This window comes from Sceloporus occidentalis, unplaced genomic scaffold (genome assembly GCF_023333645.1).
Source record: "Sceloporus occidentalis isolate IW3139 unplaced genomic scaffold, rSceOcc1.0.p SCAF_16, whole genome shotgun sequence".
In the NCBI taxonomy this organism is placed as follows: domain Eukaryota; kingdom Metazoa; phylum Chordata; class Lepidosauria; order Squamata; family Phrynosomatidae; genus Sceloporus; species Sceloporus occidentalis.
In genome coordinates this window covers 15,713,319-15,785,407 of record NW_028316996.1, presented here as the reverse complement: position 1 = coordinate 15,785,407, position 72,089 = coordinate 15,713,319, and the positions used below count along the sequence as shown (strand labels likewise).

At 41.3% G+C, this 72,089-nt stretch overlaps 3 protein-coding genes across 3 annotated transcripts; 2 read left to right on the top strand and 1 right to left on the bottom strand.

Annotated features, from left to right (window-relative positions):
* Nucleotides 1–25,076: 25,076 nt before the first annotated feature.
* Nucleotides 25,077–28,082, top strand: LOC149303087 (small EDRK-rich factor 1-like). The gene is made up of 3 exons (XM_089481831.1): nucleotides 25,077–25,083; nucleotides 27,796–27,904; nucleotides 28,010–28,082. Exons 1-3 carry the CDS (start codon nucleotides 25,077–25,079, stop codon nucleotides 28,080–28,082), a joined length of 189 nt encoding a protein of 62 aa, XP_089337957.1.
* A 3,987-nt stretch (nucleotides 28,083–32,069) lies between these two features.
* LOC149303086 (survival motor neuron protein 1-like) lies at nucleotides 32,070–47,497 on the top strand. The gene is made up of 8 exons (XM_089481877.1): nucleotides 32,070–32,123; nucleotides 32,567–32,638; nucleotides 36,970–37,095; nucleotides 38,046–38,246; nucleotides 39,003–39,152; nucleotides 40,193–40,264; nucleotides 46,870–46,980; nucleotides 47,441–47,497. The coding sequence occupies exons 1-8, from the start codon at nucleotides 32,070–32,072 to the stop codon at nucleotides 47,495–47,497; spliced, it is 843 nt and encodes a 280-aa protein (XP_089338003.1).
* Nucleotides 47,498–59,747: 12,250 nt separating this feature from the next.
* Nucleotides 59,748–65,252, bottom strand: LOC149303085 (baculoviral IAP repeat-containing protein 1-like). Its single transcript, XM_089481830.1, has 5 exons — nucleotides 64,673–65,252; nucleotides 64,291–64,390; nucleotides 64,012–64,093; nucleotides 62,801–62,843; nucleotides 59,748–61,939 (listed from the first exon to the last, which is right to left on the bottom strand). Exons 1-5 carry the CDS (start codon nucleotides 65,250–65,252, stop codon nucleotides 59,748–59,750), a joined length of 2,997 nt encoding a protein of 998 aa, XP_089337956.1.
* Between the last annotated feature and the right edge of the window lie 6,837 nt (nucleotides 65,253–72,089).

Sequence of the window (72,089 nt, the reverse complement as noted above, 5' to 3'; positions counted from 1 at the left end):
GATTCCTTTAATTAAGGGTTTCCTTCAGCGCATTACTAGAGATATCAAACCATCATCAGTCACACACTAAAGGGTATTTTACACACTGGAACGTTCAGGTTAAGTTCCCAGAAGGGATAATTTAAAAAAGTAAAGTGCCTCTCATAAGTGTACACTGAAGACAGGCAAAGTAAAAATTATCCACATAAGCATCAGAAACCAATCCCACAGCCCATTATCTCTGGAGTCCTTACATGTTGTGATACATCACCGGAACCTGTGCAAGACAAATCCATGGGTTCCTCATCCTCATCTGAGTGAACAGACACATGCTCTGTGATACTCGCCACATCTACAGCATCCAGCGGGATTTCAAGCTGCGTTTGTTATACCAACACAATTAAAATACACTTTATTAACAAAATCAACTACAACTGTCACTTTAAAATAAATCAATCAAAATTAGGCAAAAGCCGCAGCTTCTTCCACCATTAATGACATGCTGAAAGAGTATGAAAACAAGAAAGATTCAATAGCATGGACTCATCATCATACTGGTTACACATTCCAATTACAAGTTCAAATAGCAGGTTTTATCTTTCGTGTGTGGATTGTCATCTAATTTACAAATATTAGCCTTTTTCGAAAGGTCCTGCCGGTAACATTTACAATCGGCAACCAACATCATGTCACTAAGGTGTCCTTCCTTATAACAGTTTGGGGCTGTTTTGCCTTAAATGTATAATAGAATTCAAGAGGTATTCATTCTGCAACAGTTGGCCAAACACACAAATACATAACTAATCCTGGTAAGGTTGTAGATGCAAATACATGGCAGATTAACACCAATTAGTTTTTTCTTTCTTCAAAATACAGTTTATTTACACAAGTTAAACAAAACAGATATATCTCTTAAAATATATACACAAGCTTAGAGACGAAAAAGAGAAGGCGCATTACCTCTTCTACGGTCTCCTCAATCTCAGCTTGGACAGGTTTTGGTGACCTCAAGCTAAAGGGAACAAACACTGGAGCTTGGTTCAGCATATGAGGAGCCAGATCATAATCCTCCTCTTCAAAAACCATATCTGCATCATCTTCTTCATCTTCCTCCTCTTGGGAAGCTCTAAGTTTCACCAACATGGTCTTTCTTTTGTTTGGCTTAAGTGTGGATTTTGGGAGCTTGCTTTTGCTGGGCTTGGCACTACGCGCGTTATTCTCTTTCTCCCGGTTATCAGAAAGTTTTGGTGGAACAGGTATTGATGATGATGGCCTTTTCAACAGCCTATCAGATCTAAAACCATACAAAACAAATAGGATTTTATTTTTGTCTGCTCTAGAATGCCCAACTCTAACACTTTTCTATTTTGGCTGCTTTTAAGGCTACTTTTTTTTAATTTTTTTTTATTATTCTTTATTAAAGTTTTTTCTTTTTTATAACATAAAAACTAAACAAACAGTCATAATTCTTTCTGAAACTTACAAAAGGACATGGAGATATTTGTTCCACAATTTATACAATATCTTCAACCACTAGTTTATCAGGTTCATATCAATTACATTCAACAAATTCTCAAACAAATGCCCTATGTAACGACCCGAGTGAAAATCTTAAAACTGAAGATAGTGTTGTGCGTACGTAGACAGCCTCTGAGATACCCTCATATTTAAAGAAAGAAGAGCTGTTGCTGTGACGGCTTTTAATGCGACTAAATTAAAAACTGCCTACAGCCTGTGCTTTTGTATGTTAGTCAGAGTAAATAAAACTCAGGGGTAACCTCTGGTAGGGCCAGCTTTAGCTAACCAATTTTCAGTCCTGTTTTCACATCTCCTCACCCTTATGATAGGGTTATATTAGAATTCCTTTAGATTTTAAGCTCACAAGCAGGGCTCTCATAAGCCACCATTTTTGCCAGGAACTTATAGAAGAACCACAAGGATGGCAAGCTAACAGACAGGGTTCTTAACGCCTTCATCCATATGCGTAGATGTATAGTTGTATACGTTTTTAACCACGCCATTTAAATTGTACTGCGCTGCAAATTTTTGTGATGCTAAATAAAGGATAAGTATTAATCAGAACAATAGAGAAGGAAGTTAAAATATCGTTCCCATGATATATGCTATGGGTAGGTTTTAATGCACATAATGCTTTTTTTAATCTGTAAGGAGAGTTAACTGCTTTCCTTATTGTACAGAGCTGAAAAAATGTAAAAAATAAAAAAGCGACAGATCCACTAAAAAAACCCATGATTGTATTAGCCTCTATACAGACTTACCTTGTCCGCTGGGGCGTGGTGTTCTGCTCTCTGTCCTCCTCCGTGTCACCCACCTCTGCCTCTGCGCGTTGGCTACTTTCTTGCTCTCCTTTGTCTGAATTACTCTGTTGTCCTATGGCAGTTACACTACTCTCCTGCTCTCCATGGCCCATGGAAACATGTCCTGAACTACACTCTAGTTCCTGTACAAGGTTGCACCGTGGTATTCGTTTAGGAGACACATCCCCGCCACACTCGACAGCTTTCCTTTTACCGACAGGAGGAGACTCTGAACTATTGGACAAAAGTCTTTCATTTTCCTATAGAAATAAAGGAAGGACATATGACCAGTGATTTGAACCCGTTTGTGACCAATGACGTAAAAGGTACATCATAAAAAGATGTTCCTAGAGGATCAATGAAGCACCTAATAAATAATGGGTTCAAAATAAATAAATAAAAAAAATCGCAGGGTCACAGATGTGGCTGACTGCATTCTTGCACATGCATGGATACAGTCAGGTGACAAGAGTAGTGCTTGTGAGCGACTGCCTGTCTCTCTCTCTCTCCTCACTACGAGCAATAATTTGTAATCTGTTTATTTCTAAAAATACAATTGCAAAATAAACATTACTTTAAACATAAAAATTTGGTTTGTAATAATAAAAATTCCACGTATATATGTTTTGAGGATATTTGAACTGCATATGTGTAGCGGTAAAAATGTTCTGCTGTGATGTTATCCTGAACATCTGCATCGCCTGGGATTATTGAGATTTAACAAAAAACAACTCTTATGGGCAAGGAATAATTTCTCAATAAGCATGCATGTAGTGGTTACCCTGTCATGGGGCAATCCAGCACCTTCTTTGTTTAGAATACCAGTTTGTTTTCTTCCAACAGCTGCTGCTAGATTGGGCTTCGGCTTCAGTCTGCCTCTTGCAACTTTTACTGCAGGTTGGGTGCTGGGTCCAGCAACAGAAACAGTTTCTTTACCACTACAAAATAATAAAAATTATAATATATGATACACATACACACAAATAATTTAGACAATTATAAAGAAAACAAAAAAACATAAAAGCTTTTCATAACAGAACTAAGTCTGCCATTCAACCACCTATGTGATATTGAAGCAGTTATTCATGTTGTTACAAGTGATATTTTTTATACACACGGCTATAAATCTAATGCCACTCTACATAAAGCATTAATAATAACACAACCAAAATTGACTTACATCACGGTATCAATAACAGAATCTTCTTTGTGGTCTTTGACAAAGCCAGAGACTTTGGAGCCATTCTCCTGTTGGATCCCTTGGACGTCTTCGGTATGTGACTTATCAACTTCCTGACCCATGGACATGTCTGTATCGTTTGTGGACGCCTCACGCAACATGCTTGTTAACGAACTCTCGGATTTTTCATCCATGGTTGCCTGTGAAGAACAAGAAACAATCTTGTTTTGAGTTACAATACAGTAAATGTAGTCCAAACAGTACTTTGCTATGCAGATGTGTGATATTTTACAATGAGATCAAGTCATGTTGCATCCATTGCAGTTTGATAAAACTAAAGCAGTAGAAGTATTGATAACCTGTCTACTGTGAACACAATCTTCAGATAAAGAATTTGAAACTAAAGGAGTTGATTCCCTAAACTCTTATGACTTTAATAACTATACATTACATGGGGCCAATCTACACGTGTCTGCACTGAGTTGGTTGTCCATATGGCAGTAGAGAGATATAATGTTTCAACCTCATCAAAACTCACTGTTTCGAAAAATAATACACTGACACAGAAATACAAGACAAAGACGGTTACACACACACACCAAGAACCACACGGACTGAATTTATTAACTTGGCATCTTAAACAGCATTTACTTAATTCCCCCAAAATACACAAAATGCATAATTTTAAAGGGACCTACAACATACAAAGTGAAAGGTCTCCAAAAATTCTTCCGTACTACTAAATCACCAATAGTACACTGAAATTGTATTTTGTAAGATGTTTAGAAGTAGCACAACTAAAGTATTTTAGGATGGGAGCAGCTTTACTTGCTTTCATAAGTATTCAGTATTTTGCGGCAATATCAGCAAAGTGTTTCAGGTAGGGATGCTCTAGCTTTTTTGGGGCCTTTTCTTCTTAGCAGATTTGCTCCAGGTAGTTCAGGTTGGGTGCCGCTTGTGGACGGCAGTCATCAAATAGCGTTAATCAATGTTTTAAGTTTCAGTGTTGCAAATAAAATATTTACAGACCAAGCTGTCAATGTACTTTTTGTAAATCAGTATTGAGAGAACTTGTAAGGGGACTGGAATACTTTTGTAATACAACATTTGTTTTGTACATACACATGTACGTTTAATACATACATTTGACATGGACAGTGTGTTTGGGATGCTCTGTTCTGTTTGTCCCGTGTTCTCTTGTACAGCACTCTCTTGCGAAGCACACTTATTTTTTCGTAATGCTGCTCTGCCAAGGTTTGGTTTTGGTCTTTGCAATCTGCCCCTTGGTAACACGGCTGGCTTCGGGACGTCTGGTTGTCTCTCTTCACTGACAGGCCTAAAAATACATAGTGTGTACATGTAATGTAAAAAAGCATACTTCAAAGGTTTTGGCACCTATTACACTAGGGGTGGAGGAAAGAAAATAAATAAAAAATTGAAGAACTCATTTTTTGGGAATACATCAGTGGGATAACTATCCAAATTATTTTTTTACATCTTAATATTACAAGATCTTTATTATCAGCATTAAAATATTGCACTGAACATGAGTGAATAAGTCATAATTTTAAACTAATTAATGCTCTTGATGAAAGACATTTACATCATCCTGAAGCAAAACCACCTGTACAATTAGTGTTCAATATTTTGATTACATGTTTTAGTCGTGTAGACTCCATTAACAGATTACAAGTCCAGGCCACAGACACCCCCAACATCTATTTAAAATCTTACACAGAATCCTTTAAGGCAACATCCGATTCAACGAGGGTTCCAGAGACAGAATCAGCTTCCCGTGCTTGTGATAACGAGGATTCCAATGGCTGTGAAGACTTACACGGGGAACAAACAGAATCAGAATTTTCAGGGGCAGAAATTTCTTTCAACACGGATGTTTTCTTCCCTTGGTCTTCATGCTAATGGGGCACATAATAAAATATTTGACATTTGAAAACAAAAACAAAAAAACTTCAAAGACAAAAAAAATACACTTTTTTTTTATTTTTTTTTTAAACAGATGCCTTACTTTCCCAGAAATTGATGAGTGTTCCTTGGGTCCCGCTGGGATGTTGCTGGGTTCTTTAGTGGCTTCATCCACTCTAAACAAAAGTACATTAATAGGGAACATTAATAATCTGCAGTACACAGATTTTTTTCTTGCCTTTTCAAAGACACAATGGAAAAGAAACAGAAATAAAAGCAGATAAAAATTGTACATTTGAAATATGCAGAAGCATTGATAAGCTTTTATCGAACTTAATTAGGAACTAGCAGAATTAAAAAAAAGTTTGAAGATCTGGCAACGTCAGCTTGCAGCTACAAGATACACAGTAAATTTTATTAGATGAAAACCTTTATACCTGATGATCAGAGGTTACATTTTGAAATATGCCTGGAGTTCTGTTTGAATATTTTTTTTCTTAAACAATTCTAACAAAGCTATTTTAGATGAAATCTCAGTTATTTATCCTTAATTAGGATTCTTGTATTAACATACTTCATTAAATAGCAATATAAAATATGTTAGCACTTACAAAGAATCTGAAGGTTTTTCTTGTTTCACATCTACTTTCGCAGCAGCGGGCTCTCCTGCCAATGCCAGTCCGGACTCCGGGCAGCAAACACTTTGGGATTGCTCATTACCGACCGAAGCAGAGTTCTGCGCATAGCTTTCTTCCGTACAGGAAACGTTGGACGGCTGGTTTCCACTCTTGAAAGAATCACATACCGTTTCCATTAAAATCTTAGAGGCATAATGCAGTCTGTACTGTATGCCACAGAATTCAAACTTATTATATGTCATCTTTTTCACTTTTGCATGCAAATGCAGAGGATTCTTCAAAACAGTCTCCAGATATTTGCTCTCTTTCTCCACCCTGCAGCTATCTGCCGTGCAAGAGAAGGGTTCAATGGAAAGCATCACATGGGACAGCTCCACACCAGGAAAAATTGAGATATTAGTTCAAACCACCGTTCCTTTGATAAGGTTTTTTACACCCTCTCATTTATCAATAAATCAGTCAACTGGTGAATGATAATGCAGACCCTATGAAGAAGTTCTAAGTTGTATGCAATTCTATTCAATGGTTTTCACAACTCGCTATGAAGCTCATTTAGCATTTGTAACACTTACTAAAAAAACTGTGCTTAACACACTGTTACAAGAAAGCAAAAAGCATAAGCCTTTTTTTCAAAACCAGCAATGTCTTTGGGACCCAATGGGACGTTGCTGGCATTTACCCCAGTTTTATTATCACATTCCTCCTTGTTGTCTCGTCTAGCTGTAGTAGACTTCACAATATTAGGTCTTGGTTTTTGAAATCTGCCTCGTGCCAGCACTGCGGGTTTAATAGCGGGTTCCCTGCATGCATCCTTAGGTGTAGGCTTCTCTTCAGCTCTGGAAATGCAAACAGAATGATGTGAGTCTCATAGCTAAATAAGGTGGAAAACATGCTTCAAAAAAAATTATATATATATATATATATATATATATATATATATATATATATATTTATTCTAGCAAAAACTGCACAAAGGGCAAGCCCCACCCAAACACCAAAACAGAACAATATTGTTTTCCAAAAAAAAAATAAAAAAAAAAATATTCTGTAACATTTATATCACAAAATAAAAAGGTGCGGTTGGGTGTACTGTGATGGCATTTTGGACTGTGTGCGAGTTTATGAAAACTTATTTATTTAAGGTCCTAAGACAGGAGCGAAGTAGGAACACTAGATTGATCATCCCTCTGTTATCTTTCATCAACCACCAAGGTTGGTGGCAGAGAACCTAATTAAACTTCAAATTAAACTTCCTTATACTCATGTAAATGAGCTTCAAAGCAATATGGTCACTTTACACTTTTAGAGCATTAGCAGATTGGATTCTACAAAGAAGGGCTTTACTTAATAAAACAGAGCCTGTTCTTTACTGCACAAAGTCTTACTTCGCTTTCTCCTCCTCGTCTTCGCCAAGTTGAGATAATTCCTTGGGTTCACCAGAAGCCTTTAAGACAGATCAGATATGATAAGAAAACATGAGGCCAAACGAAATTGATGTTGGAGTCGGTGTGAAGTTGTTAGATAGTTATTGAAGTTATAAAAAGAAGCACGAAGTGTTGGCAGGACGGATGGTGCAAAATAAATGTATTCTTCAAAGTTTACAGAGCTCCAAAAAAAATGAAGAAAATAAAAAAATACAATCTGAAATGCAGAGCCAGCCCTTACATGGGCCCCAGTTGTTTCTTTCTTTGTGAATCTATCTACCTGGCTGCTTTTGCCGTTTCTGCAATCGGGGGGGGGGGGGGGGCTTAGCGGGGTCGCGTGACCTCAAGTTACATGAGCATGAATGCATGTGTGGGTGTCGCATGTGAACATGAATGAATGTGTGTATGTGCAAGCATGAATGTGTGTTCATGAGAGTGTGCGCGGATGCATCTGTGTAAGTGTGTGTCAGTATGGATTTGTGGAAGAGGGAGTATATGCCATCATAAGCATGTGAAGGGTGTAAGCGAGTATGTCTGTGTGCATGTATGTTTTTGTTGTCTGTACAATCATAATAGAGTGTGTAAAAATGTGTGCCAGTGTGTATGAGTTACTGGGGGGCACAAGAGTGCCAAAATATAGGATCCAGGAGGCCAAGTTCACAAAGAAGACATAGGGAGAAGCTGCCAGAAGAACAAAGGACAAGAGCCCCAAAAACGAAGCTACAGGAAAGGTAACAGGGACACAGAACCAGTCAGCAGAGTAGGTAGGAAGATATTAAGAGCTTGAATAAGTGTGTGTGCGCGCAAGTGAGTGAGTGCAAATGTGTTAATCATGATATAACATAACAGATGTGGGTCTGGTTTTGATGGTTGGGTAGGTAGTATTTCATTCTTGGTCTCAGGCATAACAATGTCTTGGGCCTGCCCTAAATGAGCTGAATAATCATGTGGTCACAGTATTCCAACATACTGGTCTTAACATAATAGAGCCACCATGTATGCTCATGAAAAAAAAAAAGGACCTTTGAAATTCTAAAAGTAGAACAAAAAATCTGATATTTAAGATATTTAAGAGTTGCAGACCATAGATAAATAACAAATAAAGCCCAATAAAACAATACTGCATTAAATATTTTACCAGTATGGTGGAATCGTTTAAAACGATAATACCTTTCCAGAAGCTTCAGTATGTGGCTGATCCAATGGCTTAGTCCTAACCGGTACTTTAGCAATATTTGGTTTGGGCCTCACCAAGCGTCCTCTTACAGTTTTCTCCCTAATGTAAAAACATGTTTGTCTTTTTGTTAACAATGTTATCACATGGGAAACATTTTAATATTTTATGCAGCAACAAGATAGCAGCTCTCCCATCACACCCATAAGTGATAATATAGAAAATGTTAATACAACAAGGGAACTTAATGTGGCATTTTATAAAGATAACTGTACAACTTTAGACACTTACTTAGAAGCCTCCTTCATTGGACAGCCTTCTTGCCCAAAATCAACTCCGGCAGAATTGTGTTCCCCATCGTGTGACTGTCCCACCACAGAGTCGGATTCCTTCTGCGATGGACTAAGAACTGGGACAGAAGCAGAAATGTCTTGGCTCGTGTTTACATCCACTAGTTCATCTTTATTCTGCAAAAAGAAGCATTACATTGAGCACTTGAACAGATACTGTTGATGCTAATTTTATTGTCTTACCCTCATTTTTTAACACTCCAGTAAATCAATACTTTATTCTTTAGATTGAAAGTTTAAACACATAAGAAGTCATGCTTTTAAGAAGTGTTTCCATTTTTATAGCAAAAACCTATAAGTGTGTCTCATGACAAGCAATCCTTGATAAAGTATGAAAAATTAAGATTGATCTCTGATGAAGTTTGGTCATTCAACAGCACTGGGAATGATGTTACTAATTCAGTAATGCTTTAAAGCGTTCAATGCCGTAAACAGTGTTAGCCTTTAACCCCTTCAATCCCAGGGGTTTTTGGTACCTCAAAGCCCAGAGCAACTTTGCCATTTTTGGGGTATGTCGGTTTAGCGATGATTCTCTTTTCCTGTGAATAGTGTACCCATGTAAACTATATATTGTTTTTTCAAGGAGAGATAGAGCTTTCGTTTGATACCATAGTTGGATGATTAGCTGAAAATTTAGAATGAGAAATTTAGTAAAAACTAGCGAAAATTAGAAAAATAAACTAATTTTTTTTTACATTTTCCCTCTGAATCCTCACAAAATTAGGTGATGGAAAATCCCCTCCAAGTTTATCAATTCAGGTGTCCTGATTTCAGAAATACCTAATTTATATAGATTTTCCAGACTTTCCCAGCACCAGGGAGCATACTATTAGGTGTACAATTTTGTATAATTTTTATGCCTATGGCTTAACGGGTTTGGGGGTTGTGAACGGGGCAGGAGGGTTATACTGGCTAGATGTTATGCTAGGGCAATGGGATGTAAGGTTTTTTTAAGAATTTTTTTTATTATCTTTTTTTAAATTTATTTTTTATTTTAATTTTTTTTACATTTTTTACATTTTTTTTTTTTTTTACACAGTAATGGTTAGAGGTCCTCCTAGGGACCTCCTGAACATACCAGTGATGTCACAGTGACATCACAGCTCATATTATAATTTTTTTTAGTATTATTTATATTATTATTTTAATGATTTATTTAATATTATTTTTAAATGACTAACCGTTTTTTTTTTTCCAGCTTTTCTGTTACAGGACGGGAGGGGGAGTGAGAGAGATGGTTTCTCACTCCCCTCCCCGCGATCCCCCTGCACCGATCACACTGTGATCTCAGCGTCTCTGTGCGATAGAGATCGCAGCATCTCTGTGCCTCATCGGAGGGCAGGATATCCCCGCAGGGGATATCCTGTCCTCCGATGACCTTCCGGGTTACGTCAGCAGTGACGTAACCCAGAAGGGAATGCCTGATCGCGCGATCGCAACTGCGCGATCGGGCAGTTTACCGGTAACAGCTTACCGGCTTTCATGCCGGAAGCTGTTACAGGCGATCGGACAGCAGAAAGCCGGCAAAGCCGGCTTCTGCTGTCAGTGGGGAGTCCAGGCTGTCAAACGACAGCCTGGTCTCCCGTGCAGCGGCAGGGATGTGTCCCTGACGCTGCACGAAGGGCTGGACGTACCGGGACGTCCATAGGGGTTTCTTTGTGGGCGTTTTTTGGACGTCCCGGTACGTCTATAGGGGGATTGAAGGGGTTAACTAGCATTTCATATTGCTGGTTAACTCGTCTATCTGCAATCACTCGGTTCTTACCAAAACTGCTGCTTCATATGAGTGTGTGTGAAATTATATAATGTAAATATATACCGTATTGGCTCGGATATAGGCAGCCCCCGTATAGAGGCCGCACCCTAAAAGTTTGGTGCTTTTTTAAAGAAAGATATGCTGCCACTGTCCCCCCCCCCCCGAGATATGCTGCCACTGTCCTCCTCCCCCCTCGAGATAGGTGATGGAAAATCCCCTCCAAGTTTATCAATTCAGGTGTCCTGATTTCAGAAATACCTAATTTATATAGATTTTCCAGACTTTCCCAGCACCAGGGAGCATACTATTAGGTGTACAATTTTGTATAATTTTTATGCCTATGGCTTAACGGGTTTGGGGGTTGTGAACGGGGCAGGAGGGTTATACTGGCTAGATGTTATGCTAGGGCAATGGGATGTAAGGTTTTTTTAAGAATTTTTTTTATTATCTTTTTTTAAATTTATTTTTTATTTTAATTTTTTTTACATTTTTTACATTTTTTTTTTTTTTTACACAGTAATGGTTAGAGGTCCTCCTAGGGACCTCCTGAACATACCAGTGATGTCACAGTGACATCACAGCTCATATTATAATTTTTTTTAGTATTATTTATATTATTATTTTAATGATTTATTTAATATTATTTTTAAATGACTAACCGTTTTTTTTTTTCCAGCTTTTCTGTTACAGGACGGGAGGGGGAGTGAGAGAGATGGTTTCTCACTCCCCTCCCCGCGATCCCCCTGCACCGATCACACTGTGATCTCAGCGTCTCTGTGCGATAGAGATCGCAGCATCTCTGTGCCTCATCGGAGGGCAGGATATCCCCGCAGGGGATATCCTGTCCTCCGATGACCTTCCGGGTTACGTCAGCAGTGACGTAACCCAGAAGGGAATGCCTGATCGCGCGATCGCAACTGCGCGATCGGGCAGTTTACCGGTAACAGCTTACCGGCTTTCATGCCGGAAGCTGTTACAGGCGATCGGACAGCAGAAAGCCGGCAAAGCCGGCTTCTGCTGTCAGTGGGGAGTCCAGGCTGTCAAACGACAGCCTGGTCTCCCGTGCAGCGGCAGGGATGTGTCCCTGACGCTGCACGAAGGGCTGGACGTACCGGGACGTCCATAGGGGTTTCTTTGTGGGCGTTTTTTGGACGTCCCGGTACGTCTATAGGGGGATTGAAGGGGTTAACTAGCATTTCATATTGCTGGTTAACTCGTCTATCTGCAATCACTCGGTTCTTACCAAAACTGCTGCTTCATATGAGTGTGTGTGAAATTATATAATGTAAATATATACCGTATTGGCTCGGATATAGGCAGCCCCCGTATAGAGGCCGCACCCTAAAAGTTTGGTGCTTTTTTAAAGAAAGATATGCTGCCACTGTCCCCCCCCCCCCGAGATATGCTGCCACTGTCCTCCTCCCCCCTCGAGATATGCTGCCACTCTGCTCCCCCCCCCCGACTTACATCAGCTGAGTGCCGCCACCGGAAGTTGTATACGCGTATTGCGTAGATGTCCCCCGCCGGCCCCGCAAGACACCCGGGAGTCTCCTCTGGTAAGTCTTGGGGGCAGAGGTAAAACGCATCGTGCGGACGGTCACCATCCGCACGATGCGCTTAGACAATCTCCCGTGCCGGCACCCCCCCCCCCCCCGGGGAAAGTGCTGGCAGGGGAGGCTGTCTAAGCATATCAGAGAGAGTAGGATGCAGGTCCCCTAAAGACATAAAGTGGGGGGGGGAAGTGCGGCCTATATTCGAGCCAATACGGTATATATATATTCCTCTTCATTTTACCTAGATTATCAAATGCAGTATTTTGGGCAGATAGAAAAGAAACGCTGCTTTTAAGCATTTGTTAAATTATTTTTGGTTTTACATTTGCTAAAGTGCTCACGTTTCCAAGAATGGGTGGGTTTTCTTCAGAATATTGTGAGAAACTGGATGTGTCCATAGTAGCCTCATCATTCCCTTCAACATCCATTTCTTCTTGGCTTTCCTTTTCAGAAGGTGCTTTTCTTAAATGGGGCTTCAGTTTTGCAAATCTTCCCCGTGGCACTGGTGTGGATTTAGTGGGGGGTGTTCTGCATTGAAATTGGGACATTTCAACATGAAACAAACAAAAAGTCAAATTTTCCCAAAACACATCTTTTGGCAGTTTCAAAAGGTAAATGTTTGGCTATTAGCCACACTATGTTAAACGCAGTACTTAATGCTCAGAGAAAACCACAGGCTTATATTTAAAAGAGGCCCTATGTGAAGAGTAGAGCATTTATTCTTCCCACAACCAACTGATTTATTTTTGTAGGGTTGGCGCTTTAAGAAGGTACAAAGATTGGGTGAAAAAACACCCAAGAAGTGGTCGCCCCTTATACACACACAAAATAACAACAGTATATCAAGTTGTCACATGTATTCTACAATACGTGTAAAACCTGACACACTTCACTGTGTTTTTAATCCCAATAAGCAAATAGCGTCTAGACATCGGTGGATTACAGTTTGACACATTAAATCCTTACTTGGGTAATGCCCCTTTTTCTTGGCTTCCAGCACGTTCATCTAGCAACTCACTGGCCGAAATCTGGGAATTACAAATAAAAACCGTTACATAAATAAAAAAATTACATGAAAGAAAGCAAAGTATACTCTTACAGGGCTATGAGAAAACATTTTTATACAGTTAAAGAATTCCAGGCAGACAGTGGTGATTTTTTAAAAAGATTTTGTCCCCAACGTTACATGGGTTAGCTGTACCAAACGCAGCTTTCGAAGTTCATAAAGCGAAAACCTACCGCATGGTCCCCTGTCTCACTAGTAGATTCCCTCTGACTTTGCACCAAAACGGCTTCATCAATGACTGAAACATCTGAAGCCGAAGGCACATCACGGCTTTGGGCGTTTGAGATATCCTTCTGCGTGCTGAAAAATAGTTTTGTTTAAAAAAAAAAATAAAAAAAAAGTTACCATCCAACACAGGACCCATGTGCTAGTTATTATTAGCCGTTTTCCCCCAATATATCCATGCTTCTGTCTAGGGCTGAAACAACGAATCGATAAAATCGATAATAATCGATAACGGAAATCGTTGTCGACGATTTCCATTATCGATTAATCGAGTGATCGATTCGTTGTTGGAGCACTCGGCTCCTTTTACTTACCTCCGCGAGCGTTCCCCGCTTCTGCTACACGCTCTGCAGTGCTGAGTGCTGGGTGCAAAGTGCCAGGGCTGGGGAAAAGTGCTGGGTGCAAAGTGCTGGGTGCAAAGTGCCAGGGCTGGGTGCAAAGTGCTGGGTGCAAAGTGCCAGGGCTGGGGCAAAGTTTCTTGAACAGTAATAGTCCACCTCTTTTCAGAATGTTTGGGGTTATTTTGTTTCATAAATATTGTGTTTGAGTTCTTGTACTTTGAAAATATTGTTTTTTATTACATCATAACAAAATAAGAATGTTAATGTAAATTTTAAGTTGTTTTTTTAACATCCAGTTCATTAAATTTTAAATAAACAAAAAATATGCATATTGTTTTTTTTTTATCCGATTAATCGAAAAAATAATCGGCCAACTAATCGATTATTAAAATAATCGTTAGTTGCAGCCCTACTTCTGTCCCAAGCGCAGAGATCGCACTGGACAGGGACCTGACCGCAATTGGTTTATTTCAAAGAAAGTTTAGTGCAACCACAGTTATTACCTGGATAAAAATTCATTTCCTGACCAATTTCCACCTTCCTCAGGGAAGAGGTCAATGGTTACATCCCCGGTCTTGGCAGTCTCATCCGATGCACCACATACATCAGTATTCTCGTCTGTATTTTGGACAACGCACTCATCCTCCTCTGGTTCCTCGCAAATCACTAAGGGTAAAATGCCAATCCGTGAGAACATGACTTCTCAGTATTTTCCCTCTTCATAGAACATAAATTAGAGAGGCATTCTTAAGCACCATCTTAGGTCTAGAAGCTAACTAACTCTCTTGCTTCCCCACAGACTAAAACTGCTACAATAGAAAACTTGGCATACACATTAACCAGATGAAGGGGTAGAGAATGCATTCAAAAATTTAGTTTCTTTTGTCGTTTTGCTTGCAACTCAGAGTGACAATGTTGATTTTAGTGCGGTCAGACGGATAAATTGTCCATTTTATAATAGTATTTTTCAGTCGTTTAATTAATTACATGTTTATAATGAAAATTACAATGGACATAAAGACACTGGCGCCCTCTAAAGGTCAGTGCTAGTAAATTAGTCAGACTCGAGTCCTATTTTGAGCTTAAGGGTGTGGTATCATGGCTTTGTTGGAAGCTTTACCTTTTTTGCCATTGCGTTTGGCTTTCTTGGTTAACGGTGTTATATCAGATCCAGAATCTGACAGAGGCTCCACTTCCGGCTTCTTGAGCTCGCCTTTCTTTTTTCGTCTTCGCCCCTTTTTCTCTTGACTGCTGTGTGCGTTATGGTTTTCCTCAGTGGCCAAACTATCTTCGTTCTGTGCCCCTTCACCAATTTCCGTGCTTTTCTCTTCCCCCCCTTGGTTGGATTTACCTATGCAAAATTAGAGAACGCGTACAGCGTTGTCCTTTAAGATATTTAAAACTGTGGACTGTAGCAAAGAAATCCAATAACTATTTCCTGTGACAATTGGTTGGTGTGTTTTAGAGACTGGAAAATACACGCAAAATGGGAAAAAGTTGTAGCCATCTCACCCTTTTTTCGGGTTTTTTTAACCTTTTCTTTATTAGAACCCAAAGCTTCGCTGTCCTTTTTTTTTCGCTGTCTTTTTTTAACCGGGGCCGAGTCAGAAGAAACCGACACTTCAGCGACAGTTTGCGACTCTTCGTTCTCCTTCTCGGCTGTTCTGCAATCGGCTCCCTCGCCATCAGATACAGCAGATGTTTCGGCATTGCAGACGTTACTCTGATCGTCAGTCTGTTTCTCTGAGATTAATCGTCAGAAACAAAACCAAAAAATGAAAGCCATAAGCATAGAGTTGCATGTTGACGCTTACAAAGATTTAGGATTTGACAAAAGTGTAAATACTTATTCCAGCTTGGGCACCTCCTTGCATGTGGTTAAAACCACTTGTTATACATATATATATATATATTGTGGTAAAGTGTATGGGAGAGTGGTTGATGGGATATATGTCTCACCTGGTTACCTCAGCCAGGCCTGGTAGCAAACCCAGGTGCTCTCAGGTGAGGCTTCCTAAGCTCGTTACTGGGGAGGAGGCCTTAAAAGAAAGGGCTGTTAGGTTTTCAGAGGGAGGGAGACACTGAATGAAGGAGCAGCTACAGCCAGCGCTGCAGCCCACCAGGTATGAAGCTTTACCCCATACAAAACTGGTTACTTTGCTTTGCGTCAGACCTTAGGCTGCTAGAGAGGTATCCTGCTGTTTAGTTAGAGCCGGACAGGCTTATAGTTTGTTTTGTTTACAAGGTGCTCTGTGATTACAACATCTAAATAAACACGCTTTTACGTTGGAAACCTGTGTGAACCTGTCATTGCCGCCCCATGCGTGAGCTGTCCCCTACAATATATATATATATATATATATATATATATATATATACCGTATTGGCTCGGATATAGGCCGCCCCCGTATATAGGCCGCACCCTAAAAGTTTGGTGCTTTTTTAAAGAAAAAGTTTTTTTCTTTAAAAAAGCACCAAAAAAACATGCTGCCCCCCGAGATATGCTACCACTGTCTTGCCCCCCCCGAGATATGCTGCCACTGTCCTCGCCCCGAGATATGCTGCCACTGTCCTCCCTCCCCGAGATATGCTGCCACTGTCCTCCTCTGCCCCCCGACTTACCGGAGCAGACTCCCGGGTGTCTTGCGAGGCCGGCGGGGGACATCTACGCAATACGCGTATACAACTTCCGGTGCCGTATGTGCCGGCACCGGAAGTTGTATTGCGTAGATGTCCTCCGCCGGCCCCGCAAGACACCCGGGAGTCTGCTCCGGTAAGTCAGGCGGGGGGCCAGAGGTAAAACGCATCGTGCGGTTAGACAACCGCACGATGCGCTTAGACAACCTCCCGTGCCGGCACCCCCCCTGTGGGAAGTGCTGGCAGGGGAGGCTGTCTGAGCGTATCGGGGAGTAGGATGCAGGTCCCCTGCACCGCTGCGGGGGATCTGTATCCTAACCCTGCTGCCTGCCCGGCGCCCGGGACTGCATGTCCCGGGCGTCGGGCGCTAGACCCCGAATATAGGCCTATATCTGAGCCAATACGATATATATATGCTTCTTGGTGTTGGTACATTTCGAGACCACATTATTTTTCGAGATAACATCTACAATAAAACAGGGGAACTCACCAGAAATAGTATTTAATAATGTATTCTTTATTTTTAATAATATAAAATAATAAAAAAAAAAAAACAGGCCATCTTTTACACTTAACACTAAACCAGAAAATGTAGCGTTACCTTTTCTTTTCCGAGGTTTTTTAATCTTTTTTCCAACTTTTGGTGAATTTTTCTTCTCCAAAGCTTTTTGGAGGAGAGTTGCAAAAAATTCAAAGTCAAATGCTTTCTTTTCTCCTGCAAAGCAGAACTCAGTACAGTAAATATGTGTATTACATTTAAACTAACAGACTCTGGAAAAAACACAGAGCCTTATACAAATAACCCAGTTTGTCCATACACTACTGCCCACCAACACGAGCGGAGTTACTTACTAAACGCTTTGTCGATCCGCCATCCATTCGCTCGCTCCTCCCGTTTAAATTTGTTCTGGGGGCACGGGAGACGAGTTGTTAGAGAAAGGTTTCTTTACGCGGCAATGCCCAAGGCATAAATGTACTGCAGTATTTATTATTATTAATAATATCGTGCTAGAAATAAAAGAATAAAATCTGAACCCACAAAAAATGTTGTATAGCTACCATGAAGCTAGGGGGACAAGGAAGTAAAATTACCAGGAGGACTAAGACAGTTTAAGTAAAACATAACAGAGACATAGCTGGGGAGAACAATGGTTTTTGTTTTTTTAATCTTCTGCATAATTAACGTTAAACCTGCTTAAAAAAAAAAAAATCACTATTCTTGCTGTGGCAATCAGTTATTCATATGCGGCATCATGTTATCCTACATACGGATTTTAAAGTAAATGACATTAAAAATAACGCTGCGGTTTGTACCTTGATCTCTAGCCGCTTCCTGTGGGGGAAGAGCTGACCAATCAGAGAAAAGTCTGTTCCAACCATGCTAATGGCAAGATAGAACATTTCTGTTTCTGCAAGTAAAGAAAGTCGCACGTTATGATCCGTAAGAAAACATTACACAATGTATGCAAAAAAAAAATAAAAATAATCACAGCTTCATGTGGAGATTATATATATATTATATACCTTTTTTATACTTTTCTGATATCACATTCTAAATACATCAATATGTAGTTGATCCCCCATCCGATGCTTCGCATTGTACTTGGTGATGTGCTCGGCCACGGAAAACCCATTCCACGAAGCTCCCACCGCACAGTTTTTGTGCTGATATTAATGCCAGCGAAAGTTAGGAACTCAATGACCCCCCCTCTGTGACTTTACGTGGTCTTCTGCTTTCACTTTCCAAGAACACCGCTTACAATTGACCGTGGAGTATCAAGCAGGGATGAAATTTCACAAACCGACGTATTGCAGGGGTGGTATCCTATCACAGCACCTTGCTTGAAATCTCAAACTATACATTAAATGTATGTGCTTTTTCAACAATTCTTTATTGGTTAATTGTGTGTGTGTTTCAGGAACGCCACTGCTGAAGCATTGGAGACACACTTTAAAAAACACACTCTCAATGCTTCAGGATTACCCCATTTGGGCCTTTTGTATGCTTTTCTGCTGAGTAAGCTAATATCTCAGATCACGGGAAGGGCCTAGCAAGGCTTCACATAGAAACACTAAGCACGGCCCAGAGTGACTGCAGGGACATCAATTTTCGGCCACAGGCATAAACGCACCACAAATTTCTGAAATATGTCTTCAAGACATTGATCTATCCAGTGTGAACTGTGTATGGTACTTAACCTTGTCATTTACACTCAATTGCTGGGTTAAAAGCATTATCGTGTAATAGCATCACTAATATTTTATAATCAAAAACACAGAAATATATTACCTGCGTTGGACCACGGCTTAGTGTGGCAGTTCTTTCTAAAACTAGAGTATGTAGTTGTGGAACCTCTCTCAAAAACCGGGTCGTTATCTTCAACGATTGCAGCTTTTGGTCTGATCACTTCCACTGTCAAACTGGAAAATAAGAAATTGTTAAAGGTGGACACATCAAAGACTAGTCTCTGTCTATAGTTCTATAACCAGTACAAAGCCGCCACGCTCGCTGTAAACGAAGCATTATCAGGAAGATGGTACGGAATTACTGAAACATCAAACACTGGCATAATTTATCCATGCAGATGATCAAGGATGAAATACATGCCTCTGGCAACCAAGCCGTTTACATTTTTAGGTTCACTTAACCTTTTTTTTTATTTTTTTTAGCATTTAAACTTTTATTTTATTTATTTTTTGGCATTTATTTACCTTTCCTCATCAAGAATAATAGATCCATCTTCTGCCACTTTTACACGAGGAACTAACCCACTGTCATCCTCGTCTGCATCATCGTCCTCATCACTGGGAACGCTTTTGGTTTCTGGTCTAAAATATTACGCACAAAAAAGGACGTATGATATAAGAGGAACAGAGTAAAAACAATGTGATGTAAGCATAATATATATATATATATATATATATGATATACCTGTAACCTCTCACTAATGCTTAACACCAGGCCACACAAACTACTTAAAGCACAAAATACAGGAACCACAACAACAACAAAAAGACATAACAGATTTACTTATAAATGAAAGGGTTTTTGTCGCAGCTTTTTGGTAAGATAGATTTGCAAACCACTAAAATAAAACTGAAAGAAGCAGCTCTATTTTTCATTATGGAAAACATTGTATTGTCTGGGAGATTCATTATTAATACAAACACCGCTTAAGTTAACAATAAAAAAATACAAGTACGAACACAAGAAATAATTTACCTGGGGAGCTGACTTTCTCCTGTTATTGATTTTTCACTGGTTTTTGTTTCTTCAATAGAAGATCTAAAATAAAATAGTTAACAGTTAATTCTAGCAACAGCTCCACGGCACTAGGGCCTGTCTACACGCAGCTAAATAGAGTATAGCAAACAGGGATAATAAGATGCTTGTTGGTGTATCTCTCACAAAGACAAACAGCTGGACGACAGACAAACAGACCAAATGCATAGAGTGGTTTCTGATCAACCTCTCTATGCTTTTGCATGTAAACAAAATCAACACTTTTACTCACTTCATTGGATTATTTAGTGGAATGAAGTGTACAAAATCTCTCATTGTCATCTTAGAACGTTCCAGCTCTGCATTAGGGTCTGGAATAGGATGTTTTGCTCTCCATGCTCTCTACAAAGCAGAAAAAAAACATTAAACATTTAAAGAATCAGGCTGGGTGAGCAGCAATTGCTTATGAGATGATACTAGGACTGCAACAACTAATCGATAATGAAAATTGTTGTCAACAGATTTTCGCCTTCCACTTCCCCCGGGGCTTCTATGAGGGAGCCCTGGCATGACATGACCTTCCGGTGCTCCACCATAGAAGCCCCGGTGGAAGTACCTGTCTGCGCGCATCGTGCAATATTCACCAGCTGCCAGAGAGGAGGATGCCCCGCAGTGCTGCAGGGGACCTGAATCCTCCTCTCTGGCAGCCGGTAAACGTCTGTGCAATGCGCGCAGACAAACTCCGCTTCTGCTGTTCGTTTTTAACACCCAGTTTGTTCATTAAATTATTTTAAATAAATTAAAAATTTACATTTTTTTTTTTTATCTGATTAATAAATGTTCATAACAGTGAAAAGTTATTATTCTAGATTGTTCTCATTTTAAATCATTTATTATTTTCTATGGTTTTAATTTTACTACGTACAAGTTAGAGTCCCCTTTAAAAGTTAAAAAGAAGGTCTTAGACACAATAGACAGCTGCTTACCCTCTCGCTCCTCAGCTCCTCCCGAAGTAATTCCCTTAGTTTCTGGGCTCTTCTAATTCTTTCTTTCTCCAAATCGCCAAATTTCTTTTTCACAGGAGTGGGCTTTGGTGTATTCAGAGATCCATCCCATTTACTAGACTCCTGTGAGGCTCTCTCTTTAAGGGGACACAACTCTTCTTTGGTTAGCGGCTCAATAATTTTAACAGGTGTTGCCTCCGGCTGCTTAAGGACAGGCTTCTTGTAAGGGGAAAACTGTGGTACCTGAGGTACTGGAGTCCTCTTTTCAGGCAGGGCCTGGTGCTGTCCTCGAGGAGTGGGTGATTTCGGAGGGCTCTGTAATTTGGTTTTTTCACTTGAAGAAACCTCCGTGTTTGGAGCAACAATATTAATAGGCTGAGATGGATGGACATCCACTGGTGAAGCCTTCTGTGATGAAGGGACGGAGGAAGCATTGGAAACCCTTTGTTTTGCCAAGTTGGGCAAAGTAGAGATTCTCTTTCTTCTCTGATATGGCATAACGGTAGTTTTACTCGATGAGGTTTCATTAGTGGAATTGGATATCTCTTTAGCCCTGGTGATCAAGAATAAATGAAAGAAAAAACATAGGAAAATTGTCCAAAAGCACAAATGAATTAATACTTTTCCCATAGAGCTATCATTTCAGAGATGGTTTATGTGACAGCCAGTGGAGTATTCTGGCCTAGGCTGCCTAGGTCTAAAGGGGCAGGTCCGGGGGGGGGGGGCACTATTGGGAGATCAAGACCCCTTGGTCCACTGCTGCTTAATAAGTCAGGTACAAGAGAGATCTCTGATCTCCCCAAGTGGCATTTTTACACAATACGGAGAGGGTGCCGTGCTGGGCAAATACGTCTCTGCCGACATCTCTTATTTTAACACAGATATCACATGTGGGGACTCTTAATGGCCCACTCTGGACCGGGGTCCAGCCTCAGCCTTCACCCATTTGTTGCATTAACGTTTTAAACCGAGACTGTGCTGGGGCTGTGCCGGTTCTTCCTTCTGCTTTTCAGGTTTTAGTTAGATGATCTAATAACTGGTTGTGTTACACAAAAAGAGGTTTCCACCTACTAAAATCCCTTAATCAGCAGGACAACAAGACTTTCAACCTTTGCTGTTTTCATTCAAGAAAACCCATTAGAGTAACATTACTCAAGTCAATACTTATATTGTCTATAAAAATAAGCGGCTCTCTATTCTTGTGATGCTCCAGAGCACTCCACAAGTGAACAAAGAAAGAAGAAACTCCGTTTGCACGGTACCCCTAAGTCAAATGCTCTAATAAAAAAATCAAAATCACTCAACGCAAGGCGTTTTACAACCACTAATATGCAACGCTCAGGAAACCCTTCCACATGTTTTTGGACACTTTCTTATAATAATAATAATAAATAATTTAATAATAATAAAAAATTAAAATCCTCTAATTTAGTAATCACTCAACGCAAGGCGTCTTACAACCACTAATACGCAACGCTCAGGAGACCCCGCCACGTGTTCGCTTCATGGTCTCTGCAATCTGAGCAGCTTCAATGAGTACAAAAAACAAAAACTGTCTGCGCTTCTGTTTTTTTGTATACATTGTACAGCCAACACACTGTATTCGCAGCATGCTCACACTGTTTGGTAGGCCTCGTATTATACATTTGTATTACGGTATTTGAGCCCGAGACTAGCTTAGCGCACCGACATTTTTTCTTTTCCCAGCTTTAATGAGTGCCATCAATTATTCAGCTGCCCACTTGGCCAATTCCGAGAGCGTGCACTAAAAAGCAGTCCCATCGGGAGATTATTATTACTAGTTATCGTTATTATTTATTACCTACATGGCTTGTCTGCCGGGGCCTTGCTCAGGCAATCTAATCTTTTTTTTTATTAACATGCTCTTAAAAAGTTATTTTATTTGGGACACACGTCGATACAGATTCTAATACATTTCGAATACAAATATAACAACTGTCCCAATTACGGTATTTTGTAACTTTTTCAACCTTTTCTGTTATTCAATTTAAAGGGGAACTTCATAGTAATTAAGGAAGAAATGGCAACACAGAGACCAAGGCCAGACTTTTGGCCCTTTTGCCCCAGATGTGTTCTTTCGAAATACGGCCAGCTAGTGCCTTCTTATAGTTTAATGATTGACCGAAACGCGCTTGCTATACAGCTATACATAACCAAAGCAAGCGACAGCTCTATGCCGTCGGCTGAGGATAATGTGCCGAGTCGCCAACAGTATCTCACGTTAATAAATCACTCTAACATTTAAGATGAAATTAGATTTCAATTATTTTATTGGAAACAGTTGCATTTTATTGGTAACTGCCTTTATTCTGTGATCTAGAGATTATTTGGAGAATAAGAAAAAAAAAAAAAATCACTATTAACGCGTGTGGAACAAGTTACACTAAAAGACGATATACGACAGTAAATGACTTCATAACCCGTATTTTTCTGCATTCTCAGAGGATAATAGAAACTGTAGCTAAAGGCAACCCGGTATTTACCGTCACTACAAAGCCGTCACTAATTCCGCCGTACGTAGAAAGATAGAACTTGACAGCGGATAAGAACCATTAGGCCCGCCTGGTCTGGCCCTATTTCCTGATGTAGAGACCTTAATCAGTCATAGGTCTCGTCTTAGATCCAGGATTTATGCCCGTCTCATGCATGTTTCAATTGCCTCAATGTATTACCCTCTACCACTTGTGATGGGAGGCAGTTCCACTCATGGCAAACTGCATGACATTCCTGCCAAATCCATGCATTAGACTGAAACACGCGGGTGTATTGGCCCAGCCCCAGCAGCTGACACTTACGGGTCTTTCTCCTGCGGAGCCTGGGGCTCTCCCCTGTCAGACGCGGCAGCTGCTGTCACCTCCCCGGCTGGGGTGTCCGGAACTGGCAGGCCTCCTGCATTATTATCCTTCCTCGAGTCTGCTGGGTCAGGGAGGGGAGCGGCATCTGCGGGTCCATTGCGTTCCAGTGCCGTTCCTCCTGCAGTACCGGTGGAAGGGCCGGGTGCCCGACCTCCCGGCTTGATGTTCGGCCTGAAGTTGAGCCTCGGTCTGCGGATCATAATGTACGGTGAGATCAGCCGCCTCTCCCGGTCTACATACCGAAAAACGAGCTCTCACTCAGCCCGTGCACAACACGAATTGTGGTTCTATCACATGGGAAACAGAAGCAGCGAGGACGAATGGAATGGATCTCACGATGACATCATCTTCCCGCGACGTCGCAACAGGCGTGTATAAAACAAATTTTAGAGCGACTGAGAAGGGTAGGGGAAGAGAGGATGAAAGGGCTGGTCCGGCGGGGAAAACAATCCTGGTTCCGGGATCGATATACGTATTCCCTATAATGACCCTGCTCTCTTAGATAGTGGCGCTGAGTGCCAGCTGGTGTCAAAGGAATTCACGTTATTGTCATGTTACTTTATTTAGGACCCCGGCAGTTACAGCACACATACCGTGCAGGGGAGACATATAAAACGGGTTAATTTTATAGACCGTAATTATTATGCATACAGCTAAAGCATAAAATACGCGTTCACATGCACTCATGTCAGGGCTCAGATGACCATTGTGTTTCCAGCCGAGGGTCATGGGAGCAGGGAGCTGTGGTTCACATCCACCTATATGCTATTTTATTCCATTAAAAAGGCTCTATAATTGTCTTTTTGTGTGTTATTGTTAGTTATGGGGGAGGGCTTTTTGTGTAAACGGGGATCAGATTATTGTATAGGGTGAATTCCACCAAATGTGGGATATGTGATTTTTTCTTCTAGGCCAGTGGAAGGCTGATACCTTGCAGCCTAGAGGTCAAGTACAGCCCATTGATGGCCCCTGTAACTAATATACACACACACACTAACACACTAAACATGCTCAGTCCATCATATCCTTACCTTACTAACTTCCTAAATTTCTCATTCTAAATGTAATCATCTAACTATGGTATCAAAAGAATACCTCCTTGAAAAAAACTATATATAGTTTACATGGGTAGACTATTCACAGGAAAAGAGAATAATCGCTGAACCGACATAGCGCAAAAATGGCAAAATTGCTCCGGGACTTGAGGTACCAAAACCCCCTGGGATTGAAGGGGTTAACTATGAAGGAGCGGCCGTTGCGAAAACATGCATAAATCCCGCCCAAGAGGCGTGTTCGTGACGTAAATTATATAAATACGCCGCACCCGCACCCTTTTCACTAGAACTTTCTGTCCTTCGGACGGATTGCTGGGGGCTGGTGGTATCTGCTCACTTTGGTTGTTGCCTGGAATGGCTCGTAAGTGTCCGCTGTGCGGGGTTCATAGGCAGGGCTGCGCGCTACTGTTTTAGAGTCCGTATTATCTCCTTGCGTTGCGGGGGTTGGGGTGATATACCGGGGTACTGGCCTGTTACTCTTTTCATGGGTAGGTGGGGTGTTTGGGGGCTCGTATGCTGCCACCTATTGTTACCTGTGTGTAACTGGCGGCATCTTGTCTTTCTATACGTATAGCTAATAAAACTAGCTGAGTGGGTTTGTGGCGTATTTGGTCCCGTATGGGGTGGATATTATACGTGGCTGGGCTTCCGGTATAAGGTCAGCTTTATGGTTTGATCGTTATACTGGCTATAGGCACGGGGTTACCGAGGGGGGGTCGCATTCGGTATATGCTATACAAACGTGCATTACGGAGCTCGCTGCGGTTGTTGGAGATGGTATCTATAGGGCCCGCTAGCGTGTGTATTTTAGCTTATGAGCTATATCCTAATGGGCTCTCTGGTAGGCTGAGGATTATGGGGGTTGCAGTGCATATAACTGGTTGCCGTCTGTCTTGCGCTTGGCGATATAATGTAGTCCGAGGTTTGTAGGCGGACTAGCTCCCCCACTTGCTGCACATGGCTCCGAGTACTTTGGTTTTTGGTGGCCAGCGTATTAAAGGGGCTCTGGTGACCACTTTATGGTATCAATGAAGTAGACGGTGCTTTATTCTAGAATCACTAAAGCCCATGGTGCTTATACACTCCAGTGACCCAGGCAGCCCTCTGGGCAATGACTGCATATATTGTATGCAGTTTACCTAAATGTGTATGACACAAAGGCTGCTGCACAGTACCTCCCCTGTAGTGCTTTGTTTCAAGCAACTTGCTGCTTGGAATCAATAGCCGCTCATTGCATGCAAGAGACTTAAGTGAAATTCTTACAGGGGTGATTCTGCGTTTGTAAGAAGGAGAGAACGAAAAGATATAGAGACTCCTGCCATCGTATGCGTTAAAGTGCAGATGGTGGTTGAAGAGTTCCTTTATCTGCTGAAGGCTGGGATGATACTAAATGTTCACATCAGCATTACAGACTGTTCCTATAAACCAGGGGCGTCCAACCTGCGGCCCTCCAGCTGCTGCAGGACTACATCACCCTTCATGACCAGGGCTACCATGGTTATTTTGTACCTCAAAGACTGTTTTGTACAACTGAAAATCACCCCTTTCTAACTTACTGTAACCACACGGATACATTAAAGGACATTTTTTCTGTGAATACATAACAGCCAACAAAGCTGAATAAAATTGCTTAATAATCATTTACTTGTCCCAGCTTGGAAGTCCTACACAAGGAGACTTAATATCATTTTTACAGTGAAGGCAAATATTACGATCATATCTTTATCCTTCAAAGTTCTCGTGTTTGGGTATACTAGCTTCATAACACTAACAGCCGCGAGACCCTAAACTGCCCTGTCAAAGTTACTTGAAACGTTTGAGGAAAGGTTTGTATTTAGCGGCATCCTGTAGCACAGAAATATCCCTTATAGATAGGTTTCTCCTTGGAAATACACAGGGCCGAGAGTGATATGGCTGCTTTGGGGGACAAAACAGCGTGTGATGTGCAAAGGTTTACAATGTTTCTCCCCACCTAACTCTACCCCATCAGATTCTGCACCCTATGAAATAAAGTGTGCATAAAATAACATACACAAAACCCGCTAAATTCCATAAAAACTATACTATACTAAGCGCCCCAGTACTGATTTCCAAACGCTAACTCTTAGTTAGCACGCCTGTTATTGCTACAAACCATCTACCTGTGAAATGCAACACAAGCTTTAGAAGACAGACACTTTGTTCATGTAAGGGCATGTGTGTGAAGTGACTGGCGATCACATGACTGCCCCCACCAATCAGATTCAGGAGGGCTGCCTCTTAAAGAGGCATGGTACGTATGACTTCTCAATGGTCCTTAAGTGGTTTTTTTTTTTTTACACAGTGGCACGAAATGTTTGGCACAAATAGGTTTTCTTAAACTGCAATTTAATATATCTGGTTCTGTGCCAAAGGTTTTGCTGTCTTAACTTCCTGTTGAGTAGCATTACATCTCCCCTGGTAAGGTGTTTTGTGGCTTAAGGGTAGTGTTTGTAAGGCTAGTGTGAGAATAAATATTAGAACACGTTAGAACATGTTATGCACAGTAATGTAGCTGCTAGAATTGTGCATTTGGCTTTGTGTTGATTTCAATTTTAATGAAGTTTGTCAATTCGTATGAATATCTGAAAAGAGGCGGGAGCCCCAACAAAAGAAATGTAACGAAAGAGCTCTGAATTTTCATTTGTTTCGGGGGGTTTTTCACTCACCCTCATTCACTCTCTCATGCTTACACGCATGCTGTCTCTGAATGTCTCTCTACCTTCTCTGTGGACCGCTTATGCCTCAGGGACAGCTTATTCCTGCCCGTTCCACCCTTTTATCGGAAGGTCTCTGGTAGGCCATGTCCAGTTATCCACAGAGAAGCAGGCAAAGAAATAAGACAGAATAGGTAGATGCAAGGGAAGAAACAGCTGTGCAGCAAAGGACACCAGAACACCAAAGTGGTCAGGGGAGAAGGTAAAGAGACATTCAGAGAAGGTGAATGAGGGTGAGCCACAACGAGTTTTCAATTTACTGCAGATGTGCACATTCGCTTAATTTTTTTTACATTTACAGTACCCCTTACAGGTTTTTTTTTCTTTCCTCTCAACAGGTGGAAACCAACGTGAACTTTCCCGCCAGAAAAACCTCAAGAAAAACCAAGATTCAAATAAAGGGAAGCGAAAAGATGACAACTTAACACCTGCACAAAGAAAACAAAGGTGAGTTGAATAGCTAGATTTTTCTTCCCAGCCCTTCAATATTTGCTAATGGAATGTTTAGAGACCTGTTTCTGAGATGTTAACTTGTAAAATGTTCTTTCGCAGAGACATGGAGATAATGCAGATGAAACAGAGAGCAGCTGACGAAAAGAAATCAATGCAGCAAAGGAGTAGTTGAGATTGTTGCCAGTCTCAAGGTGTATGAGTCTGCATTAGTTCACATCACTATAAGGACTATAGTGTAATCTGTCATTATCTGCTTTTTCATTTTGTGTAATATGTTGGTTGTAAGATAGGCAAAGTGGACCATTCTAGCCAATTTTATAAAAAAATTTGTTTCTAGAGACTGGTGCTCAAACATGCTGTATATATTTACATTTTCAATAAAAAACAAAAATGTGCATTGTGTTTCATTGTGCTTATGATGATACATACAATTTGATTTTGGATACAGTTGCTGGTTTTCTAGTTGGTGCCAGTATGCATATTGTAGCATGTTGGCTGGGTTCTTTTTCCGGGATCTCAGACCAAACATCTTCCTCTCTCCCTGATAAGTAGCCTTCTTAGGCTATCTTTTAAACATTTCAGTACAGGTTCATTACTTTAACCGTGAAAGGGCTGGCTTCCAACTATTAACCCTATCATGCTGGGAGCAAAGCGCCTCCAACTTGCTCCTGACATAGAATGCCTCTCAGTCTGCCACATTTTAAACTACGACTGAACGTGCCTCAGTGGGGGTGGCAGGCGTTAACAGGTTCAATAGAGATCACTCAACGGTTGGAATAATGCATATAATTTATGAGCCAATTCTGAATACATGCATAATAACAGCGATGAAAGCGGAATGAAACATGCTTACATCCCTTCTTGCATTGGAGCTATGAGCTGCTTCACAGTGTGAGAGAGCTGCGGGGCTAAGCGCCAGGCAACATACACTGATCCTTGGCAGCCCCACCGTTCTGGAAGGGCCACTTTTATATGTTTAGTAATACACGAAAGCCTGAGAATGACCAAAGACCCCTCACTATTATCTAAAAAAACAAACCTGTTATGAGTGCTTATTACCGTATTTGCTCAAATAAAAGACAATGTTTTTTCCAGAACAAATGCAATGCAAAAAAAACCCCTCATCTTATATTCAAGGTCGTCTTATAATTAGACCTCAAATAGAGGTCTGGCTATAAGATTAAGATCCAGATCCCCCGTAGCGCTGCAGGGGACCTGGATCCTCCTCTCTGGCAGCCGGTGAACATCTGTGCGATGCGTGTAGACGACCTCTGCTGCTGCCCGGCACTTCCGTCTGGGCTTTTATGACAGCGGGCCAGCGTGGCATGACCTTCCAGTGGTCTGTCATAGAAGTTCTCTATGTGCAGAGGTTGTCTATGTGCATCACGCGTATGGACACCGGGGAGTCTGGGGGGGCAAAGTGGCATATAGGGGGCTATAAGGCATAACTTGGGGCAGGTTAGCAAATAAAAGATAATACAAACAAGAAATGCATTTTTCTCAATCATAGTTTTTATTAAATATGAAAAAATAGCTTACGTGAGTTAATATTTACATACCATGCAGAAGTTTTTAGCCGTTGATACACAGTCGTTAACTGAAACAGAAATTGGGAATAAAACATTGGGCGAGGAACAACTCTTAGGCTGTCCTTTGACAATTGATAGAGATTTGACAGCCTGATCTCCCGCAGGGATTTACCCCTGTCAATGCTTAGTACATCTGAATCAATTTCTTTATTTTGGCCCCAAGTTTATTAATGTCTTTAGAATGCTCTATCACTCTTTGATTTTCCGCATTTATTTAAGGTAGGGGTGCTCGGCAAAGATGCCTCGTATACAAAATTATTTTTAATTCGATATTGAAACTTTAATTAGAGCATTAATCCATCTGCTCACATTTAAAGAAATTCCAGTAGGTGACCTGGACACTAAAGACCCATTGCATCTGTGACAATGTTTTTGCTCTTCTCTAATCTCAAATGGTGATCCCTGATATCCTTAATAAATTGTAATTAATCCAATAGATCCCCGTGTTAGAAGTTAGAAGGGGGAGACACTTTAAAACAGCCTCACTATTCATGACAAAAATGATTTTATACAGCGTTTCAATATGCAGTACAGAGATGCTGCGTATGTAAAGACAAATACGTACGGGCCAGACATTAATGACATAGGACAATATTGGCAAATAATACATTGCTTAATGTGTTGAGATGCTTCTCGGGACCGTTGCACCCGACCAAACAAATCCACACGGGTCTTTTCTGTGGATAGAATACGGTAGTGGCTGCGGCGTGGGACATTTTTGGCTTGCATGATAAGCGCGTACCCCAATATACTATAACTATCCTACTTAATGAACGCCAAAAAACAGATATTTCATTGATAATTAAATTCTGCGCATTCCATAGAAATTATGTTGTGTCTTTCATGGCTCTAGAATCTTGTGAGACACTCTTACGCAGCAAACACTGAGCTCTTATGAGGGACTACAGGGGAGGAAAAAGGGAGAGCTGAATTTGGGAGCCATTCAGGTATACTGTGTGTATATTGCGCTTTACCAATTACTGACAAAATACCAAATTCACTAAGTTTCCTGCCATAATATGTCACTAATTTTTCGGCTCTTTCCATAAAGTATTCTTCTGTTTGTTTGTTGGGTTTTATTAATTGCTCACCCCCCCGACCCGCCCGGCTTATGTTTAAAATGTGACCGAGAGGGGGCGCTGCGATCGCTAGTTCCACCATATAGGGGGCTATAAGGCATAACTTGGGGCAGGTTAGCAAATAAAAGATAATACAAACAAGAAATGCATTTTTCTCAATCATAGTTTTTATTAAATATGAAAAAATAGCTTACGTGAGTTAATATTTACATACCATGCAGAAGTTTTTAGCCGTTGATACACAGTCGTTAACTGAAACAGAAATTGGGAATAAAACATTGGGCGAGGAACAACTCTTAGGCTGTCCTTTGACAATTGATAGAGATTTGACAGCCTGATCTCCCGCAGGGATTTACCCCTGTCAATGCTTAGTACATCTGAATCAATTTCTTTATTTTGGCCCCAAGTTTATTAATGTCTTTAGAATGCTCTATCACTCTTTGATTTTCCGCATTTATTTAAGGTAGGGGTGCTCGGCAAAGATGCCTCGTATACAAAATTATTTTTAATTCGATATTGAAACTTTAATTAGAGCATTAATCCATCTGCTCACATTTAAAGAAATTCCAGTAGGTGACCTGGACACTAAAGACCCATTGCATCTGTGACAATGTTTTTGCTCTTCTCTAATCTCAAATGGTGATCCCTGATATCCTTAATAAATTGTAATTAATCCAATAGATCCCCGTGTTAGAAGTTAGAAGGGGGAGACACTTTAAAACAGCCTCACTATTCATGACAAAAATGATTTTATACAGCGTTTCAATATGCAGTACAGAGATGCTGCGTATGTAAAGACAAATACGTACGGGCCAGACATTAATGACATAGGACAATATTGGCAAATAATACATTGCTTAATGTGTTGAGATGCTTCTCGGGACCGTTGCACCCGACCAAACAAATCCACACGGGTCTTTTCTGTGGATAGAATACGGTAGTGGCTGCGGCGTGGGACATTTTTGGCTTGCATGATAAGCGCGTACCCCAATATACTATAACTATCCTACTTAATGAACGCCAAAAAACAGATATTTCATTGATAATTAAATTCTGCGCATTCCATAGAAATTATGTTGTGTCTTTCATGGCTCTAGAATCTTGTGAGACACTCTTACGCAGCAAACACTGAGCTCTTATGAGGGACTACAGGGGAGGAAAAAGGGAGAGCTGAATTTGGGAGCCATTCAGGTATACTGTGTGTATATTGCGCTTTACCAATTACTGACAAAATACCAAATTCACTAAGTTTCCTGCCATAATATGTCACTAATTTTTCGGCTCTTTCCATAAAGTATTCTTCTGTTTGTTTGTTGGGTTTTATTAATTGCTCACCCCCCCGACCCGCCCGGCTTATGTTTAAAATGTGACCGAGAGGGGGCGCTGCGATCGCTAGTTCCACCATTTCTACGAACTCTATGGTTGTTTACGTGCTACGGAAGCCCCATTCGTTCAATCGGCGTTTACGGTGTGTTCGCTGACAGCGTGCCTATGGCAGGGTTGGAGGATGATGGGGAAACACTGTTCAGGCGAGGGGCCGGTCAGGTATTGTTACCCTTAATACCCTTTTTGAATGTGGATTTGCACCCACAGGGGTTATACTCCGCTTTTCTGCTGTCTTTAAGGCATGAAACCAAAGTAATCTCCTCTTAGCTACTGAATAATTGCGCCATCTTCTTTTTAACCCTATTATTTGCCCCCTGAATGTGCGTTGCTTATCTGTCAGAGATGCTCGCACGTGCCTTAGCTTTCAGGGGGCTAAGCTGTACCTTTTGTCAACGTGAAATCTCTGTATTAATTGTATTGTTGTAATGTTTTAGTTTCCTACTTTCCTGTCATATTATTTCAGCTAAGACAGACTTACAAATACGTGCCCCTTTCTGCAATATACAATTAAATAAAGTTAAGGTTTTCTGTATTTATGATCACGTGCTACGCTTGCACGTGTTGCATATCTGAGACCTGTGACTTCTTTTCCCTTATCACAGAGTGATGACTCTGATATCTGGGATGATACAGCCCTGATCAAAGCTTACGATAAAGCCGTGTCATCGTTTAAGGTATTGGTGCATTTTATTTCTTTAGTAAAAGCTTGAAAATCACAATCCGGATTTTCTTTTTTTAATATGAATGTCAAGCACAAATCCAAATAAGAGTAGTCAGCACAACTATACTGCTAATAAAGTATAGTGTAATCGATGTAGGGCTGCAACTAACGATTATTTTCATAATCGATTAGTTGGCCGATTATTTTTTCGATTAATCGGATAAAAAAATGAATGTAAATTTTTCATTTATTTAAAATAATTTAATAAACAAATTGTTAAATACAAACATCAGAATAAAAAAAAACTTTGATAAAATACATTTCTTGTCTTTATTTCCCAACCAGCCCCCCCCAATTTATGCACGTTTGAGCCCAGGCTTGCCACGCTGCCTCCCACATATGCCACGCCACGCTGCCTCCCACATATGCCACTCCACGCTGCCTCCCACATATTCCACTCCACGCTGCCCCCCACATATACCACTCCACGCTGCCTCCCACATATACCACTCCACGCTGCCTCCCACATATGCCACGCCACGCTGCCTCCCACATATGCCACTCCACGCTGCCTCCCACATATGCCACTCCACGCTGCCTCCCACATATTCCACTCCACGCTGCCCCCCACATATACCACTCCACGCTGCCTCCCACATATACCACTCCACGCTGCCTCCCACATATGCCACTCCACGCTGCCTCCCACATATGCCACTCCACGCTGCATCCCACATATGCCACTCCACGCTGCCTCCCACATATGCCACTCCACGCTGCCTCCCACATATGCCACGCTGCCTCCCACATGTGCCACTCCACGCTGCCTCCCACATATACCACTCCACTCTGCCTCCCACATATGCTACGCTGCCTCCCACATATACCATTCCACGCTGCCTCCCACATATACCATTCCACGCTGCCTCCCACATATGCCACTCCACGCTGCCTCCCACATATGCCACTCCACGCTGCCTCCCACATATGCCACGCTGCCTCCCACATGTGCCACTCCACGCTGCCTCCCACATATACCACTCCACTCTGCCTCCCACATATGCTACGCTGCCTCCCACATATACCATTCCACGCTGCCTCCCACATATACCATTCCACGCTGCCTCCCACATATGCCACTCCACACTGCCTCCCACATATGCCATTCCACGCTGCATCCCACATATGCCACTGCACGCTGCCTCCCACATATGCCACTCCACCCCCACATATGCCACTGTGCCTGATACGCCTTATACCCCCTGATACACCACTCCATCCTCCCCAGACATGCCACACTACCTCCCAGACATGCCACGCTGCCCTCCCCACATATGCCACTCCAGTCTACCCCCAGATATGCCACTGTGGCCCCAGATATGCCTTATACACCCTGATACACCACTCCGTCCTCCCCAGACATGCCACACTGCCCTCCCCACATATGCCTTATATACCGTATATGCCTTATACCCCCGGATATGTCTCTCCGTCCTCCCCTGATATGCCTTATACCCCCCAGATATCTCATGGTGCCCTCATAGAGTCACAGACCCGTTCACATCACACTGACATCATACTTTTTTAAATAAGTACTGGGTTAATCTTCACTGCCCCAGGATTTAGATTCCCCTTAGTTTGGCCCCCCTTTATCTCTAACTGCACCTTAAGTTAACTTTATTAAATTAATCAAATTAACCCTCAGTCCTCATCATTAAATTAACCCTAAACACCCCATTAACCATAACTACCCCTAAATTAACTCTAAATACCCCATCAAAACAACTACCCTAAATTAACCCTAAACACCCCATTAACCATAACTGCCCCTAAATTAACCCTAAACACCCCATTAACCATAACTGCCCCTAAATTAACCCTAAACACCCCATTAACCATAACTGCCCCTAAATTAACCCTAAACACCCCATTAACCACAGCATCCCCTAAATTAACCCTAAAGACCCTGTCAACCACAACAGCCCCTAAATTAACCTTAAACATACCATTAACCACAACTGCCTCAAATTAACCCCAAACACCCCATTAACCACAGCTGCTCCTAAATTAACCCTAAACACCCCATTAACCATAGCTGCCCCTAAACACCCCATTAACCATAACTTCCCCTAAATTAACCCTAAACACCCCATTAACCATAACTGCCCCTAAATTAACTCCCACTTACCCTAACTTTCAGCAGCCCAAATATTAATTTTATACTTACAGTTAGATGAGTGTCACAGCCATGTGGTTCTGGCCTTCTGGGAGAAGGAAGGGGGCGGGGCCAGTTGTCACAGTGATTACAGGGAGGGGCTGGTAAGTAGGAGCTGCTGCTGTGAGTCAGACTAAACGGATTATATAATGAGGGGTATTTTTCAGAGCGTTTGCTCTGAAAAAACCCTCATTTTATAATCGATAATAATCGATTCAACTAATCGATAATGAAATTCGTCGGCAACGAATTTCATTATCGATTATTATCGATTTTATCGATTAGTTGTTGCAGCCCTAAATCGATGAATGATTAGCATTGTTCCTAGATTGTATCATATAGCATGATCCATTAGCACAAATCCATTTACAAATGTCATGTAGGAAACAATATACAGTATCTCACAAAAGTGTAAATATTTTATTACATCTTTTCATGTGACAACACTGCAGAAATGACACTCTGCTATAATGTAAAGTGGTGAGTGTACAGCCTGTATAACAGTGTAAATTTGCTGTCCCCTCAAATATAACTCAACACGCAACAAAAGTGAGTACACCCTTAAGTGGAAAAGTTAAAATTGGGCCCAAAGTGTCAATATTTTGTGTGGCCACCATCGTTTTCCAGCACTGCCGTAACCCTCTTGGGTATGGAGTTCACCAGAGCTTCACAGGTTGCTACTGGAGTCCCCTTCCACTCCTCCATGACGACATCACGGAGCTGGTGGATGTTAGAGACGTTGCGTTCCCCCACCTTCCGTTTGAGGATGCCCCACAGATGCTCAATAGGGTTTAGGTCTGGAGACATGCTTGGCCAGTCCTTCAACTTTACCCTCAGCTTCTTTAGCAAGGCAGTGGTCGTCTTGGAGGTGTTTGGGGTCGTTATGTTGTAATACTGCCCTGCGGCCCAGTCTCCAAAGGAGGGGATCATGCTCTGCTTCGGTATGTCACAGTACATGTTGGCATTCATGGTTCCCTCAATGAACTGTAGCTCCCCAGTGCCGGCAGCACTCATGCAGGCCCAGACCATGACACTCCCACCACCATGCTTGACTGTAGGCAAGACACACTTGTCTTTGTACTTTGTACTCCCGCCACACACGCTTGACACCATCTGAACCAAATAAGTTGATCTTGGTCTCATCGGACCACAGGACATGGTTCCAGTAATCCCTGTCCGTAGTCTGCTTGTCTTCAGAAAACTGTTTGCGGGCTTTCTTGTGCATCATCTTTAGAAGAAGCTTCCTTCTAGGACGACAGCCATGCAGACCAATTTGATGCAGTGTGCGGCGTATGGTCTGAACGCTGACAGGCTGACCCCCCCACTCCTTAGACCTCTGCAGCAATGCTGGCAGCACTCATACATCTATTTCCCAAAGACTACCTCTGGATATGAGGCTGAGCGCGTGCACTCATCTACTTTGGTCGACCATGCCTGTTCTGAGTGGAACCTGTCTTGTGAAACCGCTGTATGGTCTTGCCCACCGTGTTGCAGCTCAGTTTCTTGGCAGTCTTCTTACAGCCTAGGCCATCTTTATGTAGAGCAACAATTCTTTTTTTCAGAGTCCTTTGCCATGTTGAACTTCCAGTGACCAGTGTGAGAGTGGTACCATCAAACTTAACACACCTGCTCCCCATTCACACCTGAGACCTTGTAACACTGAGTCACATGACACCAGGGAGGGGAAATGGTTAATTGGGCACAATTTGGACATTTCCACTTAGGGGGGTACTCACTTTTGTTGCCAAGGTTTAGACATTAATGGCTGTGTGTTAAGTTATGTTTGCGGGGACAGCAAATTTACAGGCTGTACACTCACTACTTTACATTGTAGCAGAGTGTCATGTCTTCAGTGTTGTCACATGAAAAGATATAACAAAATATTTACAAAAATGTGAGGGGTGAACTCACTTTTGTGAGATATTGTAGATTAGACTGTACCCCTGAGATTTTATCCAATGTTTTGGTATGGACACCTTTATCAAAGGCAAACAGGATCTTAGCATTTATTTTCAAATGTTTTCACTATTAAAATTATTTTTTATTTGAAAATCAGAGAAAAGAATACATTAACACATTTTTTTAGTGTTATGATTATAGTGTTTATTACTGGTGTGTTTGCCTTTCAGAAAGCTCTGAAGGACGGAGATAGTACAATGGCTCCTCCTATACCTGAAAAAAACTCCAGCACAAAAAGGAAAAATCGGAAGAAGAAGAAAAGCAGAAAGAAAAGCAATGCTCCACCTTTGAAGACGGTGATCTAATACTTTTATATAAAAACACTCATCCAGTTGTAATATTTTGGTTTGGTATAATTTATATATAAATGGGTCCAACTAGCTATAGATCACTGTTCAGAATAATTGTCATGTTTTATAAAAAAGGCCAACTAAATCCATGCTCATGCGGTCCGATTGACATGTAGAACAACCAAGCAGGCAGGATCTACTCAACATAGGCGTATACATGACTGAGGGGCAAGAGTATTTTGTTGTTGTTGTTATAATATATATATATATATTTTTTTATATAGCGCCAACAATTTACGCATCACTTCTTGCAATACATAATAAGGGTTATGACAAGACTAGGATTGACAGACTAGTCACTGTTATTCGTCAATTGTGTACAATTAAATCCAAATGTGGAACTCTGTAATAATTACATTAATCAGGCACTGACATTAAAACTGAGTATTTCAGTAATGTAGGGTTTCGGAATCCTTTTACATAGCATGCACAGCGGGGTCTTAATTCTCGAGTGATCCTTTGTATTTTTGCTCTTCAGAGATGCAGTTAGTCATAGAGGTGAAAAACGCTTTAGATAGTTGACACAATAACCTGGATGAGGTGCGTAACTCTTCTGCTTTTAAAACATGCATAGTGAACCTCATAAAGTATTACTCCTCATAAAGTATTACAATCAATATAAGGGAACATAAAGTGCTATTTTAAACATATACCAAGACTTATATTTTTTATACAACCCTGTACAATTTTTTCAGAATGCATATTATTATTTATTTATTGTTTTATATAGCACCATCAAATTCCGTAGCGCTGTGCAATGGGTAGACAGGTCATAACAAGTAGTATGTAACATAACAAATTGACTTATGGAGACAACAGGGGCCATATCTGTGCACTTATATTTTGTATTTGCATTATTACCTACTCAACATGTATATTTCATCTTTATTTTCCAGTGGCGAGTAGGTGATGCCTGTAATGCAGTTTGGTCCGAGGATGGTAATGTTTATCCAGCTACTGTCTCTTCTATTGATGCAAAGAGAGGGGCTTGTGTAGTGTCTTACACTGGTTATGGAAATTCTGAAGAGCAAGACTTGGCTGACTTGCTTTTCCCAGACAGCTCTGAAGTAGACAGTGACCAGAAGTATCAAGAACTGGTAAGGACCCTCCCATGAGTTCCAGTTGATGCATCGTTTCCCCAGTAGGAGTCAAATTGCTTGTTTGAGAAGCATTGATCCTTTTGCTTTCGTTCAACCCAATATTAGAATTTGAAAATAGTAAAACTTTTGAAAACCCTAAAGAAACTCTTGCATAAAAAAGATATTTTAATTACGATCTGGTAAAATTATGTCCGTAATCACCAAAGATAGTCTGTTGTAAAATCATTTTGCAGTTTAAGTTGTTGAAGCACTTCAGACAGCTTGGCGCTGTGTCCAGTCTCTTTACATCATTTATGTGTGGGATACACCCTTTCTGATTACAAAACCTGCTGAATAGATTCTACTTCTTGTGTTTTTATATATTTTGCTGTTACGTTTTTCTTGGTGTTACTGGACGCCTCAATGTCGAGGCATTGCAGCAACGCCAGCTAAAGGAAGAAAGCAATCGTGTCGGGGACGTTAATTGTCGTTAAGGGGCTGCATTTCCATGACATGCCTGGCACTTCAATTGTCATCAAGGGGCTTTATCCCCCACTGTAATTTCTGGCTAGTGTATGTTTTGCTTAGGTTTGACAGTGTTTAACCCATCACACGGTACTGCATGGGCCGAGAAGGGTAATTAAGAGAAAATTAGATGTGTAAGCCATTTGGGTACGTTCTCCCTTATTTTTGTCAAGGTGTTTTAGTCCTGTTCCTACAGTTGAGATACCTTTATCCTTCAACTAGCTGTTATAATTATCTTGTCTGTTCCAGGATGTTAATGGAGATGAGCATTCTACAGATGAAAGTGATAGGTCTTCCAGGTCAGCTTCAAACAAAGATCCTCACAGTCGAACTGTACCACAGTGGAACCCTAACTTCCCTCCTGCTCCACCTCCACCATTTAACCCGGGGTTTGGCTGGGTAAGAATGCCGCATCACTAAGTTTCATTCTTTTGACACCATAGTTGGAGTACCAGGATTTAAGGAAATGTGCATGGATGCATTGTCTGTGTAGGAAGCAACAGTGAAGCCAAGGAGTTTGGTTTGACTGTGCTTCTTAAAGACTTTTGTATATAAACCAATCTGTACTAAGTAGTCAAACACAAATTTCCCTTATTTCAGCAGCTTAAGCGAATGACCTGCAGTCTAGAGCTGACATAAAAAGAACTTTATGCTCTTGATTGCCTTTTTGTGGATATTCACATTGATTATTTGTTATTCGGCAGAGATGTGTCCAGTTTGCCCTAAAATTTAGCTCAACAGCACTATTAAAATTTTAACAGTGTAGATTAATTGATCGGTCGGTTGCATTTGTTTTCTTTTAAATGCATTCTGACTTTTAAATTCAACTTGCTTCAAGAAGGCTGAGGGTAACCACACCTCTTATCCAGTCCCTCCCAGCTTGTGTGCGTTGGAATAATGGGGATTAAATCCATTTTAAGGTGGGTGGAATGATCTGGTTCCTGTTCCATGTACATAAGGATGGAACCTGGCTAGTAATTTCACTGCATCTCACATAACTTGTGCTCAATATATTCTGGGGCTCAATCCATTCCAGTTGGGACAAGCAAGCTGCCTTTAACTCGATACCTCAAACTTAAGTGAATAGGTCCCACTACAAAAATAACAGCATCATTAAAATTTACATCAACGCATAAGTCATGCTGTACAGAGGGCCATGCTCTTGCAAATATCCAGTCTGTTCGGTTAAGGGGAACAGAAACTTGAAGAAAGGGGCTTATTGGGTAAGGATTACTGTAATTGTCTGACAATTTAGTAGTCTCTGGGACATGTGGTCCATTCTTTCAGAATGTAGGTTGTTGGTATTGGGATGAATTGTATGCTTCTCCGAATAGGTTTAATGTAAGAATAAGCAGGAGAGGGCTTGACAGCTTCCATGGAATTCCTTATGTTGCTCTAAGAACTTTTTGTTGTGAGTTAATTGCTTCTATTATTTGCAGCATGGTGAGAAACCAAATCAGGCGCATGCCTTCCTTTCTGGTTGGCCACCTCCATTCCCCCCTGGACCACCAGTAAGTACATTTTACATTCCTGTGAAAAAAGTATGTACCCCTTCCAGACTTCTATTTTTGCATATTTGCCACACTTAAATGTTTCAGATTATCAAATCAATTTTAACATTAGACAAAGATAACTTAAGTTTTTTAAAAAATAATTTCACTTATAGGATGTAGAAAGCTATCCTACCCTAGCTGGCCCTGTGTAAAAAAGTAATTGCTCCCTTAGTTACTAAATCAACCAATTAACCAAACTTGACAATTGGGTTCAACTTCACTAGACACACCCAGGCATGATTACTGCCAGCCCTGTTGAATCTAAACATCAAATGGAAGCTGTCTTGCAAAGTGAAGTAAGATAAAGAAATTCAAGAACAGATGAGAAAGTCATTGACCTCTATCAGTCCTGAAAGTTACTAACCCATGTCAAAGGCTTTGTGACTCCAGTGAAACACAGAGAGCCATTATCCAAGACCCAGACTAGCATGTGTATAACTGCAGACCTTGCTTGTCCGTGTTCAGGAGACTGCAAAAAAAAAAGACATCCACGAGAGAGTTGTAAGGCGACCACCACCTCTGACACAAAAGCTTATGCCAAGACTTTTGGTTTAAAGTTATGCTCACTGATGATTTAAAAGTGGAAATTCTGGAAGGCATGGATCCTGTTACATTGTTCATAAAGCTAACACAGCATCCCACAATAAGATCATCATATCAACAGTGAACCTCTGGCTGAGCAAACAGACAAATGTTTTCATATGGGTGATACAGGTTTTGATTAGCTTTGTCTTCAATAAATGAATCAGAAAGCTGTCTGAGACATTTTAAATGTGACGAGAAGAAATAGAAGGATTATATAGGTATGTGTGTATATAGTAGCAACTCTTCTACAAAGAAAAAATATGTAGCATGTTCAGGTTTTACTGTTGAATTGTTTCTTACCTGGTAAGATTATAGAATCTCTTTAACCTTTTTTTTTTCTTGTGCCATTTAGGGCTGCAACTAACGATTATTTTAATAATCGATTAGTTGGCCGATTATTTTTTCGATTAATCGGATAAAAAAATGTAAATTTTTTTCAATTTAAAATAATGTAATAAAAAACGTACAATTTACACTTTCATCTCTTTATCACAATGGCCTCTCTCTATTCACATTCTTATTTTACTGACATAATAAGAGCTACAAGAACCCAAACACAGTGTTTCTCAAACTAGGTTTTAATACAAAGTTATTAGTAAATATTAATTCATATGTTAACTATTTTTCATATTTAATAAAAACTATGAGATAAAAAGCCTTGTTTAAATTTTTTGCCCCCGGTTATGCACATCTGACCCCCAGCTTGCCACTCTGCCCCCATATATGCCTTATACCTCTTATATGCCAGTGATATGCAACTGAGCCCCCTGATATACCTTTTACCCCCAGATATGTTTTATGCCCCCCTGATATGCCTAATATCGATATGCCTTATACCCCCTATATGCCACTGAGCCCCCTGATATACCTTTTACCCCCAGATATGTTTTATGCCCCCCTGATATGCCTAATATCGATATGCCTTATACCCCCTATATGCCCTGAAATTCATAATACCCCCCCTACACCACTATAACTCACCCATACACCACTCTGGCCCCTCCCCCTCCCATACACCACTCTGGCCCCTCCCCCTCCCATACACCACTCTGGCCCCTCCCCCTCCCATACACCACTCTGGCCCCTCCCCCTCCCATACACCACTCTGGCCCCTCCCCCTCCCATACACCACTCTGGCCCCTCCCCCTCCCATACACCACTCTGGCCCCTCCCCCTCCCATACACCACTCTGGCCCCTCCCCCTCCCATACACCACTCTGGCCCCTCCCCCTCCCATACACCACTCTGGCCCCTCCCCCTCCCATACACCACTCTGGCCCCTCCCCCTCCCATACACCACTCTGGCCCCTGCCCCTCCCATACACCACTCTGGCCCCTGCCCCTCCCATACACCACTCTGCCTCCTCCCATACACCACTCTGCCTCCTCCCCCTCCCATACATCACTTTGGCTCCCCCCCTCCCATACTCCACTCTGCCTCCTCCCCCCTCCCATATACCACTCTGGCTCCTCCCCCTCCCATATACCACTCTGGCTCCTCCCCCTCCCATATACCACTCTGGCTCCTCCCCCTCACATACATCACTCTGACTCCTCCCCCTCCCATACATCACTCTGGCTCCTCCCCCTCCCATACACCACTCTGCCTCCTCCCCCTCCCATACACCACTTTGCCTCCTCCCCCTCCCATACATCACTTTGCCTCCTCCCATACTCCACTCTGCCTCCGGTCAGCCATGGAGGTTCACAAGACACCGGGGAGCCGGGTAGAGAGGCAGAGTGCCGGATGGGAGGGGGAGGAGCCAGAGTGGTGTATGAGAGGGTGGCTCCCATACACCCCTCTGACTCCTCCCCCCTCCCATACACCGCTCTGCCTCTCTACCCGGCTCCGTTACTGACAGGAACTTTCACTGCAGCTTCATGGAAGCCTCAGCGTAAGTGAAGGTGAGTAACGGAGGCAATGCAGACCCTCACCGGCTGACAGAGAGGATGATCCTCTGTCAGTCGGTGGGGGTCTAAACGATGCGCACAGACAGCCTCCGTTACTGCCCTTCACTTACGCTGAGGCTTCTATGAAGTCAGTAACGGAGCCGGGTAGAGAGGCAGAGTGATGTATGGGAGGGGGGAGGAGTCAGAGGGGTGTATGGGAGGGGGAGAGAGACGGAAGTGAGAGACCGGCCGACAGTGAGGGGAATCCAGGTCCCCTGCAGCGTTGCGGGGGATCTGGATTCTAGTGTTATAATCCGATCTCTGTTGGAGGTCGGATTATAATTTTTATAATCGATAAAAATCGATTCGATTAATCGATAATGAAAATTGTTGACAATGATTTTCATTATCGATTTTATCGATTAGTTGTTTCAGCCCTAGTGCCATTTGTACCATGTATTTGTTCACATATGTCATGTTTAGTGACCCAGACAAACTACACATTTTTATTTTGTCTGGACCAGTAGTGTCTTCGTTTGTAACCATATTAATACAAATGACAATCTAATGAGAAAGTGTTAAAAAAAAATAATATATAAACTAAGCTAAAACTAAAAGGAAAAAATAATGCAGGTTTCTCTTCTACAAAGTCAGTTCTGCTGCTGAAATTAAAGTCTGGCATTATAATATTTATAGTTTCAGAATTGTTTGAAATAAATTACATATGCCTGGTATATAAGCTATGAAACACATTCAGTACATTAAACAGACTTATTTAGTTACTTGGTTATACACGTATGACATTAATTTATTCAGTTTTGTTAATGGCATTCAAAATCTTTGCAGGAAACCTCTGTTTTAAAGATTGTAATAGGGCTGCAACTAACAATTATTTTCGTAATCGATTAGTTGGTTAGTTTAACCCCTTCAGGACCGGGATTTTGATACTAAGGTGTCGCTAAAGGACCGGAGCCGTTTTTGTGTTTTTGCCATGTCTTTCTTCAACTGTAATTTCTCTCTTATCAATTGGTGCACCCACACAAATCATATATTGTTTTTTTCAGCACAAGTAGGGCTTTCATTTGAAACCATAGTAAGCTGGGTAGTACATTGTTTTGTTTGAAAAAAACTGGAAAAAGTGGGGAAAAAATGAAAAAACGCATTTTTTTTACAGTTTTGTATACATACAAATTGTACACACATTAAACCAATGGGAAAAAATTATCCCAAATATATTCATTAACTTGTCCTGATTTGGAAACCACCCAACATGGCCAGGATTTTTATCTATTTTGACCAGTATAGGGCAAATATTGCAAGGCATGCATCACGTTTTTGAAATGTAATTTTTTTCAAATTTGGCATGGTAGTCTAATAACTGCAATAGTTGTCACAGATACTGATTACCCACCCAAAATTATATGTTTATGAACAGTAGATAAGTCAAGGTGTACAACTAGGGTCATTTTGACACTTTTCAAACAGGGATTTTATCGCCAATTGCTGCCAAATTTTGAGGTATTTTTATATTTTTTTGGGTTTTTTTGCATATGTTGCAATGTTGCTTTAGATTTTATATTATATTTTGTATAGAATATGTGCAACTGCAGAACAAAACACCAAATTGTGTTCACCAACATCCCCCGGTTCCAACAAGGCCTCACATGCATGGTTCATGCATTTTTTGAGGAAGCTATGAGGGCAAAACTGGAACATGCGCATTTTCGTTTTCACATTTGGAATTTTCAGAAATTGGTTTCCTGGGCCCATATCCCATTTGGGACATTTTGGAAGCCCCCTGCTGTAAATTACCCCATAAAAGTATATATTTATGAACAGTAGACAAGTCAAGGTGTTCAACTAGGGTAGTTTTGACAGTTTTCAGCTAGCCTTTTCTTCACTGATGTCTGCCAAAGTTCACGGAAAATTTATTTTATTGCGTTTTTAACAAATACATTTCAATGTTAAAATTTATTTCTTGCACAGCATATGTGCAACAGTGGAAGAAAGCACCACATTTTGTTCACCAACACCCCCCGGTTCCAACAAGGCCTCACATGCATGGTTCATGTATTTTTTGAGGAAGCTATGAGGGCAAAACTGGAACATGTGCATTTACATTTTTTTAAATATTTTTTTTCATCAGATTACTTGTAAGTGACAGGTTTAGGCCGCTGACATCAATCAGGGAGACCGATCAATAATCAGCGACTTAAAATGTCACCGACAAGTGATCAGGTAATAATTATGATTTTTTCATTTTATTAATAATTTGTGTTTTTTCATAATTACCCTAGATGACCCCTCTCTCTTTGTAGAGCAGGGTCATCCGTGGGCTGCCATAATGATCCGATCACTCCTATTGGCCAGCGGCGATCTGATCAGCCCAGCATTTGACCTGGAAGCACCCTGGACTTTCAGGTCAGTGCTGTTATTTTTTTTTTAATTATTATTATTATTTTATTTTTTTTTATTTTTTTTTTTTTTAAATTATTATTATTTTTTACATTATTTTTTTTAACTCTTTCAATGCTGATGCTCCATTGAAGCACAGCATTGATTGATATTTAGTCCCCACAAGCTTGTGGGGACTAATATTAACCCCTGCAATGCTGCGATGGGGGTCATACACAATCGCAGCATTGAAGAGGTTAATTGAGGAAGAGGGGGGTAGGGGTTAACTGAGGAAGGGTGGGGGTGGGGGTGTCTGGTCTCCACACTCATGTGGAGACCAAAGAACCCTGTCTCCCTGTCCCTGAAGCTGCCTCTGGCAGCTGGGACACAATCTCCAATAGACTGGAGATTGTAGGGGAGGAGTCTCTCTGATCAGTCCTACAGGACTGATCAGAGGACTTCTGGGGGCTCGTTTTTGCTGTTGCTGGTCTGCCTGGGCTTCCAGGCAGACCACCAGCAGCAGAACCCCCTAAAAAACGGGAATTAACCCCTTCATTGAAGGGGTTAACGCTGCACTGACGCTCTCATGGAGCGATCAGGCAGCAGGGGGGTGTTGGATCAGATCCCCACACTTGTGTGGGGACCCATTCAATACCCCCCCCCTTCCCTGAAGCTGCCTGTGGCAGCTGAAACAGCGATTGCAGATTTTTCTGCAATCGCTGTTTCTGCCTACAAAATCACTCCGTGGGAGTGATCGTGGGCTTGGGGGCGGGCTTAGACAGGCTGTGCTGTCTGCCCAGGAGTCCTGGGCAGACAGCAGCAGCAGCGCCCCCGCGATCACCGCGATTGTGGTGATGTGGGGGCGTTTTTTGGAGGAGACGTACCTGGTACGTCCCGGTCTACCGGTGACTGTTAACCAGGAAGTACCAGGTACGTCCCGGTACTGAAGGGGTTAATGAACAAACTGTTTTAAAAACAAACATCAGAATAAAAAAATGATATGCCTTATGCCCCCCCGTGCTTCAGACTGCCTGGTGTCTAGTCTGGACAGCTGGTGAACGTCTGCGTGATGCACGTAGACAACCTCTGCTGCTGGCCTGCACTTTCGCTGGAGCTTCTGTGGTGGAGCACCGGAAGGTCATGTGATGCCGTGCTCCTTCATAAAAGCCCCAGCGGAAGTGGAAGGCAGTAGCGGAGGTTGTCTGCGTGCATTGTGCAGAGGTCCACCGGCTGCCAGAGAGAAGGTTGTTATTATCGATTGGTTGTTGCAGCCCTAGATTGTAAATAATCAACCATGCTTTTTACTTTTTGGGACACTTGCAGCCTTTAACCATCTGCAGTTTCATAAAACATGAAAGTGCCATATCTGTGTATCTCTTTAAAACCATGTAGCTGCTTGTCCTGTAGATCTTAGCAAAAACATAGCTTTGTATCTTAAATGTAATAAAATGCTTCTGTCTATATAAAATTGGTAAGAAGACCATGTCACAATATTAAGGCCATTAAGCGTGAATGCACTAAAATATAAGCAACTCTTGTTAAGTTTTTCCATGCTTTGCTTCTGTGGTTTTTCCATAAGTAGTCTTGTAATTGTTTTTTTATTAACACCAGGCATGCTTTAAGGCTTTTTTTTTTTTTTTTTTTTTTTGGGGGGTTATCCTTGGTTTTCCTAAAGCTTATTTCATGTATTTTAGATGATTCCACCTCCACCTCCCTTGGGGCCAGATACCTCTGAAGATGATGAAGCCCTGGGCAGCATGTTAATTGCTTGGTATATGAGTGGCTATCATACCGGCTATTATCTGGTAAGCAGAAACGGGTTGAATGTCAACATATCCACTGAGCAGTATGAATGAAGAGCAATCCGGGTGCACTTAAAACCTTTTTTCCCCCACCATAGCAATCAATGGAATGATAGAGTAAACATTCTGTTGGTTGTGCTGTCTTTATTTGTTTCTAATGCAAAGTAAAATGGATAAAGGGATAAGCTTTTAAGGTTTGTCTTGAATATGATTACGGGAGATTACACTCTCTAAATCGGATTAAAGCACAATGTTTTCAAGGTTGGAATTTTCATCAGTGACTATTCCACACTTTCTTTTTTCTTAGGGGTGGGGGGGATTGTAAAGTTAAACAAACTTAAGGTGAAAATAACATGGGGCTGAATTTTCTCATGTCTGTCATACTGATGGCCTTCCTTATACATGAACTTACCACCCATCGAATCTTACTAAATCTTACGAAGTATTACTTTGTGTGTTATAGGGTTTAAGACAGAGTCGAATGGAGGCGTCATGTGGGAAATATCCTTCTTCAAAATAACTACATTTGTTCAAATGTAAGTATTTCATGTGATGAACTCTAAAGTGTGTCAAGCAGGGACTTCACCTTGAATGTAATATGGGGGGCATTATTCTTCCAGTGTGTTCTATTTACCGTATTTGCTCGATTATAAGACAAGTTTTTTTCCAGAGCAAATGCTCTGAAAAATACCCCTCGTCTTATAATCGGGGTCATTTTATAATCGGACCTCAACTAGATCTGACTATGAGACTAAGATCCAGATCCCGCGCAGTGATGCAGGGGACCTGGATCCTCCTGCCCCCCCATCAACTTACCGGAACTTCTGAGTTCCCGGTGCTTGGTCCGGGCAGCATGTAGAGCTCTACGCGATTCGCGTACGCAACTTCCGTTGCAGCCAGGAGGAGATGCGTTTAGCGGCGGGGGTTGTCTGCGTCGATCGCGCAGACCTTCCCCGGCTGTCAGAGATCAGAGTTCCCCGTGATCTCTGACAGCCGGGGAAGGTCTGCACGATGGACGCAGACAATCCCCGCTGCTAACCGCAACTCCTCTCGGCTGCAGCGGAAGTTGTCTACGCGAATCGCGTAGAGCTCTACATGCTGCCCGGACTACGCACCGGGGAATCAGAAGCTCCGGTAAGTTTGAAGGAGGGAGTGTTAAATGGGGGGCATAAGGCATTTCTGGAGGCAGAGTGCTCTGTGAAATGCCTTTTAACCCCCTTAATGCCACTCTGCCTCCAGAAATGCCTTTTAACCCTCTATACTCCACTCTGCCTCCTGAAATGCCTTATACCTCCCTATATGCCACTCTGCCCCATAATATGCCTTTTAACCCCCTAAATGCCAGTGGCATATAGGGGTATAAGGCAATTCTGGAGGCAGAGTGGCATATAGAGGGTTAAAAGGCGTATCATGGGGCACAGTGGCATTTAGAGGGTCAAAAGGCATATCATAGGGCACAGTGGCATTTAGAGGGTTAAAAGGCATATCATGGGGCACAGTGGCATATAGGGGTTATAAGGCATTTCTGGGGCAGAGTGGCAAGCCGGGGGGCAGATTTGCATAACTGGGGGGGGTGAAAAATGGAAATAAAAACAAATTTTTTCTCAATCATAGCATTTATTAAAAAAAGAAATGTTCACATAGTTTACATGAATTAACATTTACTGGTAAAACTTTTTTCATATAGGGTCGTCTTATATTCAGGCTTTTTCTTTTTATCATAAATTAATATTCAGATTTTGGGGGGTCTTATAATCGAGCAACTACGGTAATGTAATATGAACTCATCAGATATGACTGCCTGGAGATGCACGCACCGACAATGCTTTGCACCTTATCACAGGAACTTCACGAACAACATTCGGGAATAGAACAATTAGTAGTGTCGGTGGGCCGGCATGCATGCTTAATGTGCAGCCATATATGTTGCATAGAAACTAGCTCAGTCAATGTCTAGTTATGTAAAAGCTTTGCCATAGTGTATACATCTGACATTTCCATTCTAAGTTATGTCCCCAGCATTAGTGTGAAAGTCTCATGTTTCATAGTCACGGTGCTACCGTGCTTTTTTAACATACCGATAAAGGTAGATTAAAGAGGCAGCATTATCAAAGTTTATGCAGTACGCTCAAATATCAGCTGTATATTTTATAATATGGCCTTATGGCTCACACGAAATGTTTGTCTAATTTTTTTGGTTCTTTTTCCACAGTGACCTCCGTTGGATTGTTTAAGCAGTTTCTTAAGAAAACACAAAGACATTGGAGCGCTCTAGAACATATGGTCATTGTACGATCGCTTAACTCTATTTAGAAATATTATACTTTATTACGGAGTGAATTCTTTCACTTTTTTTTTTTTTTCTTTACAATGCTATTGAAGATCATAGCAATACATAATATATGTACTTTGTCCAGTTTTTATGTTTTTGTTTGTCATTTCTATCCATACGCAAAGTGTAAGCGGTCACGTTTGCTTATTAGAACAGACTGCTTATTATGTCCTGTTCTCTTTAAATGAATGTTGTCCATTTTGCATGTTTGGTGCAGACTTTGGTCTCATTTAACTCATCTCTCCCAGCTGCCTCTACTGAAAGCAGGGAGGATTCACCAGTACACTTGATGCGCCAGCTCAGTAGTATGTCTGTCCTAGTCAGTGGAACCTGAGGTCATATTGATATCAATGGCCATAACAGCAGCTGTCCACATGCTATGTGGACACTGATGTTTTGCGATCATACATGATTAGGAGCTGCTACTCCTGCTTCTGTCAGTAGGAGAGCTACTGTGCATGCGCACAAAATGTGCATAATGATGAATCTTGGGTGCGGCAGCGTTGGGTGTCGAATTACATATTTTCTAACTCTAAAAAAAAAATTAACTGCTCCAACATAAAAAAAAAAAAAAAAAATACTATTCTGAGGATCCTTTCCGTTAGATTAGATGATGTATATTGCGCTACACGTCATTGGTGTAGTATAGAATGATCTTTGTATGCTCAGTTTTGCTGAATCGGCAGTTTATTTTGCTGTTTTCTTCCTGTTAGGCTGCTAACAGACTAATCCGATACTATTTGAAATCTTTATGCTACCCCCCCATTGCAAAAGAACCTGCAATGTTGTGCAATGTATTCAGAATAGAACGCCTGATAAACCAATTAAAGGAATAAATTCAGTATTTGCAAAACCATTGACCTACATGAAGATATTAATAGCAGTGTTCATATTTTAGTCTTGCCGTATCACCTAGAACTGTTATATTTCATGATACTAGATTACTTTGGGGAGCCTGAGTTCACATCCTAAAGTTGATTACACTTGCTTTGTACTGAATGTTCGTGTATCTGCTGGGTATTGAATGCAGGTGCTGGATACATGGTGATAACTGTCAGTCGCGTTATTAATCTTTCTTTTTTCCAATTGGTTTTGTGTGTTCTGTTCTTCTAGATAAGCAAACTTAATTCCAATGACATTTGATTAATACTATGAGACGTTCCAGGGAACTTTCCTGTTGCACGAATCCCTGTTTTGTTACTTTGAGAACTTTTGTAAGGAAACAATAAAGTTGCATATTTTGTTGATGTCTCCTCTTCTAAATATGCCCCCACCAAAAAAAAAACCCTCCATACATTGCTTTGACATTGTGGGTCTGCTTAGACTAGGCAACTGATCTGTGACGTTACTTTCAAGTGGGGGGGGCTTAAACTACAACTGGAGTTTCCAACTCCAGTGAATAAACCCCTGTGAGATGCTGGCATGATTAGGTCAGAGATTGATCAACATTGTCTATTGGAAAAAAATCCTATCTATGCCTCGTATTGAACCATCAATTTAATATTGCTGCCCATTTCTGTGATCACTATTAAAATATTCTGGCAGCTGCTCAGATTATTTGGTAGCATGCAATATCATTTATATATAGTGTCTGCTAATCTGCAAGTATTAGACATTGTGATGTAACATGTGCACAACAATCAAAAAAGGACACAAATACATTTTAGAAATGTATTTTTTCACTTAAATATCTGATCTGTTTTCTGGACTGCAACTCCCCATTATTCTCAACTAGAATGGTGATGTGATTCATGGAAGTCACAATCCACACATAATTGGTGTACTAGAGGTGTAAAAAAAAATCTTGAGACAATACGCATTCTATCCCTAGATTTGTCTTTTAGTACAATTTTGGCATCTCCATCTTGTGCCTCACACCTACATGTATTTGGCTCATGAAGCCCATGTATTTATAACCACAAATATTAAATACATTTACTAAATGGGCTTGTGGTGTTTTGAGAATAGTTTTTCTGTTACTTTTAATTTCATGTGCGCTCTGCAGCTATGAACAGCTTAACTTGAAGTCTTGATGAATTGATATATAGTTCTCCATGTAAATCATAAACTGTGTAAAATTTGGGAATCAGAACTGCACTTCAAATGTTCATATAATTAAAAAATGGTGCTAAAGCCTAAAGGTGCCCTCCAACTCCAAAAGCTATAAGGCTTGCACTTAAAAAAACCTAAAAAAAAATGATCAACATAAATGCTCATAAAGAATGTTTTTTTTACTAGGTGTCATAACACGAAAACAAAGTATACATGGGTTCCAGTAGACATGTGCAAATGGACCAAAAACACACACGTTTTTCAAGTCGTGTGTGGCCCGTCATTCGGATGAAAATCAGGGAGCATGTTTAATCCGGAAAGAAATTGGTTGCCAGGTGCCCACATTCGCTCTCACACTTATTCTTGTTCACGCTCTCATGCCCTCTAAATGTTTCCCTACCAGTTGGAACTGGATAGTTACCCTGATGGTGACATTTTTTATCTGTTATCAATTTTTTTTTGTAACCATTTTATTTAAAAAAAATATATATATATTTTACTGATCCCATTGTGATAAGTAAGATGGGCTCCATTCACTTCCATGGTTAAATGCAGTTCCCCGGAGAACTTGTTTATTTTATTAAAGGACGCCGCTATCTTGTGCAGTGGTGCTTGTGACCACTCTCCAGAGTGGGGGAGGGGCCACTTAGGACCCCTGTTGCAGATCTTGATCTTGTTACCATATTGAGGCATTACATCAACACTTTGGGTAAAGAAAGTGATCATAGATTGCTTTATACACCTGTTAAAAGTAATGACATGCCAGTCAATTGTCACCAACAGGATGTTTTTCCATGATGTGTCTGGGACTTCAATTGTCATCAAGAGGTTAATGTAAGACAAAGACAACGTGAGTTAACACAAAATTATCATTTTATTTAATAAAGGTAAAGAGTCATCTTATCCTAATTCTCAATTTTTGGAGCAACAGGTAAAACCCACTGCCAATAAATGTTTAGGCTCTTGGATTGAGGATGATTCTCTTTCATTGCATTGAACATGTTAATGTCATCTTTGTCCAGTAGCCACCCATGCATTACGATTTTTTTAAGGCTTGGCATTTTAGACACAAACCGAACAAAAGAAGTGACTGTGCTAGCATGGCACTTTATCTGATGGGTGTACAGCCTGCTTATAAATAAATGGGTCAATTCTGGCATTTCGCAAGCAGTTTCGAAAAATATTTTCCACCCGAACTCTTTGATGTTATCGTTGGCAGGCAAATCAAGCTGATAGATTCTTCTTAAGTGTCCAGATTTTGCTGCTTTTCCTTAGAAACACAATTGTAGTATTAGTAGTGGGCAGACTTTTTTTTTGGCAAATATGAATTTATAAAGTATAGCACACAACAAATAGGGCGAGCACTACCAACAAATTCAATTGCAAAACAAACTGAAATCTTTAAAGGGGAAAAAAATAAAAGAAAACCTCACAATAACCTCGTTGCATAAGTGTGCACACCCTTAAACTAACTGACAATTGCCCCGTGGCCTCCTAAATGTTAATAAAGCCGCTGGCTGAGTGGCAGATACGGCAGCCATGGCCGTCTTTAATGCGGGACAAAAGCCAGCATTAACCGTGATCGCAGGGGTCACTTCCACAGAGGACCTGCCACTTACCAGTGTGTGCTGTGCGAGCAGCGTCTCTTGCTCCACCCAGGACAAGCAGGAAACCAGCATAGTCACGTGACTTTGTCACGTCACATGACTCCACTCCGTTCCTGCTTTCCCGGGCGGTACAAGAGAAGAACGCAGAGGGATGCAGCGGCTCCTGCAGAAGTCTGCGAGTGGCACAGAGTGATCTGCAGTTCAGGTAAGGTCGGTGGGGGAGGTGGTATGAATGAGTATGCGTGATTGAGGGAATGAATGAGTATCTGTCAATGAGTGAATGGATGAGTGAATGATTACTATCTGTAAATGAGGAAATTAATATATGAAGTGTATGAATATGGAGTGAATGAATGTTTGTGAAAAATGAATGAATACGTGTGTGATTGCATGGATGTGTAAGTGGGGGGAATGCATTGCACAGGGAGGCTGTTTGAGTATACCACAGGCAGGTTTGGGGGCAAAGGTGGGAAGTCCTATGCTTCCATTCTGGGTGTTGGGAAGATCCTGTGAGTGAAATCTGGATGCTAAGGGGGGTGGCATTAATTCACGAGAGGGTGCTGGCTAGGGGCATCATATAAATCAATACTAAAGGGGGGCTGGGCGGTGGGATAAATATACAATGTGGCTAGATGGGGACAATACACAAGGGTGTGGGCGCAACAGGGTCACTGCATTGGCCATGTTTTCCAGGACACATATAGCTTTTACATTCTGCTGACCAGCCCAGATAAAATGCTGCCCTGCAGTATGGGGGATGTATAGACTCATGGAAGGAACAAACTAGTCAGATATACATCCCCCATACTGCAGTGCAGCATTTTATCTATGCTGGTGGCATCAATACACAAGAGTAGCAACTGGGGCCATTACACAATAGGGGGCAAAAACTCTAAAATGGCAGTCAATTACAAAGCAGTGTGGAAAACACTTTTTTTTAATTACCACATTTGCTCGATTATAAGACGACCCCCCAAAATCTGAATATTAATTTAGGAAAAAAGAAAAAGCCTGAATATAAGACAACCTCGTAGGAAAAAAGTTTTACTAGTAAATATTAATTCATGTAAACTATGTAAACATTTTTTTTTTAAAAAAAAAAGCAATGATTGAGAAAAATATTTTTTTTGTTTTTATTTCCTTTTATTTTCCTACCTGCCCCCTAGTTATGCACATCTGCCCCAGGCTTGCCACTCTGCCCCAGAAATGCCTTATACCACCTATATGCCACTGTTCCCCATGATATGCCTTTTAACCCTCTAAATGCCACTGTGCCCCATGATATAGGGAGCTATAAGGCATTTCAGGAGGCAGAGTGGCACGAAGGGAGTTAAAACACATATGTGGAGGCAGAGTGGCATTAAGGGGGTTAAAAGGCATATCATAGAGCACTCTGCCTACAGAAATGCCCTATGCCCCCCCACTTAACCCCCCAAACTTACCAGTGCTTCTGACTCCCTGGTGTGTTGTCCGGGCAGCGGGTAGACATCTACGCGATTCACGTAGGCAACTTCCGCTGCAGCTGGATGGAGGTGCGGTTAACAGCGGGGGTTGTCTGCGTCCATCACACATACACCCTCCGACTGTCAGAGAGAATTCCCCGCAGCGGTGCGGGGAACTCTCCTGTCTGACAGCCGGGGAAGGTCTGCGTGATGGACCGCACCTCCTTCCGGCTGCAGCAGAAGTTGCCTACGCGAATCGCGTAGACGTCTACCCACTGCCCGGACAACACACCAGGGAGGTTACCAGACAGGAGGATCCAGGTCCCCAGCAGCGCTGCAGGGGATCTGGATCTTAGTCTGTACTGGTGTCTGTGTTTGGGTGTCGGTGTGGCAGAGCCTGTCCTGGTGTGTGTGTTTGGGTGTCGGTGTGGCAGAGCCTGTCCTGGTGTGTGTGTTTGGGTGTCGGTGTGGCAGAGCCTGTCCTGGTATGTATTTGATTATCTGTTTCTTGGCACTTTACTTTCCATAGGAATAAATTGAACTATAGTCACTTTAAAGGACAAAACTTTCTAGGCCCAGAAATCAGTGAGCAGAAAAGTGAAGGTTTTGTGTTATTTAATCTATTTCAAGCTGTATATTTTATTTATTAGTCGTGTTAAATTGTGGCTGATTCGGTAGCGCAGTCGTCCACTTGACTAGACTTGCCCCCCAGGCCACTGAACCTTTTGCTGCCTACCCCTGGTAAAGCCCTTCATCGGTTTTTGACGTTATTTAAATTTATGATGAAGATAGTACTGCTTAATGGTTTCTTAGTAGGCACATAGACACTAATATTCTATAGAACACATCATTTGGTTCAAACACCAGGATTTCTGTTTACTTACCTAATTGTATGATACTTTCACTGTTTAGTATCTCCTCTATAAAGAGATACTTCAGGTTAGGCAGATTCTGTAGTTGTTGTATAAACAGATTTGCAGCATGTTCCATTCCTTTACCCTTTGGCAACGCCAGGTATTTTAGGTGAACAAGAGATCCCAGTGCGACAGCTAACAAGAAACATGTGGTGTGATATTTAGGAGACGGATCACATAATACATTTAGGAAACACTTTTGAAATATATCTATCTATAATGTATTCATTAATATTTAAGCAAGAAGTAACCTGAAGAAATGGAAAGATGTTGGCAGAGGCAGAAAGGCGAATTCTTCCAATCCTAATGTAGAATAATTAATTCTAGGTCTTAGATAAAGGAGGGCTGGCAATAAAGAGGATGTATATAAAATAAATAAAGGATTCAGTCACCAGGTAAATCTGCCCAAAGCGGCATCAGGTAGTGGCCTAAAATAATTTCATCTGAGCGGAGACAGCAGTTGCCCCAGCTCCCCTTGCCAGCCCTCCTATCGTCATAGGACAGTGGCATAAAGGGTATGTACTGTTCTAACGTCCTAGTTACTATAATAGGCATGCAATCTCTCTGTCACATTCTTTTAAAGTTATTTCTAATAATAAAAAAGGCTGTAAAACATACCAATTTTTTCAGAAACATCCCTTGCTGTAATTATTTGGTTTTTCAAATTAAGCGCGACAAGAGATTTCAAATTCTTGATTGCTTCAGCTGCCGGAATGAGAATATGGGAACACTCAGTATGTTGTGCTTGGTCTGTATTCACAAAATCGTGTGTTTGCAAGAAAGGCTGAGCTGGCACTACACAATACATTATTATTACTGATTGTATTCTGTAGCACTGTACAATGGGTAGACAGGATATCATAAATAGTATATAGCATAACAAATACACACATGGGCAGTATGTATTTTTCTTCCTCTTATGATAGTGGTATAATACTCACATTTTCAGGCAGATTGTTAGCGTCAGGAAGCTTCAGAATGCACGAGAATACACAGGGCCGGCCCAAAACATAATGCTGCCTGGGGCGAAGTTTAAAATGCGCCCCCCCCCACACTATCTACCCTTCCTCTCCCTCCCTCCCTATTATCTACCCTATCCCCCCCTTTTTACCTTTCAGCAGTCCTGCAGCGAGTCTCCCTGCTTGGTCTCGGTGCCGGCTTGTAATGCTGAGCGCCGGAAATGAAGTCATCTTCTGGCGCTCAGCATTACAAGCCGACACCGAGACCGAGCTAGAGGGCTCGCAGAGGAGAGAGAGAGGGGCGCCGAGCGCGTACTGACAACTTGGTAAGCGAAAACCACTCGGGGCCCCTCCGGCCCTGAAAATACATCAGATATGTGTTTATGGGGTGTGTGAGTAGTGTGTTTCTTTATAAGTGTCTTTAAGGGTATGATGGACTGAATCTGGGGTGGTGGATGGGGGGATGTTGTCAGAGACTGTTGCCTGATGAACATACCTGGGAACTTTCTAAATGCGCTGACGATGATAGGCTGAAAATATAGCTCTTTAATAGCCCATTGTGAAGATTGTATGTGTAGACATTCATGCTCAAATACACTTGTACTTAGGCATTCATGCTCACATACATACATATATACAAACATGCACACCCCCTTCCTACCGCCTACACCTCATTACTTATCCTGCAGCTTAAGTCCGGTGCTCGCAGCTGCGGTTTCACCGCAAGGTCACGTAATGTAATGTGAGACTGCTGCGATCCTGTCTCCTCATGCCGGTTTGAAATTGTTTAGATCAGACCGGACTGGGTCAGAAGGGCCCTTCCTGAACAATTTTGACCCAGCACAAGGAGACAGAAACAAGTGGTCGCAGGGGTTGTCAGGCCCCCTAGAGAGACGGGCAGCCAGCAAGTGCAAGGAGGAGAAGTGCAAGTATGGAGAAGGGCAAGTGAAAATCCAGGGGGGGGCAAGTTCCACTATGCAGACACCCATGATCCAAAATCATATGCATTGAAAAATTGCATAGAAAAACAGCCATGTTGGAGTGACTGTAGTTATAATAATAATAATGGAATCAGGTTCCAAGAAATAATCAAGTCAGTGAGAAAGGCAGTTAGTTGAATGTGGAGGAGGGCTCAGAACATAAAAGGCAACACTAATGTACAAGGCAAATCATCTAGATACAGTATGTGTTTATCAGGTGGCCTATATACTGTATGTCTGCAGTGAGCATCTACATACACATACATGTTAACCTGGGAATTTATGTCATTTTAAAATATTCAGACATGGTTCTAAAGAGAAGATGGGTTACAGCAGATTTGTTAATGTATTATGATTACATTTGTTTTAGTATGCAATAATATTTATGTAAATGAATTAAAAAAAATGTTTAGGAGCATATGTTTCCCGACAACACCAACTATTACCTAAAAAAGCTATTTCGGTGTCTTGAAGACATGGCCCAGGGAGATGCAACTCTTTCAGCTTCTTATAAGTTGCGAGGGATGCCATGAGGCCTTCAAAGTCTGTAAAGCGCTTCAAACTTAAAAAGAGTGTTTCCAGGTTTCGAAAATTTTTAAGGAATTCAGCTTTAAAAAAAACCAAAAAGAATACATACAATTTTAAACAATGACAAGGAAATAATAGAATTGACATAATCTACCATTAAAATTATAGACTGATCATGTCTTTGTCAGTGGGCAAACGTACAAAATCAGCAGGGGATAAAATCATTTTTCCCTCACTGTAGATATTGTAGTGTTTACAATGACGTCAGAGGAAAATTTGTTCACATTGCCATGGATCCCTAACAATAATCTTGAGATACACAAGAAGATTTATGTATGTCATATTCATTGCTGCTCACCAAACTTTGATGATACTTTCGTAAAATCTTGCTCAACAAGCATAAGGACTTTCATCTTCTCAAGCTGTCCAAACTGATCCGGTATTAGTTCTACTACATTTGGGAACTTGGGAAAATGAATGACCAGTTCAGTCAAATGTGTAAAATTATGCACTCCAGAAATCAAGATATCTAAAATAAAAAAGGTGGATTCTGTTAATGAAATAATCCTATACGTTTAAACAAGAATAAGCCTTTTCTCTATAACTTGTTATAATCTTTTATTATATAGTATTATCATGTTTCAAATATACCGTATTAGCCTGATTATAGGCCGCACTTCCCCCCCACACTTTAAGTGAGGGTGCAGCCTATAATCAGGGTTCAGCACAGGGATGCGCAATTCGTATCGCCCGGCGCTCTGGGACATACAGTTCTGGGCACCGGGCAGGTGTTTTTTTTGTTCATTTAGCCCTGCTGCGGGCAAACAGCAGGGTTAGGATCCAGATCCCCTGCAGAGCTGCAGGGGGCCTGGATCCTCCTCTCTGGCAGCCAGTGGACATCTGCGCGATGTTGCAGACAACCCCCGCTGTTGCCGGCACTTCTGCTGGGGCATATTTAGGGGGCCAGAGTGCCATATCTATAAGTAAGGTACATTATAAATTAAGGGGGAACCTTAAAAAGGCTACTGGCTTTCCAAATTTCTGTTTGTATATAGCATATGCTGACTAACTGCATAATAGATACTAACAATGTTAAAATTCCTGTTCATTTGATAAAATACTGTTTTACCATTCCACTAATGTGCATTTTTTTCTTTAATAATATTTTTTTCTTTAAACTACAACCAAACTTTAAGGGTGTAGCCTATAATCGGGCCAATACGGTAAGTGCCAGCAAATTCTGTACTAATGATCCAATAAGGGTAAACACAAAGTAACATTAACACAACATACTGGTGCAGAAGGTGAAATGGACTCTATTCTTAGAGTCTTCTGTTAAGAGAGAGAGAGAGAATAAGCACACTCGGACTACAACTGTAACTAAGGTCATGTAAAAAGGTAGATGTGTTGGAGATATAGGAACTGGGGAAACACAATGGGGGTTAAGAGACCTTTTATATGCATTATATGAGGAACCTTTTCATTTCTCTAGCACAGAAAACTATCTAAGAAAATCGACCCTAGATCTAGAAGTACATACAGTAGTAAGGGTTATTTTTTATTTTAGTCTCTAAAATAGGTGGACATCTTTTCCGTATTCTTAGGCTGTATTATCCAAGTGATGGCTGACAAGTGTGGAGGCACCACTAGGATTTTGCATGGCTTGAAAAAGCTTACACCATGTTTCGTATTAGATTAATATTGTACAGGGTTTGCTTGTGAATGCTATATAGCTTTTTCCTTTATGGTAATACATACGTGTTTGGAATAATTTTTTTGTTGTAGCAGAGTACCAGTACCAACTTATTTCTCCATTTAACAGGGATCAAGTGCCTTCTCTTACTAATTGCAAACAACTATGATAGATTGTTAATGCTTCCACCATCAACAAAGCTAGAAGGCACCATACAGAATTTAGCAAATAATTATACAACAGAGCTAAAACACATGATATCATCAAAACTGGCTGGAAATACCTGGTGGTTGAGCCTCCAGAGACCCTCTTATATGTAAGGATTCCAGAGCAGTCATCTTGAAAAGCTGTGTCTGTTCTTCTTCACTCAAATCTGTGTTATTTATATAACACCCACAGAAAGATTCCAAGTTGTCCTCTATGGCTGGCCAGTTGTTTTGGAAAAAAGTGCTACAGTTATTTAACTTAAGATGAATGTGATCAGAGATTGAGAAAAGAACCTTCAGTTTTTCGCAGTTGGACTGGGCAAAGTTTTTGATATTAACATCAGTTGCTTCTATTTGGAGAAGTGGTACCTTGTGTCCCTTCAAGGAAGTAAATGCCTGAACCATGGAATCGCTGATTGCAATTTCTTGAGGGAATAAGTCAAACACATCTTTAGTCTCATTTATCTTTTCCTGATTTTCTTGCACAACATCATTGAGAAGTCGAAACGCAGATGAATATTCACGTTCTACTGTAGGAATCCCAAAGGTTTCAGGTATACATGACATTTCAGGAAAATCTTTTACTGTGCGAGGACTATTTGGAAAAATGTTACACTGAATACATCTCAGCAGAGAGATGCTTTTTGGGTGTTTTTCTATAAAAAGAAATAAGCTTTCACCAGAAGAAATAAAAAAACCCAAAGCCCCAGAAGTTGGGCTCAGGGTGAAGGACATTGTTTTCCCTGTAAGAAACTCTGTGATTGTGGGTGCACAGTCAGCCAAGAACTGACTTTCACTACCTGCTTCAACAGCAAAGGTTAATAGGAGATCTATTATGTATGAATCATAATTTATATATAAAGTTTTATTTAATGTATTGATTAATATTTGTTCTGGTAGCTCAAGTTCAGGATGAATCTGTAAGTGTTTCCTACTCTCTACATGGCAATCCAGAGCTTCCTGGCTGCTATATAAACTGAATAGGTGTGACAAGATTTTTGTAGCCGCTTTTGCTGAATACCCGATGGCATACTTTACCAAATAGTGGTAACATCCAACAATTTTGAGAAATGTATTTACACATTTAAGGTATTGAAATCCTCTGTCCAAGTCATCTTGTTCTTCAGATTCCAGTAGTTCACCTAACCTTTTTCCACCAAGAAACTCTTGGAATGAGGGATGAAAGAACCGGTAGAGTGGTCTAAGTCTTTGAGCTGTGATTTTGCTCAGTAGGCCAAAGTTGACAACTTCATCAATATCTAAATCAAATTGGCCAAGGTCATCTTCTGTAAAATTAAAGCGGGCCTGAAAAATACCATCGAGAGCAAGATCTCCACATAGTTTCACTAAATCCTTTACTTTCTCACTATGGCTGGGACATTTTTTTATATGGTACATTAGATATGCCTTGAAAGCATGTGTATCACTGATTCCCCTCGCCCCAGGGTGTTGAACCCAATAGGAACATTGAGCCAGAATTATCAGAGGAGTTTGCAGGGTAGCTTGCAAACCTTTGTTTAATTCTAAAGTCATTAAAAATTCTTTTAACCTTTCAACATCACGTGGAAATAGGTTCTTGATCAAGTAGAGAGAGCTGTACAAAGGGAATTCCTGAATGCTAAGAACTGCTCTGGCATATTTCCGCAGCTTTCTACTTTTACCTGTAAGTACAGTGACCGCAACACTTGCTCTGTTTGCATGATTCTTTAGCATAAGCTCCTCTATGGCTTCAGAAACAGGGCCCATCACTCCATAGTCATCCACCAAGAACAGAATCTGGTTGCCCAAGTGTTTTATAATTTCTTCTATACTTTCTTCAGTGAGATAATTATTGCATCCAAGAAGCTGTTTGCATATAATGTCACTTAACGTTTGTTTGTTTTCAATAGAGGAAGCAGAGATATAAAAGACAAGGGCAAACCTGCTTAGTATGGGGCAGGTCCCTGAGGCCCAAAGAATGGCTATCTTCTGAAGAAGAGCTGTTTTCCCACTGCCAGCTTCACCTTCGATCATGGTGATATCACTCAAGCGGGAAAGAATATCAGGCAGTGTGAGCTGCTCAATGGGTAGATTTTTGGTGTCCTTCAGAACAACAGATATATCGGCAAACTGAGAATTTAGATCAATATGCATTTCAACAGAATCCCCAAAGGGGTATGCCTTCTGAAAAACTTGGTCACTGTAAAGTTTAACTAGCTGATGGTTCAGAGCTTTGACATCTTCAAGATGGGGAAGCATCTTTTTTGTTACTGTAAAAACATTATAACATGCATTGTGTCATGTAAAATTAAATGACATTGTAAAGCTTTTCTATACAAGAGGAGAGTGTGTGTGAAATAGCTTTAAAGCAAAAGAGAGCATTATAGCTATATTCATTTCATTAAATCTTTAGTTGTTATTTTATCTTACCCTCTACCTACTCGTCCCTTAAAAAAAAATAAAAAACAGCAAGAAGCAGTTACACAATTTAGTGGGGAAAAATAATCCTTTAGATAATAAATAGAACAGGAAATTATTCCTTATTTTAATCCATACACTAATATATTTAAATGGTTTTATTTAGTGTGTATGATATTTACACTTAACTAGACTATCGGGTAAACATAAAATAAGCTTTGCACAATTACTAGATTACATAGACAATTATTTTTTTTTATTTTTTTTTGTTTTTTTTAATACCGTGGAATTAAATATTCTAATAAATTCTCACTATATTGGAGTCATAAAAAGCATACATATTTTATGTTACGTGCAGAATTAATCTCCCTGGCTTCATTATTCATTATGAAGGGCCAATCTAGCAAGTTTTTCCTTCTTGCAGCAGAACCTTGTTCGGGTTGGCCCCTCATAATGCAAAATGATATCAGGGGGTTAAACATCTAGTAAGTGCCATTGGATTCATGGAAACCCCCATAGCTTTTTAAAAATATCCACTCATTGGAAGTAGAATGGGATAGACACATTCCTCATAAAGTGATTAATTCAAAAACATTATGATATGTAAGAATAGTGCTTCTGAGTTACTATGGATACTTAATTTTTACTATTTGGTATTATAGAAATCCCTCTGAAAATGTTGACAAGTTGTTTCAAGTTGTATTGCCACTTACCCCCTGTCTGTTGAAACTTTTCGTTGTTTATGAATGATGTACCCTAAGACAAACCACACAAACAAATAAGCATGTTGTCAGGGATAAAATAGGCAAAACCAATATTCTATCACATAAAATTCTGCATGTGTTAATATCAAACTAGTTACTCAGCAACCACAAATGCAAAAAAAATAGCTGGCATTTGTGTATCTCCCAGTCAGTGACATTTATTAGTCTAATCTTTGATGTCTTGACAGCTATTCCAATGGCAGATATCCTGCAAGAGGACAGGGTGAATCAGATCGATCTCACCAAGCATTACGACTCGCCCTGGTACAATGGCAAAATCCATGACTAGAATCTGTGTGCCAGCTATGAAGAAGGTGGAATTTATAGCTGCCAAGTAATAAAAAAAATCTATATCCCAGCACGATTTATAAACTTGTGTCCGTATGTGTCTTTTGTGGACATCTTAAAGGGGTTTAATCAATAAAGGGGGCAGTTTTAACGTACTGACTTTACATTATTAAGGGTCAAGCCTGATGAGCTCCAACTCCAAGAATACCTTGGATGGCCATGTAGAAAGCATATAACATCAGTAAAGAGATTTCTTCACAGTCACCGTATTACTGGTCGAATAAGACATTATGCATGCCCAAAGATGACCCTTTATGATGCAGAGCAAGTACGGGGAGCAGAGACCACAGCTCTCAAGAAAACTCCTACATGAGTTTATAAATCACAGAGCTTTTGCAGGTGAGAGCACAGCGGATCGCTAGCAGTTCGTTATAAACCAAGTCAAAGCAATATTAATAACCTTCCTCTTTTATTTTACCCCTGTAGGGTGACACCGGAGGATCTGTACAGCTCCATGATTGGAGTGACAAGTTGGGGTCAGGAGTCTACTCCAACACTCAGTACTTTCTCGAGTGGATCCTCCATAAGATTGGATCCCCATCTCCTGAGCAGAAAAGCAGCAGCCACCTCAAACCTTGTCAGTGTTATGACACCTACACCACCGGCTTCAAGCTATAATTGCTTTTTCCTATAAAGCAACATGGCCTGCGCAGCCTAAATCCAAGATACAGCTGCATACACGTCTGTCAGAGGAGCAAATGACTACGTCGCCACCTTATTCCATCAAAAAACTGAAGCTGGAGACTCTGCCTCTACCATGTTTGCTAATATGTACAAGATAAACTCACCATTGAAGTGAAAATAATACTTACTGTGACACCTGCGAATCCTGAGTAACTCTGAATGTAAAGATTAATTTCCCTCTGAGATTTTATACTTCGAAGGAATTCACACCTAAAACAAGATCAAATTGTGGGAAGTAAAATAGCCTATGCATTATACTAAAAGAGCAGACAGATCTGTGTTTCTGTGGGATGTATAGACAAAGGTATGGAGGCATCACAAATGTAGATTTTGTCTCTCAGTAAGCAACTCTCTGAGATTTCCTCCCAAATAAAATTCTTACAACATCAATATATATTGTGATTTACCTAGAGAACCACTTTGCATGCTCTTTCCAGGGGTCATCATTTTCTAACCAGTTTCCTAGACACCCAGCACATGAGAAGCATTGCACGTTGTCTCTTGTTCCTGTATTTGTAAAATATAACATTGTAGAATTGTTAACATCATACAAGGGCTCCCATTTGTTAAATTACATTGACAAATGACATTTTGTTAAATTTCTATTTTTTAAATTACAATCCATAAACTGAAAGTGTTATACTTAATTACAGTGATTTTCCTTTAGACAGTGTCTTAATTATTTGTCATTACTGCCAACTGCGTAACCTGGAACCTGTCCATGTGGCTGTGCTTGCAAAGAGCTATATATACATCACTGACACTGCAGTTCCAATGTAACAATGTTACCTGTGAAGAAGAAACCTGCTTGTGCTAGAACAGCTGGAGCTATCAAAGAGTATGCAGGCCAGTTTGTATATGTTTCTAGCCTTTTCTCTTCACTTTCCATTGTCACGTGTTCATTTGTTGAAATAACATTGGAAGGCTGAAGGCGCAAATCATATTTGCTGATATTCCCAGCATCTTTGCCCTGAATGAACGCACAATTAGGGCTGAATTTGTGATGATTCTCCATTGGGGAGAAGCTTGCTGAATGTTTGCACAGGACTAAACCACAGGAGAAGCATTGGGAACTGTTACTTAGCCCAGTGCAGTAGAATCCAGCAGCAGCAAGTTCTGTTGGTGACCAAGCAGACATGGGTTCAAGATCCAAATGTGTCTTAAGCCTTTTAAGTTCACTTCTCATTGAATAAATCGGCCCCCTAGGCATCTGTTCACGTATTTTTCGGTGGATTTCTTCATTTTGAAGGATAAGTCTGCTAATATCGATATTCTTCCAAGCAGCTGGAAAAACTGGCTTGAAAGACGGGTCAAACTCCGATATCTTTGTTAAATCCACATCTCCTCCGGAAGTGGATTGATTTTCCATTTTAACAGAGCTCTAAATAAAAGTATAAAACAAATACTGTGTCAAAATAAGAATAAATCCATTGAATGCCTATGTTACATTCAAATGTACAACGTCGCTACCCCAAGCCTCAAGTATTAAACCAGTATCACAACCTCATGCTGACGAGTCCCATTAGGACAAAACAGCTGTCCATGAGTGGTGATCTGGCTACTGCACCTCTTCTTGTCTAAAGGCTGTCTTGTACAGCGAGCAATTACGTTCAAGGGATCCATGTATAAAGTGGATACAGAGGCAAAAGGTGATTATTGTTGACCTTATTTGCATTCGCCTACCCAGAATCCCTTGTGGTTGTGGAAGCACCATGAGATTTCTGAGGGAAAAACAAGCCTTCGGGCTTGTCTGGTGTCTGTAGATGATAATGCTTCTACTATGTTACATTCAATAATGTTAAACATTTTGTAATTCTTATTACCATTCCTACCCTGTTTGATTACCAATCCTATTACCATTCCAGCCTCACATGCCTTTACAGTTTCCCTGCCACAGGACTCCCCCCCCCAATTAATTACAGGTCCATTTTGCTACAGACTTATTATTATTACTGGTAAATGCACAGGGGTTTGTATAGGTAGCAAATGCCAACAGCCATATGGCTCCTGTGCCTAGTACTGAGAAGGAGCAAGAGATTTAAGCCATACTCCTGTATGGTCAGTGACAAAGCAACTCACAATGATAGAGAAAAAGATCTAAATCACTTGCTGTTCCAATAAGAAACCAATCAACTGAAGAATTGTGGCCTTGGGGTGGATATAACAAGTTGAAAAGTTATGCGTATTCTCCCGTTGCTTAGGTTTACCAGTGTTTATAGAATACACCATACTCACATTAGAATGTGCCACCCAGCATTACTGCTTCACTTCTTGTCCGGCTTTAATCTATCATTTCAGTTCCGGTTAGTGGCATATTTATACCTGAGAACTCTTCGGATTCTGCATGCAGGTTTAGGAAATATGCTGATTACCAGCATATATGTGTTAAGTTTTCTTTTGAGGGAACTATGGAATTGTGTTATTAAAATATCAATCAGATGGATTCATGCTTTATCTATAGCATACCATCTAAAAGACTTATGAATGTGTTATGTGCTTAAGATTACAACTGATCCAACAACAGATACATCCAAACACATATCAATGAAATCACAATATGCATTCGGATATATCTCCTGAAGGCTAATGTGTTTTCTAGCTACAATAACTACACTTATCCAGGTGAAAGGGTATATGGATACACTTATGAAATATGCACCGATAAACCCACCCACTGGCTTATTAAGTTAAACAATCCCTGTTCTATCTCTTCTAACTTTTAAGGTTTGAACTGAAAACTTTCACTTCTTCCAGAATGCAACAGAATATTTTGGAAACAACAACAGGATATCCAAGAATCCACAATGCGGCTATGATATAACAATACCAACTTTTACTAGATCGTTCCAAATATAAAACAATACAAATAACAGTACAATAACATATGTTAGTGTTTTTAGACATGTTTCTACATTATGTGCAAGTAAGATTATGTCCTTACACACGATAGATCAGTGTTTGTTATTTGTTAGTTGGAAAGTACCAGGTTACTTTGTGGTTTTATGCCAGAGGGATGTAAGAGTGCTTACAAGATTCCTCAAGGGCTGCCCCTATTCTCTGGAATATTCTCTATCCGTCTTTGCCCCTGCCTTCATTCCATCAAAAAATTCTCCAGACCTGCTTATAACATTGCACATTATCACCCTCCCATATTCCCTTAGCTCACGTTTCCTAATCAGTCTCCTGCAATACTTATAGTAGTGTGGCTACTCCATCCCTAACAATGGCACTTTTACCTATTGTGTAATACACCCTAAATCCCTCTAGATTGCAAAATTCTCTGAGCAGGGCCCTCCTCACCTCTTGTTTGGAGGTCAGATTGTTATGTTACATACTCCTGTCCTTTCCACCCATTGTACAGCGCTATGGAATTTGATGGTGCTATATAAAACAATAAATAATAATAATAAAGGTAAAATGGAATATGTAATATTTAACAGATGATGTTCAAACACATTTGTTCAAATACATTTACTACCTTCTTTCCCTTCTGTGGTGATATACAATCATAATGACATATTGATTACAATTCACAAAATTGACTCATTCCCCCAACACACAATGTTGATTTACGACATAAATAACTCAGTTTAGGGGGGCAACTAACAATAATTTTCACAATCGATTAGTTGGCCGATTATTTTTTCAATTACCGTATTTGCTCGATTATAAGGCGAGGTTTTTTTCAGAGCAAATGCTCTGAAAAATACCCCTCGTCTTATAATCGGCACAGACCTTCCCCGACTGTCAGAGATCTGAGTTCTCTCTGAGTTCTCTCTGACAGTCGGAGGGTGTATGAGCGATGGACGCAGACAACCCCCGCTGCTAACCGCACCTCCTTCCGGCTGCAGCGGAAGTTGCCTACGCGAATCGCGTAGACGTCTACTCGCTGCCCGGACAACACACCGGGGAGTCAGAAGCACCTGTAAGTTTGGGGGGGTGTTAAGTGGGGGGCACAAGGCATTTCTGTAGGCAGAGTGCTCTATGATATGCCTTTTAACCCCATTAATGCCACTCTGCCTCCAGATATGCGTTTTAACCCCCTTTATGCCACTCTGCCTCCAGATATGTCTTTTAACCCTATATATGCCACTATGCCTCCTGAAATGCCTTATACCTCGTTATATGCCACTCTGCCCCATAATATGCTATTTAACCCCCTAAATACCAGAGTGGAATATAGGGATATAAGGCATTTCTGGAGGCAGGGTGGCACATAGGGGGTCAAAAGGCATATCATGGGGCACAGTGTCATATAGATGGTTAAAAGGCATATCATGGGGCACAGTGGCATATAGATGGTTAAAAGGCATATCATGGGGCACAGTGGCATATAGGGGTATAAGGGATTTCTGGGGCAGAGTGGCAAGCCTGGGGGCAGATGTGCATAACTGGGGGGCAGATTGGAAAATAAAAGCAAATAAAAACAAAAAAAAATATTTTTCTCAATCATAGCTTTTATTTAAAAAAAATAGTTTACATGAATTAACATTTACTAGTAAAACTTTTTTCCTATAGGGTCATCTTATATTCAGGCTTTTTCTTTTTTTACTAAATTAATATTCAGATTTTGGGGGGTCGTCTTATAATCAGGGTCATCTTATAATTGAGCAAATACGGTAATCGATTAATCGGATAAAAAATAAATGTAAATGTTTCATTTATTTAAAATAATTTCATAAACAGGATGTATATAAAAACAAACAGCAGAATAAAAAATGCATTTCTTATTTTTATTTCCCAACCTGTCCCCCAGTTATGCACATCTGAGCCTAGGCTTGCCACACTGCCTCCCAGATATGCCACATATCCCCAGATATGCCTCACAGATATGCCTCACAGATATGCCACACTGCCTCACAGACATGCCACTTTGCCCTCCCCACATATTCTTTATCTACCTTATATGCCTTATAACCCCTGATATTCCACTGTGTCCCCTGATATGCCTTTTACCCCAGTATGCCTTATACCCCCAGATATAGTAACATAGTAACATAGTTCATAAGGTTGAAAAAAGACCAAAGTCCATCAAGTTCAACCTATATACATATTGTGTCCCTACTGTGTCCCTACTGATATGTCACTCCGTACTCCCCAGATATGCATTATACCCCCAGATATACCATAGTGCCCTCATAGATTCACAGACTCGTTCACAGCACACTGACACAATACTTTAAACAAATACAGGGTTAGTCTTCACTGCTCCCAGGATTTAGATTCCCCTTAGTTTGTCCCTCTTCACCTCTAACTGCACCTTAAGTTAACCTTATTAAATTAATAAAATTAACTCTCAGTCCTCAGCATTAAATTAACCCGAAAGACCCTATTAACCATAACTGCCCCAAATTAAGCCTAAACACCCCATTAACCAAAGCTATTCCTAAATTAACCCTAAACACCCCATCAACCATAACTGCCCCTAAATTAACCCAAAACACCCCATCAACCATTATAGCAAGACAGGAGGCAAATAATTTGAATAACATCTTTACTCTTTTGAACGGGGTCCTTCAGTCGGTTCAGGGTCCCCGTTCAATATGCCCTTCCTTTTCTCCCCTAGCTTTCTCTTCTAGCTTGCATTGTGGGCCTTCTCTCCTCGTCCACCCAAGCAATCATTCCTGCTTCGCTCCACTACCGAGCTCTTCAGCGACCCACCTTTGCTGGTTTCCATCCTATGATCACCCTCTCGAAGGAGGTGAGGCTAAAGGTCTACGGGTGGCTATAATACATGCAGGCATTGAATGGTTTAGCTATCTTCATCTCCCTTCCCAACTTAATCCTGGAATTTGACGCCAGCTTTTAGGATCAATAGGATTGCTGCCTGGGGATTAAAGGTTGGGTTGTATGCATGTATCTGTTAATTTATGTTAATGAAGTTCTGTGGATATATGAGTCTATGTTTTACATCAATAAACTGTTCATTCCTGCTGTACTCAGTTCAAGGTAGTTGTGTCTACTTATTGGGTACACATAGCAGGGTTCCAAGGTGCGCATGCTGACTGGTGCTGGAAGTGATTCCGGGGACAACAGGAGCAGGGCCGGCCTTAGGGGTGTGCGACCTGTGTGACCGCACAGGGCGCCATGGTAGCAGGGGCGCCTGCCTGGGACTTAACTTAAAACATCGGGGTTTTTTTTGTTTTGTTTTAACTTTATTTAACAGCATTCATGTTAAATAAAGTTTAAAAAAAAAACAAAAAAAACCCCGATGCTTTAATCTTAGTCCCGGGCAGGGGCGCCGAGCGGTTGCTCGTGAAGTTCTCAGCAACCGCTCGGCGCTCCTTACTCTCCTTACTCTCCTTACTCTCCGTGACATGAAATGCCGGCACCGCGGCAGAGCGAGAAGACGGATGCCTCTCGCTCTCACCGCAGGACTCCGGCAACAAGGTAAGTGTGTGGGGGGGTGTAGTTTGAAGGGGCAGAGGGGGGGTACTTTGAAGGGGCAGGGGGGGTACTTTGAAGGGGCAGGGGGGGTACTTTGAAAGGGCGGGGGCGTAGTTTGATGGCGCAGAGGGAGGGGTAGCCTGAAGGGGCAGAGGGGGGGTAGCCTGAAGGGGCAGGGGGGTTAGTTTGAAGGGGCAGGGGGGGTACTTTGAAGGGGCGGGGGGCACTTTAAAAGGGTGGGGGAGTAGTTTGATGGGGCAGAGGGGGGGTAGCCTGAAGGGGCAGGGGGGGTTAGTTTGAAGGGGCAGGGGGGGTAGTTTGAAGTGGCAGAGAGGAGGGGTAGTTTGAGGGGGGGTAGTTTGAAGGGGCAGGGAGGGGGGGTGGCAGAGGGGAGGGGTAGTTTGAGGGGGGGTAGTGAGGGGGGGCACCAGAGGAGTAGTCCGCACAGGGCGCCACAACGCCTAAGGCCGGCTGTGAACAGGAGTATACATGTGGGTGATCTCTGGGAGTTACTACAGCTCTCTTGGTGAACCCGTTACATGCACCTTCTTCAGGATCCGGACCGTCCGTTTCACCCCCTCATCCTTAATAGCGTGGAGCCTTTACAGTGACCTGGAGATTTATTCCCACTTTCAAAGGATGCTCACATGCTTATCTGAAACTCCCTTGCACCAGGCACCGGACGAGCTTACGTTTATGCTTGGAGGTCCTGGGTGTCTTGGTGTCTGGAGCGGTAGGATGATCCGTTTTAGGCCCCTGTAATTGCTGTTCTTAACTTTTCTAACATTTTCTCCCAGGGGAAGTCTTACCGTACCCTGAATGCCTTAGATCAGCCATCTCAGCTTCTCATGCTATGGTCTCGGGTTCTCCCCTGGGTAGGCATCCTCTGGTCTGCCATCTTTTGCGCAGGGCCCAGTTATCTCGTTCCCTGGGTCCTAGGTATTCGTCTCTCTGGGACATCCAGAAGGTATTCCAGGCCTAACAATACTTCTCTCTCTCAAACAGCTTTCAGACAAATTTGCTTTGCTTCTGGCTTTAGTTTGCTTATGCCGCATTTCCGATGTCCAGGCTTTCTATGCTGATGTCATTTCTTTCTCTCCACAGAGGGTGGTTTTTCTCGCTTTCTTGACGCACCACATCATTTTCTTCGGCTGTCTCCTACCCAACTTTCCAGAGCAGCCGCTTTTGTGTGCGGCTAGCTTCTCTCAGCAGTATCTTCTGTTTACGGACTCTCATTGTCCGAGGGGATCCCACCAGCTGCTTCACCTCTTATATTTCTGCTTTTCGTCTGGTATCTTTTCCTACCATCGCTAGATGGGTGCGCTGGCTTTTGGATCTGGCCGGGCTTTACCCCAAGTTTCAGGGATCATTTGTTCAGGGGGCGGCGGCCTGTGGACGTCATTGGTTCCACCCGCTGGAAATAGCCGTTTCGTTTGGTTCTTGTTGTTATAACCTCCTGTTCATATTTGTTCTTCACGTTGGCTCAGCATCAAAGAAGAAGAGGAAGAGGAAGAGTAGTGGCTTTATAGTCCCTGTTTTATGTTGATTGGTTATGTATTTTGATTTTCATGTTTGCTGCTATTGGTGGCAGAGTAAAGATGTTATTCAAATTATTCGCCGCCTGTCTTTATTAAAATTTAGATTATATATGCACCAAGGCTAATATAATCTCTAGTTTTATACTCACAGTTATAGCAGTGTGGACACTATAAGGAAAGAGGTGGTGCCACAGGGAGTGACTGGGAAGTAGTGTAACTGCTGTAAGTGACACTGAATGACACTGAATGAACCGGATTATAAAACGAGGAGCATTTGCTCT

What these genes read in the sequence shown, in the direction of transcription:
- LOC149303086 (XM_089481877.1), top strand. Translation starts at nt 32,070, where the DNA reads ATGGCAGGGTTGGAGGATGATGGGGAAACACTGTTCAGGCGAGGGGCC. An exon ending in TCAGGCGAGGGGCCGGTCAG is followed by an intron (nt 32,124 to 32,566) that starts GTATTGTTACCC and finishes CCCTTATCACAG; the next exon opens with AGTGATGACTCTGATATCTG. An exon ending in AAGCCGTGTCATCGTTTAAG is followed by an intron (nt 32,639 to 36,969) that starts GTATTGGTGCAT and finishes TTTGCCTTTCAG; the next exon opens with AAAGCTCTGAAGGACGGAGA.
- LOC149303087 (XM_089481831.1), top strand. An exon ending in CCTGCACAAAGAAAACAAAG is followed by an intron (nt 27,905 to 28,009) that starts GTGAGTTGAATA and finishes GTTCTTTCGCAG; the next exon opens with AGACATGGAGATAATGCAGA.
- LOC149303085 (XM_089481830.1), bottom strand. Translation starts at nt 65,252, where the DNA reads ATGGAAAATCAATCCACTTCCGGAGGAGATGTGGATTTAACAAAGATA. An exon ending in AGCAGGTTTCTTCTTCACAG is followed by an intron (nt 64,391 to 64,672) that starts GTAACATTGTTA and finishes TTACAAATACAG; the next exon opens with GAACAAGAGACAACGTGCAA. An exon ending in AAAGTTTCAACAGACAGGGG is followed by an intron (nt 61,940 to 62,800) that starts GTAAGTGGCAAT and finishes ATGTTTTTACAG; the next exon opens with TAACAAAAAAGATGCTTCCC.